The sequence below is a fragment of the Lactuca virosa genome, chromosome 8 (genome assembly GCF_052849685.1).
Source record: "Lactuca virosa cultivar CGN04683 chromosome 8, Lactuca_virosa_CGN04683_v6, whole genome shotgun sequence".
Taxonomy (NCBI): domain Eukaryota; kingdom Viridiplantae; phylum Streptophyta; class Magnoliopsida; order Asterales; family Asteraceae; genus Lactuca; species Lactuca virosa.
This window is the reverse complement of record NC_136433.1, coordinates 49,670,876-49,731,823: the sequence shown is the minus strand read 5'-3', so window position 1 is coordinate 49,731,823 and position 60,948 is coordinate 49,670,876. Positions and strand designations below refer to the sequence as shown.

General features: G+C 36.9%; 2 protein-coding genes across 4 annotated transcripts; one reads left to right on the top strand and one right to left on the bottom strand.

Annotated features, from left to right (window-relative positions):
• Positions 1 to 213: 213 nt before the first annotated feature.
• On the bottom strand, positions 214 to 3,186 carry LOC145132637 (Amidase family protein). Its single transcript, XM_079067502.1, has 10 exons — positions 2,595 to 3,186; positions 2,203 to 2,514; positions 1,948 to 2,127; positions 1,667 to 1,761; positions 1,434 to 1,509; positions 1,281 to 1,358; positions 1,045 to 1,138; positions 893 to 942; positions 661 to 765; positions 214 to 503 (listed from the first exon to the last, which is right to left on the bottom strand). The coding sequence occupies exons 1-10, from the start codon at positions 3,132 to 3,134 to the stop codon at positions 411 to 413; spliced, it is 1,623 nt and encodes a 540-aa protein (XP_078923628.1). The 5' UTR covers positions 3,135 to 3,186; the 3' UTR covers positions 214 to 410.
• A 2,433-nt stretch (positions 3,187 to 5,619) lies between these two features.
• On the top strand, positions 5,620 to 10,694 carry LOC145134615 (putative sugar phosphate/phosphate translocator At1g06470). Of its 3 annotated transcripts, XR_013719241.1 has the most exons (14): positions 5,620 to 5,754; positions 5,917 to 6,566; positions 6,653 to 6,822; positions 6,979 to 7,064; positions 7,147 to 7,196; positions 7,294 to 7,361; positions 7,449 to 7,549; positions 7,693 to 7,705; positions 8,153 to 8,337; positions 8,414 to 8,500; positions 9,338 to 9,432; positions 9,522 to 9,677; positions 9,766 to 9,821; positions 10,646 to 10,694. XR_013719241.1 is itself a non-coding variant. In XM_079069459.1 (13 exons), exons 2-12 carry the CDS (start codon positions 6,094 to 6,096, stop codon positions 9,637 to 9,639), a joined length of 1,446 nt encoding a protein of 481 aa, XP_078925585.1. In that variant the 5' UTR covers positions 5,620 to 5,754; positions 5,917 to 6,093; the 3' UTR covers positions 9,640 to 9,677; positions 9,766 to 9,988. The 3 variants fall into 3 exon arrangements, 2 of the variants coding, with proteins under 2 accessions (XP_078925585.1, XP_078925586.1); XM_079069459.1 differs by lacking the exon at positions 10,646 to 10,694 and having other exon boundaries at positions 9,766 to 9,988; XM_079069460.1 differs by lacking the exon at positions 10,646 to 10,694 and having other exon boundaries at positions 5,626 to 5,754; positions 5,922 to 6,566; positions 9,766 to 9,988.
• Positions 10,695 to 60,948: the final 50,254 nt, after the last annotated feature.

The following is a 60,948-nucleotide window of genomic DNA, read 5'->3' as shown; positions in this document are numbered from 1 at the left end:
AAAAGATGTATAAAAAAACACCTTCCACCCCGTGCAACGCATGGGAAAACCTTCTAGTTGTATATAAAAAGTCATATGAAAAAGAAACTACAAATGACAATAATAAATGAGTCTCGTGTTATATCTTACAGATGACATTCATTTATGTTTTGTTGTGTATGTTATTCTTACACTGACTTTTGTCCATTTCAAGTACACACTAAAAACATCACATCAAAAAACATATCTTCTAACTCCAACTTATGAATGAACACATAGTTTATTCAGCAAAAGAATCTGAGTTCAAAGCAAATTGACTACAAGAATATTACTACTACCTTTTGATACCCTTTTTCTGAGACTATCATTCTAACTCATAATTCACCAAAAAAAAATAAGACAATTCATGACTTATATTATGATCAATTTTTCTAGAATTTAAATTCATCTGCTATCAATGGTGGGATAAAGGAGCAACCTTGAAGCGTTTGTTCAAAGATATGGCCCACTCTCAGCAATTTTTCCTGCAAAAATCCAGTAATATAAACAGCATTTCTATTAAAAAAAAAGATTGATGAATATTATAAAATTTATTTTTCAGAATGTTAGGGTAAAATGGTCATTTAGTCTAAACCTGTCTAGAAAAGTAACAAACTTTATATATCAAGAAATTATTCCCACCTCATCAAAAGCAGCCCCTATCATTTGAACACCAACAGGAAGGCCATTTTGGACAAATCCACATGGCAAAACCAATGCAGGCAATCCAGCCAAGTTGACATTCACCTGCAATTTCACAAATGAAAACAAAAAAGTCAAAATAATATTCAGAAAAAAAAAAAAACAACTTATTGCATTAAGAATAACACAAAAGGAACAAAAGGTAGCATTTAAGAAACATAGAAAGACTTACAGTCATAATATCCCCTGCATACATTGCCAAAGGATCATTTTTCTTTTCACCTATAAATAATACAAATATAACAAATAAATTAACAAACACTGGTTATGATTTGAGATGATTGTTTTCACATCAAGACACAAAATGATGATGTGGAAAATTACCGATTTTATATGCTGCCGATGGAGCTGCAGGTGAAATTAGAATATCATGTTCATCTAATGCTGCCTTGAAGCTTTTCTGGACTACAGTTCTCACCTAAATCACCATAATTTACTGTTTACTGTTTACTCAATGATTTCTTGTATGTGAAAAAGACATAATTGCCCTTGTCGTTCTCATCATAAAAAAAATAACCCTAGAAAGCTTGTGTAACAAACACAACACCAAGTAAAGTTACCTGCTGAGCTCGCTTGTAATAGGCATCATAATAACCTGCTGAAAGGGCATACGTCCCCATCAAAATCCTCCTTTTTACCTGAAAAATATTAACTTTATTTAAATCCTAACATTTTACAAATTTGCCCTTTATCATCAAGTTTTCCTTTCATACCTCTGGACCTAAGCCATTAGCACGAGAACCTCCATAAAGGGAACTTAGCTCATCAGAAACAATTTGGTTGCCATACCTGGAAATTAAAAAAAAAAAAAAGGGTGTATCATGTTACCAATCTTTATATTTTTAATAGTCATATAAACTTGTTCATCTAGCATTATTGTAATGTTATTTCTTAAATAACAGGTTTCATATCTACATTTGAAGAAAAACAAGATTTTATATATTACCTAATACCATCATAACGAGACAAGTTTGAAGAAGATTCGGATGAAGCAAGAACATAGTATGCTGGTAATCCCAGAGAGAAAGAAGGTAATGACACCTGATATCCATTATCAAATAGAAAAAAAGGAAAGTTAAACCACTACATGTATTGATGATGAACATGAGAAGGGCATTTACGTCTTTTACATTGACAAAAAATTGCAACTTTTGTCCCATGGACATTAGTCTAAACACTGAATTGTCATGTCCAGTGACCTAAATGACTTTAAAATAAAATGGGAACCTCTGTCACTATACATCCCAATTCTTCCATATGAGAAATAGCACCACGAATAGATAAAACTACTTCTTGATCAACTCCATCACCAAGAGTTTCACGAATCACACCAACTCTTAGTCCTTTCAAGGGCTGTGATTCAAGATAATCTTTGGCAACAAACTGAGATGTGAAGTCAATAACCTCCTGAAGACATAGATTTTCACAAAGTTATGGCAATATTGTAATTTCAAGATAAAACCAAGGGCAAAAGAAACACACCCGTTTGCTACTAGTGGCATCGAGTTTATCATGGCCACAGACTGATTGAAGAAGGATGCCAGCATCAGCAACCGATGAGCCAAAGCATCCGATGACATCAAGCGATGATGCATATGCCACTAGTCCAAATCTTGAGACACGACCATATGTTGGTTTTAAGCCTACGACACCACAAAATGATGCAGGTTGTCTGACACTTCCACCTGTATCACTTCCTAACGATACTACACATTGTCTAGCGGAAACAGCTGCAGCTGAGCCTCCTGATGACCCCCCTGGTACACATTCAAGGTTCCAAGGATTTGCAGTGACCTAATTTGTATCAAAATGGATAAATTGATGGCAATTTGGTAGAAGAACTGGAGAAATTGGAAAGAAATTTGTAATCTAACCTGGTAAGCTGATCCTTCAGTAGTACTTCCCATTCCGAATTCATCCAAATTAGTTTTCCCAACGATAATGGCGCCACTCTCCTTCAACTTCCTAACAGCAGTCGCATCAAATGGCGGTCGATAATTTTCCAATATTTTAGATCCAGCAGTGGAAGGCATGTCGGCGGTACAAATGTTGTCTTTGACAGCAACCAATACTCCGGCGAGAGGTCCCACATCCTCGTTTCGATCAATTTTCCGGTCAATTTCATCTGCTTCGTTTAAAACGGTTTCTGAGACGTGAAGGAAGCTCTTGACATGGGGTTCGGTAAGGCGGAGACGGTTGATAAACTCTTCGGCAAATTGGCGGGCTGTTTTCTCCCGGGAATGGATGGATTTTTGGATAATTTGGATTTGAGAGGTGGGGGATGATGTAGAAATGGCCTGAGCTTGAGCGGCGGCGTGGATGGCTTTGGGATAATGGCGGTGGTGGTGGTGGAGAGGTTTAGACCACCGGCAGTGGAGGAGGAGGATGCGAGGGTTTTGTACTGAAGATAGCATTTTTCGTCTCGTGGAGGGAGCGTGTCCGAGGAAAAAGAACAACCATCGGAGGAGGGGTCCGATTTAAACACCGTGGCATTTTATTTTATTTTTTATATATATTTCTTTGTTTAATATTTCTATCTATATTATTTTTTTATTATTATTTTTTTATTTTTAGATGTATTTTTGTTATGTGTTTGAACATTTGGAAGAAATTACATAATAAAAGAATTTTTTTTAACAGCTGGTTAGTGATTAGATGTTAAATTAACCAAGTTAGTTAATTCGTTTATGTCCGGATTTAAACCCAATACATCCTGTCTAAAAAGTTTCCACCTCTACCAATGTATTATATAAAATTCTCAAAAAGCTATTATTTTATTATTTTGTTTATAAAAATCATATGACCTTGCCCAAAATAATACTTCATGACCATGTAAGTTTTTTTTTAATTTTTATTTTATTTTATTTTTTTTAAATATATTTTAAGAGCAACATGTATAAGGTCATTATATTTGTTTTAATAGACATTTTTTGAATGAAAATACATTGTTATATTATAATTTTAATAAAAATACATTATTATAAAATAGTCATAAACCATTAATTTACAATATCCTAAAATAAAGAGTGAATTACACGACTGGTCCCTATGGTTAAGGGTAATTTGCACGTTTGGTCCCTAACTTATTTTTTTAACTCGGAAGGTCCCTACTGTTTGTTTTTGTTACGCACTTGGTCCCTATCTAACCTAAAAAGACTATTTTACCATTGATTTTTTAATTTATTTAAAAAACACACCCCCAACCCCACCCTTTCACTTTATCTTACCTACCCATCATTTTCCCTATTTAAATAATAGTTTTTTTTACGTAAGACAGGGACCAAGCACGTAATAAAAACAAACAGTAGGGACCAAGCGCGTAACAAAAACAAACAGTAAGGACCTTCCAAGTTAAAAAATAAGGGACCAAGCACGCAAATTACCCCAAACCATAGAGACCATTCGTGTAATTTACTCTAAAATAAAAGGGTTTAATAACTAAAATGTAACACAATGAGTTTCAAGCATTAACTGATAGTATGTTAGTTTTTTTCCTTTTTTTTCAATAAAAAATTTCATATAATTTGATATAAAATATACAAGTATCATAAACAAGAAGTTTTATTAGATTTAATATACTATTTTTTTCAACATTAAAACCATTTTACTAAAACCATTTTACTGGTTTTATGATAACAGTTTTCTTAGAACATCTCAAAAATATTTTTCAAATATAATTGTATATAATCTTTAAGAGTATTATGAATAGTCATTATATATACTCCTTTTTCATAAAAAATGATTAATGTTGAAGTTAGGCACTAAAGTATTATATTTGTAATTTTTTATTCATTAAATTTTATATAATATTTACAACTACTCCTTTTTCATAAAAAATGATTAATGTTGAAGTTAGACACTAAAGTATTATATTTGTAATTTTTTATTCATTAAATTTTATATAATATTTACAACTAAATTTGTTTCTAGTCAATTTGGTTCTTATGATCCGGTGATAATGTGTTTTTTCTTTTGTATTTATATGTGTTTTCATAATCTTTTTACTTTATTTCTACATATTTTCTTAAAAAATATATTTACAATATCATTTCATGTAACTCGGTGGCTAAATTAAAGTAGGGGGTATGGCAACAAATAGTGATAAACATGTAAAAGGATATAAAGATGTAAAAATAATTGTGAAAAACATATAAGAATGAAATAAAAATGAAGTTACCAATGAGTCTTTGGCCTAAATGTATCAAGAATTGATAGATAGATGCTCTTCGGCCAAAGTTGTGTAGATTTTGAAGTAGAATAATAAGTGTGTTTGAAAGATGTTATATAAAAATAAAGTCGTAAAAACGAACTATGAAAAAAACATGTAAAAGATAAAAAATGAACTTTTAAAAATAATTTGTGAAAAACATGTAAAAACATAGTAAAAAAATAAAGTTTTATTACCATATTGTGAAAAACATGTAAAAATGAAATAAAATATGGGGGACGACAATGGTGCCAGTGGTGGTTAGGAGTGGGTGGTGTGGGGTAGGTGTTTTTATATTTTAAAATTTGTTTTGAATTAGAAAAATATGAAGAACAATAATTATTGGTTTTCTAAAATTTTCTAAGTTTTTAATTTTGGAAAAAAAAAATCATTTTCCGTAAAAAATTTAGAAAAATTGTTGAACCAAACGTGTTTTTAAAATTCTAATTTTTTCTTGATTTTTTTTCTAAAAAACAATCTATTTTTTATTTTTTCGATTTTTTATTTTTCCGTAACTAAACGCAGTGTTACTATTTAATTTCAAATATTGTTTAGTGTTTAGTTTAAAAAGGATAATAAAAAAAGTGTAATTTATTCCGATCTTAAAGCTAAGTGGACCGGAATGCATATGGTGCAATAGTTTAGGGACCATTTGTGTTGTTCACCGTATAATTTTTATATTACAGATCTCTGTGTCTATTTCGTCGTTTGAATCTTCATAAGATCTACGTTTCTGAAACGCAACGTCAGCGAATTGCATCGTGTTTGAATTCTTTTGAATCATCTATACCTTATTGCAATTAGATTCAATCAAGAAGCTTACCGAGGTACGTGTCTCAATGATTTTTTTGCCATATTTGCATCAACAATACTTTATAAAATTGGGTTTTCAATGCAATTAAAAGTAGGCAATATATCGTGAGCTTTAATGTTTGTTGCAAATTGGATTTTATGAGCTAGATTTTGAATGTCTTGTTAAATTTGATCAGAGCAGGTAATTTTCGGGAACTTTGATCAGTTGGACTTCAGAACTTTATGACTTAGGTCAAACTTGATACAATCAAATTGTAGTGGAGTTTTCTATTCATGTGCTAGTTCTGTTCGGTGATATTGGTTAACCATGGGGGTTGGAGTTTAGATGGCTTCGACCACAATTCAGGAACAAAATGGTAGAGAGTGATTTAAACACCCAGAAAATTGCTCATGAGGAAGGATTCGGATTCCATAGGGACCCTTCATTCTCTAATTGGGGCGACAAAGATGGGATATACAATCAGAATCGTGTACAAGAGGATGAGATTGTAAATACAAATGAAGTGGACGACAATTTTGAACTACCAGTGCTTCAAAAAGTTGATGAAGAACAGAGTAGTGAATTGAGGGGTGTAAAGATGAATAGAAGTGGCAGTATAGATATGTTTCCTGCTCCTAGTCCCAGAAGAGGAAACAAAAATCGGAACTATTCTTCTTTTGATATTGAAATTGCTGACAATAGAATGCTAGATCCTGAAGATACCGATTTTGTTGAAACATATATGGCTGTTTCATCAAGCTCCAGGAATCCCATTGCTGTTTCTGATATACTCAAGACATTGTTTTTCATACTCATGTGGTACATTTTCAGTACATTATTGACCCTGTAAGTCTTCTTTTCTTATTTGCAATATCTATTTCATGATTTCATCTTGATCTACAGTTTTAGATTGCGTTTCTCAATGTTAATAGGTATAATAAGACTCTACTTGGAGATGATATGGGAAGATTCCCTGCTCCTTTATTGATGAACACAGTTCATTTTGCAATGCAAGCTATTTTGTCAAAGGGTATCACATACTTTTGGTCTAAAAGATTTGAACCTTCTGTACCTATGTCACAGAAGGACTACTTTGTGAGAGGTAAACATTCATAAAAAAACAAATACATTATACATCCCATTGCTGTTGATATCATAGATGTATTTATAGCTCTAGTTCTTCATACATGTTGTTACTTTTTATTAACTTTTCTAATAAATAATAACTAATGCTACAGATGGACTTTGCCTTTCACAGTTGTACCCACATCTCTTGCAACTGCACTGGATATCAACTTGAGCAATGCATCCCTTGTTTTCATCTCTGTTACATTTGCCACCATGGTTGGTCAACTCTCTCCATTCATATTAGTCAACTCAACTTACCTTTTTTTATCAGTTTTAAATCTTTTTTCTTTGTTTGCAGTGCAAATCTGCATCTCCAATATTTCTTTTGATATTCGCCTTTGCATTCAGGTACTATTATTTACTTCAATTTGGGGTTGTCTTCTTTTTGAACAAGCTCTTATTTTAGGCATTATTTTAATAGTATCTGTTGGGATTTACTGTGTAGGTTGGAGACTCCAAGTGTCAAACTTCTAGGCATTATTTTAATAATATCTGTTGGGATTTTATTAACAGGTATAATAAATAATAATCCATTGCACAATTTCTTATTTAGTTTTGTAGATTGCTTATATGGATATTTTTTTTAATATACTTTTGCAGTTGCAAAAGAGACTGCATTTGAATTTTGGGGTTTTATATTTGTCATGCTTGCTGCTGTTATGTCTGGTTTTCGTTGGAGCATGACTCAGATCCTTCTTCAGGTATTTTAATTTACAAAAAAATAGTTTCTGAAATATTTATCTCCTACCTTTTTTTCTATAAATTTGTACTAATATTATATTTTATCTTTCTGGGCTGGAAAAAAAAACCAATTGGTTAACTCTGACACCTGTGGAACCTACAGAAAGAAGTCTATGGTAAGCAGTTGTCTACATAATTAACTTTAGAGTAAATTACATTTTTGGTCCCTGATTATAGTTTATTTTTGCGATTTTGGTCCCAAATAGTTCTCTTTCAATTTTGGTCCTTATTTAAGGTTATTGTAACGTTCTTAGTCCCTTTTCCATGGCTATATTCTTGGGACCAAAATTGCAAAAATCAGTTATACTCAGGGACCAAAGATGGTCATTTTACATGGAACATATTCTAAAAACGTTGCAAGAACCTTAAATAAGGACCAAAATTGCAAAAATATGTATATGCAGGGAGCAAAAATAGTCATTTTACTTAGAACACACACTAAAAACGTTACAAAAACCTCAAATAAGGACCAAAATTGCAAGAGAAAACCTACCGGGACCAAATTTGCAAAAATCAACTATACTCAGGGACCAAATTGGTAACATATTATCTATATCAAACAGGTTTGAAAAATCCACTGGTGCTGATGAGTGTTGTAACTCCAGTAATGGCTGTTGCAACTGCTTTGTTTTCTCTTATTTTGGATCCATGGGATGAATTCAGAAGGACAAGTTATTTTGATAGCCCATGGCATATCACCCGAAGTGGCCTCTTAATGCTTTTGGGGGGAACTCTCGCCTTTTTTATGGTAATTGTTTTTAATATAATATGACTAATTGTTTGTGATTATAATAATTAATCTTTGCATGGTTTTATATTTGCAGGTGTTAACAGAATACATTCTTGTTTCAATGACAAGTGCAGTGACAGTGACTATTGCTGGAGTTGTGAAGGAAGCTGTCACAATACTGGTATGACAGTTGACAGTTGACACCTTTTTAAGTAAAAAAAAATGACTTAATCACTGCAGAAAATAGTTTAGTGGCTAAATTGTAAAATGATAAAAGTATGTTGTGCTTTTCTGTATGATTCTCATCTACCAAAGCGTGTCTTTATAGATTTATTATCTTAACACAAAAGAGTCTGATTATAAACATCAAATACATATCAACATAATATAAGAATATCTGGATCAGTTTTGAATTTGAGTAAATTACAAAACTGGTCCTGGTGCTTTTTGATTTTTTTTACAGTATTTAATCAAAAACTGAAACATTTTTCAATTTTGGTCCTTATTTATATGTTTTATCGATTTTGATCCTTGGAACCTTGAAATAAGGACCAAAATCAGAAAGTCATAGGAACAAAAAATCTATGTTTTTATCGATTTTTGGACTAAACACGATAAAAATCTGAAAGCACAGGGAGCATTATTGTAATTTACTCTATAAGTTATAACCAGAAACTGTTTTTGCTTTCTGATTCTTACAGTGTTTAGTCCAAAATCAAAACATTTTTAATTTTGGTCCATGGAATCTTTGAAATAAGGACCAAAAACTAGAAAGTCCCAGGGACCAAAATCGATATGAAACCTTAATATAAGGACCAAGATTGAAAAAGGTTTCATTTTTGGACTAAATATGATAAATACTGAAAGTAAAGGACCATTTTTGTAAATTAATGTATGAATTATAACCAGAAACTGCTAATCAAACAACGGTTTCACCAACATTAGTTGTAATTACTAATTTGATATCTCAGTTTTATTTAATTACAAAGTATTTTAATGTTTTATAATTATTTTTCAGGTAGCTGTATTTTACTTTCATGATGAATTCACATGGTTAAAAGGAGCTGGTCTCATCATAATCATGTTTGGTGTGAGTTTATTCAACTGGTACAAGTAAGTCATAAAACCTCTCAAGTCATTTCAAATGTCCTTTTTGACCAAAAATAATTTAATTTATTTATTTTTTTTAAAAAAAATACTAGGTACCAAAAGTTCCAGAATAGAACAAGAAGCGGAGCTAAAATAGCAAAATCTGACGATACTACCCCTGCAAGATATGTTATTCTTGAGGATATGGAAGGCGAGGAAATTAGTCCTTAATTAATCCTTCATCATGTTTGTTACATTCTTCATTACAAGTAAGCTCTTTTTTCCTGGATATTAATATTATTAAATGAATTGTTTTTCATTTTTTTTTAATTGTTGTGTATTATGACAAATCTGCAGATGGAAATACATAAATTCGAGGTGTTATTTACCAAAAAATGTAACAGAAATGCTAAGTATGAACCCCTTATTTTATCATTATTTAGCCTTTTTTTTTGTAGATCATATACATGTTCTAGGGGTTCATTCGTAAATTGTCAAATGCAGTTTTGTTGTTGCTGCATAATTTCCAAAAATGTACTTACGTACAATCATATATATCATTTTGTTCTTTCTTGGTGTAGAGTCTCTTCTTACCATCATTTTGTATAATATTGTATATGTATGGTCTAATTGATATCTTAAAAACCCTTTTAGACTATGTTTCACATAACATTACTAAAAGTTACTAACCAATAAGCTAGCTCAGAAAAATGACTAAAAAAATGTTAAATGTTAAAAAAACAATAAAACAAAATATTCTGTTTTGTGACAAAATTATACTTTATCATCATATAAAACATAAATTTTTGTGTATGAAGAAAATATGTTGTGAATCACTTCCCTAAATTAAAACTATATAAAATGATGGAAATATAATCTTAACAACCCAAAATGTAGTCGTAAAATGAAAAGGAAGTGATAAAAATTAATATATTGTATAGTTGAGATTTTTTGTTTTAATTTTTTTTTTTCTGAAACGCTAGTATGTATTTTTTCTATCGGACAATATAAAAGATTGAAATAAACTAGTTAGTTAATATATGATAAAAAAATAGTCATGGATCAGAACAATGTTATTAATATTTAGTAATTTAACAATAATAAATACATAAAAATATATATAAATCAAAAGGTTTAAAGAAATGTTTGATAAAATCGTTTATTTTTTTTCTTGTGACGTGGGATTAAGGATTTGTTTTGGACTTTACTATAAAAAACCATTCGTTCGTGATTACAGGTTGCAAAATGTTATCCAAGAAACAATCGGTGGCCGAAATAGTTGAACGAGTTCAGGAATTATATAAACATTACAATTTAAAACTCAGTTGAATGTTGTAAATTTGATTTTAATTTTTTGAGGAACAATAGTCAGACTTAAATAAGTATGCTTCGAGCTGTAAAAAAAATGTTATTTTAAATTTAAATGTAACGTTATCTAATTTAATTAATCTAAACTATAATGAGTAGGTTATCATATTAGTTGCTTCTAAGACGACAGTTATTGGTGATCTTCACCAACAAAAAATCAAATACTCCCAATCAACCGGGAGGTTGGTTTATCTTAAGTTGATATAAGGTACCATTATTTGTTACAAACAATTTATTGAAAAATATTCAATATTTTTTTAAAACAACTAAATTATTTGCCAGGAACTAACATAAAATACATAAATAAATAGACTATTGCAAAATGTTAATGATAATATTTGTGTTATGAAGCCAAACAATCAAGTTAACTTTTAGTTTCAAGTTTATATGAATAATCCAAAAGTAAAAATGAGATGTTATTTTGTTAGAAACAGAATCTTCATGAAATTTTTGAGAACCGTAATTTCAAAGCATCCTGATATTGTCATATTTATACATATATTTAAGCATTATTTTAATATATTTGAGCTATATTTTGATAAAATGCAAAGATATTTAGTACTATAATGATTAAATTGTATGTTGCAGTCAAATAGGATATTCTCGAGGAAAATGAGTTGAAATTGAAGAAAGTTGGATACTTGGAGTACTGAAGCTGAAAATAGAGAAGAAGAAAGAAAAAGTCATGCCAATTGCATGTCATGATGTGGCCATCCTTCCTGTGTGTGTCATCGAGACTTGGGGCGTAGGCGTTTTAAATGAGGACCACAGCGTGGAGGTCTAATTCCCACGGCGTGGCAACCAATTTCAGGTCGAATTTCGGGAGTTACCTTGGGAATTAAGTTAAGAGTTGCGACTAAAACCCCCTGGAGAACTCTTGGAAGATCAGAATTTGTTTGATGTTCAAGCATCGAAGAGATTTAGAAGGAGAACAACATTTAATCATTCTGTTTGCTAGCTTTAACCATGTCTAGTCTAATTAGCTTTGATTTTATGTTTGTTTCTGTTTTAGTTGTGGGCTAATCACCATATACTTCTATTTGGTGAAGATGAACCCGTATCCTATGTGTTGATTTTGAATTTATAGATGTTTTATGTTGATTTTACTAGTGTTTGATAATCACAATCCTAGCATGTTGATGTTCTAGCTTATAATGCTTATTATACAAGTTTTGTGTAGTAGATGATCATTCAAAATGCATTAATTTGTTATCTAGTTGTTTATGACCATTAAATAATTAGATTTAGTGATTGAACAAATCCTAGAGTTAGGTAAATAAAAGTTAGCTACTTTGATTTTGTTAGAGAGCATAATTGATTCATAATTTTTGCTTGAGTTGCTTGTCTTGATCTAGGATATGTAATTCATAGATTTATCGTTCATAGTCCAATTCGTGCTTATATCAATTTTGTGTCTAACTTGTGCTTGATCATTGCATGGTAATTCATAAATTGGCAAATCTAGGTATCGGATCATGATAACTAGTAATCTAATGAATTGGTAATCAATATAGTTTATCCACTAGAAATCAACCATATGAGAAGGGGAATTCGAAACTAAACGGAAGTACTCTTTAAACTTGAATTAAAAATCTTTTTTTTGTTTGCTTAGTTTTCATATTTGTTTAATTGATAATTGTTTGAGTTAAGTTGTTGAACCTGCAAAATCAGTAAAAATCCCCCCATTTAAAGTTATTTCTTACTTTAATTATTAGTAGTTATTTTCTAAATTAAAATTTTGTTCCTGTGATCAACACCCGACTTACCTAAGCTATCCTATAATTTGACTAGGTACACTATCTAATTGCAATTAGTTAGTTAAGAAGGTTAGGTTTATAAATTTAAAACTGGTAGTATATAAATTGCACATCACATCCAAATGATCGTTAAAACGACAACCTCCAAACACGAACGTTGTGTTGCGGTCAACTACTTGACTGCACAAAATCCATCTAAGTTAACAATTCTAGAACCGAAATGACGACGAGAATCACCAAATCCCACCACCATCAAATGACATGTCTAATCGTTTTAGCCACCTCACATAAAAATGAACAAGTGATCAAAATTTTCGTCATGATTTTGACAATCCGGCCACAAGATAGAATCCAAATACACATCCATGTTGGCCAAGTTGTTTTTTGATGACATCTAATGTAACAAAAACTCTCCACATCAAGATTCTTGACTTATTTGAAGCAAATTTATTCCATCTCGTAGAACCACCTCCAACGTCAAGAGTAATATCCTCAATATGAGAACACATATAAATAACTTAGAACTCCTTCGAAGGATCTATATCTCCTCCACGGTTCGTTTGATATGTAGGAACAAACAGTAAACTAGACAAGATCATTAATTATTCAACCCCTAACTTCACTATGCCACTCCCAATACCAAATACCATTAATGAAACGACCACTTAAAAACAATTTATGTTAAGCTTCCAATAAGAAAAGTCGTTGAAAACGAAGCTTCAAAGGCTCCAAGTCAAACATCATCCCACAACCAAGTCAACAAACCATTACCAACATTTTTCTTTAATACATTATGTAACATAATACCTGTAATTGATTTATGGAGCCGGAAATTTTGGACCAAACCCCATGTGATTTTCTCATAACTCGGTCCAAACCCAACTGAAACGTCCCAAAAATACAACCCAAAAATTTCGTTTTTAAATCGTTATTAAAACCATAATATCATCGCCATAGTATAAAATCATAAACAATTTGTCTCAAAATATCATAATATTTGTCAACATATAAAAATCTCATATCAAATATCAGAGTAAATCTCTCAGGCTAAAGACTATGGTGTGTGTCATGCGATCATCCCGAGCCCTTCCCTTTGCTAGTGGAAGTACCTGAAACCAAAACTGAAAAACCGTAAGCACAAAGCTTAGTGAGCTCCCCCAAACTACCACATACCATACAAACAACATACAACTAGGAGATACGGGCCCCGCCCACACTCCGCTGTCTAGGAGATTCGGGCCCTGCCCACACTCTGCTGTCTAGGAGATTCGGGCCCCGCCCACACTCCGCTACTAACATGCATACAAGTATCTTATAGACAACAAGTATATCTATCAAGCAATCACATAACTATACTCAAATAATACTATGAGATTCGGGTCCCGCCCACACTTGACTGCTAGGAGATTCGGGCCTTGCCCACACTCAGCTACTAACATATCACATATACGGGTCGGCCTTTGTTCCTTTGACCCGTTCCTACTGAAAGGGAACTCACCTCGCAAGACTGACTGCTGAAAACTCGAGTGAGGAATCCCTGTCTGCTGCTCCGGCGACTCTCCAACTATTAATTCCATAACAACACTTAATCAAAACCTGATAATCCTTCTTAGGGTAAAATGACCATTTTACCCCTGGTCAAAGTCAACCTTCCAGGTTGACCTAACTCGCCGAGTCAGCCTATTGACTCGTCGAGTTCTAGAATTCAAAAACCCTAAAATCGCGACTCAGCTCGCTGAGTCACCCTATGACTCGTCGAGTTCCCAGGCTACCCATCATCGCGACTGGACGAACTAACTCGTCGAGTCGTCCTCAGACTCGCCGAGTCCTACTTAGTCAAAAAAGGGACAAGATGATCCAACTCGTCGAGTTCCTTGACAACTCGTCGAGTTTCTTGAACATCATCGAGGATCCTTGATCGGACTCGCCGAGTTCCCATATGAACTCGTCGAGTCCCTTGCAGATCTAACCTAAACAGCTGATTTCACACTTCTAAGGCTCCAAAATACAGATCCAGATCGTTTCCATGGTCCATTTCTATAAAGTTGGAGACTTGATGGCTTTGCACACCTCAAATGGACCCAAACTCAAGTTATAGCAACCTACTTCCATAAACATGACCATTGCTTGGACAAAAACGGGTTCAAGACCTCTTTTATGGTTCTAAAGGCTAAATATCACAGGAAAAATGGATTGCTTAGCATACAACCCATGAAGAGTAACTTATCCTTCTCAAAGGGATCAAAAAGACCCATAAATCAACACTAAAAGAGATCTAAGCTATGGGTTATCAAGCTAAGATCTTTTTACCTCAAAAGGTTGCCAATGATGGATGAAATCCTGGATCTTGATCTTCTCCACAAGCTTGATGGCTCCAAGCTCTTCCAACTCTCTTCTATATCACAAAAACACACTAAAAAACTCAATAATCTCTCAAGGATGAAGCTTACAACGAATTAGGGTTTTGGAGGACAAGGAGGCTGGTAATGGAGGCCCAAAAGGGATTAAGTGGCTTAAATAGGGTGCAAAACCCCGAAGATAGGGTTTCCTCCTGATAGACCTACTCGTCGAGTCAAGGCTTCAACTCGCCGAGTAGCCCATTTAAATCCCCGCGACCAATCTGGCATCTACTCGACGAGTTAGGGCTACCAACTCGTCGAGTAACTTTTACAAAAATTAATATTAAATGAACTGATGCATACCAGGAACGGGGCGTTACACCAACTCTAACACCATGAATGGACCGAAATACAACAACTCACAAAAGAAACAAGATAAATATAGCAAACTACCACCTCTATTTGAGCAACAACGCTTAATTAAAATTGTACAAACTCCATTTAATCCACAAAATTTTATATTGACCATCTTCGGCTCCCCAAAATAAAATAGACCGCAAACTTTCTAGTTGTACAATCACTTTCTTCAAAACTTTAAAGATTGACATATAAAATATGCCCAAGCTACCTACAATCGATTCAACAACATATTATTGTTAGTGTATCACACACCAGTGCGACATAATCCTATAAGTGTTTGTACATGTTGAGGTCTGCTCTTTCTCCATAAGGCCTCTTTTCGAAAGACAATCTTTGACTTCACATATATATTACATGGTATGAAAAACGACATTTAACACCCTCGTGGCTCAACATATCCCCATCTATCTTCATTGCGCCTCTGTCTCTTTGAGAGAGAGAGAATGTGTGTGTGTGTGTGTTAGGTGATGTTTGTTTTTTTGAAGCAAAAATCCATAATGTCTGCAGACCACCTCTGCAACCCTCTACAGTAGAAGAGGTGGACCAAACGGTTGCAGACTGTAATAAGAAGCGTGTTTGTTTTTTTTAACATCTGCATGCTGCTGCAGATATTAAAAAATTAAAACAAACTGATTTTATAATCCGAAAATAGTTTTTTAATACCGAAAATTTAATAATGTATGACATTTCGGTTACAAAATTAATTAAGTGTCTATATATATATATATATATACTAGTTTATAACCCATTGAAACCACGGTTACAAAATTAATTAAACTTTTATAGTAAAAACTCAAATTTATTAATTAATTATTTTAAATAAATTATTAATTAAGAGATTTTTTTAGTTATATAAATTTTAATCATTTATTTAAATAAATATGCGAAATTACATCACTTTATAATTTGTATTAATTTAATTTTAATTTTTATTCTAATGTTATTAATTTAATGTAATTAGAGTGAAAAATTAAAAATTTGAAATTTGAAATGGAGAATCAATAGGTTGACAAGTGGCATGCATTAATTAGGAGATATAATATGGTGACACATGACAAAAAGAAAATAAAATATGCATTAATTAGGAGGTCTAATATATGACACGTGTCAAAAGGAGAATAAATCTATTCTTATATATATATATATATATATATATATATATATATATATATATATATATATATATATATATATATATATATATATAGAGAGAGAGAGAGAGAGAGAGGTAGGTTCAAATGTTTTTAGCAACTATTGTGTTCCTAAATGCACCAATGAGAATTCAAGAAATAATAAACAATTAAATAAATCATTTAAGGGTATTCTGGACATTTTGTACTTTTTAATTAAGGAATCATTTAATTGAAATCCTGCAATTAAGGAAATAAAATCAATATTTTTGAACTAGTCTCTCTCGTGCATCGTGCCTTATATTCAAGGAATTACCAAGATGAATGACCGACACCCCACAACACAACCGATCAAGACCTCGATTTCTTCTTTCTTCTTCCAGTCGACGCACACCACAGATCTAAGGAGTCGATCGCTTCTTTTTTTTTCTGATGCGCACACACGAGATGGAGAAGAGAAACACACACATCCCTTTTCTTCCCTCCTGGCGATCGATACTTGATTTCGCATAATCCTAATCAATATTCTGCCAAAATTACCTGGATTTGCAAACGATGCCCAGCACCAGAGTCGCTGCTCTCCGACTCTCCTTGGATTTCACGGTTCCAACTCAATGCTCTTCTTGCAACTGCCAGATTCATCTCCAAATGCCCTAATTACGACGATTCAAGCCCTCGGAATACGGTTCTGGAGTTCATTCGCTCGATCCCATCGTCGTTTACCCAATCATTTTGGCGTAAGTCATTTCCAAACGCATCAATTGCTTCATTTTACAACGAATTCTTAGGGTACGTCGTTAAAGCAACTGAAGTGTATTTCATGGGAGGTATTGTCTTTTCTGCTCTCAATGACGATGACAGGAGTTCCGATTCAGTAATTTATAGGGCTTTCTTATTGATTCAGTAATGGAGATAGTAATGTAGTTTCATCTTTTAACAAAGAGTCTATGGAGCAATTAGAGAAACAAGATATTGCCTTCCAATTGATTGAGCGCATTCTTGATAAAGTTCAGATTGATACCCAGCTTTTAGAACGTGTACGCCTTATCTCAAAGGATCAACTCGGATTGATGACTGCTTTTCTAAAGGTAACAATCATCAAACATAATTTATTCGTATGAACAACTTTAGAAACAAATATGAAGTGTAGTTTTGTTGGCATATAAGGAAGCATGATTGGACAGAACAGGGTGCAACACCGAAAGCTAAGATTAATACAAAGCTTTCTCTTTGATGTTCATATGAAATTTATGTTTATGGTTCTGAATTGGAATTTTATTCATTCATGATTCATAGAAAATGTGGTGATTTAGGGAGCTCCCTAAAAGTGTTTGATGAAATGCCAAAGAATGGAATTTCGAATGGAATTTTGTCCGAATAGAATCTTGAATTCCTTGTCACCTTAAGCAGTGAATTACCGTAACCAATTCTGTCAGAATAAAATTGGTTTCTATTCTTGTTATTGGTCTTGATTCTTATAGAATGACATCCTAAATAATGAAACATTACATTCTTTCAGAATAATATACATTGCAAGTTTACGGATGATTATTAATGTTGGTTTGTAGAAATTATAGTTATATTCTATTTGAATGTATATCACATTCTATTATAATTTATTGTTTTATTCTATTTAATGCACTAAAAATTTTAATATTTTGAAAGTTGATTATGTTTTCCTTGTGAATTTAGGTTTTGAAGAGGTTGTCATTAATGTGGAAAATGAAGAAAACATGGAGAACGATATTTGTATTCTAACAGAATGTATTCTGTCAGAATTTATAAATTGTTTCTTAACAATAATATTCTTTTGGAATAGAGTAGTGTTTTTGTTAGATTTTGATGTTTTTTTTTCTTTCTTAGCCATTTTTAGTTTTAATATTTAAGAATAAATGTAATCGTTAAACCATTATTAGTCATAATTTTTTTAGAATGATTGTAATAATTGTTTCTAGTCTTTTTCTTTACTGATGAATGTAAATAATGATTCTTAAAGAATAAAATCCGTATTCTTTAGAAAATGTTATTCTTGATAATATGTTGTATAATTCTTTAAGCATGTTTAATATAAAACATATCTTGAATGAAATAATATTCTGCAAGAATAAAACCGCAAATATATTTACTAGTTAATTGTTGACTTTTTGTCATTCTGACAGAATAAAATCGGTTATTATTAAAAGTAATATTAAAATTTAATTAGAATTAATATAAACAATTCAGATTTTTTAAAATAAGGGAATTAATGATCCCTTAAAATCCGAAAATTTCCTTTTTTAAAATAGGTTAATTGACCAAAATACCCTTTTGCTGAAATTTATGTGATTATATGATAAATGCTACCCTATTGTAATATCATAGACCCTCAGATCATGACTGTTGATTCTATTATTACGATGATCCAGATCTGTGTATTCTGGCACACAATAGTTACTAGAAACAATATAACCTAACCCTATATATATATATATATATATATATATATATATATATATATATATATATATATATATAGAGAGAGAGAGAGAGAGAGAGAAGTAAGTTCAAATAAAAATAGTAAACACTGTGAGAACGTTAAAACACTATGTGTATGTTATTATTCTGTAATGAATGTTGTATATGTGTATTGTTGAAGTAATTCTAATATGAATATTAACGTTTGGTTATTCATATATTCATTAGAATGTTATTATTCTATTATAAATTTATGTATGTGCATTTTTGTAGTACATTCTAATTTTAGTTTTAACCTGTGGCTATTCATTTATTCATTGCTGAATAATGACATAAAGTTGTGGATATAAAATTCATTGCAGAATAATAACATAAAGATAATGTTTTTACGTTCTCACACTATTTACTGTTTTTATTTGAACTATCCCATATATATATATATATATATATATATATATATATATATATATATATATATATATATATATATATATGTTAGATGCATTTCATGCATTCATTTTGTAGTTTTAGTTCATAAAAGTGCATTGCATTTAGGTTTAAACTCATGCATTTTGCATATTTTTCGGGATTTTTCATGATGCAATTCCATTCACACACTTTTATGATATTTCAGGGACTTTTGAAGGTTGGATCTTGATGGAGGAAGTTAAAAAGAGTTGGAGATAAAGTTTCAGAAGTTTTGGAGCATTGAAGAGAGAGAGAATGAAGAAATGAAGATTTGAGCCTTTCAGACATTTACACGGCCGTGTAAATGATGGCTTATAGTTTACACGGGCCGTGTAAACGCATATGCAAGAGCATTCTACTTTTTTTGTTTACACGGTCGTGTAAATGGCACCCTTTAATTTACACGGGCCGTGTAAACGTCTCAACAGTTTTTAAAGTAGTTTTACTCTCATATAATTCAGACAATCAGTTTTGTTGGAGGTTAGGTCGGATTTTGGGCAGAGAGAAGGCAATTTTCAGAGCTTTTGGAAGTAGATTAACACTTGGAAACACTTTAATTTCCTTTTTTTAAGTCAATTTGAAGTTTAAACTTGTTTGATTTGTAGTTTAACCTAGACATGTGTGGTTGATTTCAAAATCATTTCCGAATCTGAGTTCTTAAGTATGTGTTGTTAGGTTGTAACTTGAACTTGATTTGTGTTTAACATCTAGTAATCTTTGATTTGATCTTAATCAAGTGTTTGGTTTATTCTCTTTTTCACTTGATCAATGAATTAGGGTTTTTATCAATCTAGTTAATCAAATTGTAAAATTCGTATATGTTTTGTGATTTGATGTTAGTAACATGCACTTAATTGATTGTAATTGAATCAAACTGAGTGTAATCAAAGATTAAATGTTCATAATCCCAAGCTTATGAGGAATATTGAATATTGTTGGTAATTGTTGCAAGAACTTAAAGTCATTTAATGATTTAAAGAAAGAGCTTATTTGAATTAAATCAATTAAATGAAGTTTTATTTGAAGAACATGTTTTGAATAAAACAATTTTTGTCAACTTAGATATTAGAGTTTATTAGTATCTAAATTACCAACCTAGATAGAACATAATCATATTCATTTTGCATCTTTCAACATAATACATGTATAAGAATCAGAATCGGAAATGTATTTCTTTTACTAAATTCTGTTAACAATCTTGTTTATTTATGAAGTTTAAATCTAGTTCTAACACAATCCCCCATTTTAATATTATTGGTATTATGTGTGAAAATATGGCAAGATAAGAAGTCCTGTATTCCTGTGGACCGACCCTGCTTACTCTATACTATATTTAGTATAAGAAATAGCAATGACTTGAGCTTTATTAATATTCTTTATCCCATTATTTGTTGGTTTGACAGCCAAACAAATTGGCGCTGTTGCCGGGGATACGGTAGTACTAATTGTTTATGCCAAGATCTTTTCGCACAGGTACACCTTTACCAGTTGATTTGGAGATAGAGAAATCTGCAAACAAAGAAGGAAGCAAGCTAAACTTTTAAAGAAACAACAATTCGGAGCTTCTTTATCAAATCCATCAACCACATCTTCACCAATATCCAAAAGTACCACCCCACCATCTTCACCTACTCCTACCATGGCAGACAACCATGGAGGAAACCCACCTCCAAACCCACCACCTGAACAAACCTTTAGACAGTGGGCCACTCAAGATGTCACCCAACAACCTTTGTGCATAAATTACCCTGCAACAATCAACTTTGAACTCAAGTCTGGACTCATCCATTTGTTACCCTCATTCCGTGGTCTTGAGAATGAAGACCCACATAAATTCCTTAAGGAATTTCATGTTGTTTGTGTGGGTATGAAGCCACATGAAGTCACAGAAGATCAAATCAAGTTAAGGGCATTCCCTTTTTCTTTACAAGATTCAGCTAAGGAGTGGTTGTATGACTTACCACCGGGGTCAGTCACAACATGGAATGAACTTGCAAGGATGTTTCTGGATAAATATTTTCTAGAAATGAGAGCTTCAGCTTTACGCAGAGAGATAATTGGTATCAAGCAACAAAAAAAGAAGCCTTGCATACTTATTGGGAACGGTTCAAGAAATTGTGCTCAAGATGTCCACAACATGGGATTACAGAATATCAGTTGTTGCAGTATTTTTGTGAAGGAATGTCATCTTGGGATAGGAGATTACTCAATGCATCAAGTGGTGGATCTATAGCTGATAAGACTCCAACAGAAATCAGAGTTCTTATCAAGAACTTGGCAGAAGAGTCCAAGCATACAACACAAGAAGAAGAATGGTACAGTGATGCACCAAGAGGAGTAAAAGAAATTTCTACCCCAAAAATTGAGAGTCAACTAAAGTAGTGATGATGCTTGCTAAGGATAAGGGTGTGCAACCACCAGTAGTTAGACCTTGTGGTATTTGTACACAAGTTGGACATCCCACTGATATGTGCCCAATGTTACAAGAAGATGTAGAGCCAGTTCAAGCTATGGGATTTTCAAGTCAACAACAAGGAAACTTCCAGCCAAGAAGCAATCCAAATTGGCATCAACCTAATGCCAATTTTCAGCCAAGACCACCACCTTATCAACCAAGACCCCCATTTCAAAATCAAATGCATCACCAACAAACTTATCAACCACATTTCCAGCCAACTCAACCTCCTCATCAATCTCAATTCCAACCTCAAAACATGCATCAAGGAAGTAGTTCAAGCGGATCGGGAATGTCTTTGGAAGACATTGTTAAGAGTTTAGCCACAAGTACTCAAACATTTCAAAATGAGACCAAGGCGAGCATCAAGACTTTAGAGCAACAAATGACTCAACTCGCCACTTCTGTGAGTAAATTGGAGTCACAAGGCAAACTACCCGCGCAAACCGAGAAGAATCCAAAACATAGTGCATGTGCCATCACTTTGAGAAATGGCAAAGAATATGAAGGTCCTAAGATGATTGAAGAAGAAGAAGAGATGGAGCTAGAGAAAGAAGAAGAAAAGTCAAAAACACCTTCAAAGCAAGTTCCTATTGAAGCAAAAGTCACTCCTCCTCCATTTCCCTCAAGATTAAGCAAGTCAAAGCGTGAAAGGGAAGACAATGAAATCATGGAGATGTTTAGAAAAGTTGAGGTAAATATTCCTCTTATTGATGCCATCAAACAAGTCCCTAGGTATGCTAAATTCCTTAAGGAATTATGTGTTGGATTAGTGTCTAAGTCCGTAACTATATTTGGTATGTACTTGACCCGAGTGTGCATGGTCCTTTTGGGTTGCCTTCACCAAAGCAACTTGACAAGGTAATTTGATATGAGAGAGAAGATATTATGGTTTATTAATATATTATAAGAATAATATATTAAAGGAGAAATCATATTTATTTAATTAGTATTAGTCATAAATTAATTAGGAATTAATTTGGTGACTAAAAGAGATTAATTAAATAAAGGGGTATAAACTGTCAAATGTGTGATAGTTGAGTTTTGGGCTGGGAAACCTAATGGACTAAGGGAGAACGAAATTATGATGAGGGATCATCATATTTTCGTCCAAGGGCCTCATTCCAGAAGGTTCCTTGGGCTGCTTGGTGGCTAAGCTATCCATTAGGGTTTAGACTGAAACCCTAGCACCCTACAGTATAAATAGATGCCCTATGCTTCAATTTTAGGCCACTTGATTCCAAGGGAAACCCTAGGGCCGAAATTAGCATCCTTCCCCTCTCTCTCTTAATTGCCTTCTTGCTTCAAGGTGTTTGTGAGCCATTAGAGGCACTACAATTGTGGTGCTTGCTTTCAAGAGTTCAAGAGATCAAGGAAACTAGTTGTTATTGCAATATAACAACAAAGGTATGTCTACTACACTTCTATATGATTTTCGAAAATAATAGAAGCATGCCAGGGTTTATTTTGTGTTCATATAGTTGTATGTCTTATAGTGAAAACATAGATCCAATTAGGGTTGCATGCACACATAGGATTGTTTGTATAAAACCTATCAGTGGTATCAGAGCCTTTGGTTTTTGTTTTCAATTGGATTTGATACATATTATGAATTTGACAAATTAGGGTTTATGGCAAGTAAACCCTAAGGCTTGATGATTTTCGCAAATTAGGGTTGCAAAACCCTAGTTGGCGATTTTGATAGGGTTCTTAAAACCCTTTTGCCTAGCCTCACATTTTCGAAATTAGGGTTATGAAACCCTAGGGATTTCGAAAATCCCTTGCCCCCCAAGACAAGATCCCAAAATTTTAGGGATTTGGATAATGCCATCTTTGTGATTATCAACTTAATTGTTTAAACTAGATAATTGAAGATCTTGAATTATCCTTTCCATAAATTTCGAAATCTAGGGGATAAAAAGGATTAGGATAAATTAATTGTTTAATTTTATGATAATCCTTCATGATTTAATAATTTAAATTAATTGTTTAATTTTGATAATTAATAAATCAAAGATTTTTGGTGTTTAAAATTTTAAATTAAATTGTCTAATTTTCGAAAATTTTAAATGCAACAAAGACACTAGTATTTTAAAATGTTTTAAAAATACACCCTTATACAATTATGATATTATAAGATTAATTATTATATATATGTATAAGAATAAGCTAGTCTTATCGCTAGTAGGCCTCATTCACGAAGCCAGTCTATAAGGTGGGTATAAGGTTGCTGCCTATAAAATGGCGCTTAATGGATGTACACTCACATCTACCGCTTGCTTGACTGGTGGAGGGTCGTTAGCCGAACGGATAGGATAGGGCACTTAATTCCTCATTATAAGTATAATGGAAATATTAAAGTAACTACATTGTTTTACAAATTCCCACTCTTAGTTACTTTAGGGTAAAATGTGAAAAATGATGCTATTCCATGGAATTACACTTTGTACCCCTGTCAAACGTTAGTGGAGCGTGCGTGGTTAACCAGCACACTAATTTGGGATTGACATTGGTGACAAAGGGTGGCTCGAAGTCTTATCATAGATCAATGGAGCGTGTGTGGCTAACCAGCACATTGATTAGGTGATGAAGACATTGAGTGCACCATGATGATTCGCATGGTTATTCACAAACTTGTTTGCGATCCTCGGCATCCCAGTCGCAAATTTGAAGTGCATATCGAGATTTAAACATGCCATTGAAATGTTCAATGAATCTCAAAAAGAAATCTAGGAATTTTCAAATACATTTAAAACTTAACCTCTTTCGTTTTTCATGGTGAAAATTAGTGAATCGTCATTCACTTACCTTCAAATTATTTACTTTTAGATTACGGCATCCCTTTTCTAAGTTGTAAATAATGTTGTTGGATCCTAGCCCTAATTTCTCATGTGGGTGTTTAATTAGGGATTCATTCTAATCAAACTTTGTTCCTTTCTATTTCAGATGTCAAACGCAAACGCAAACAACAACACTTCTGGGTCATTCTCGTTGATGAACCTGTGTCAAAAAGTGACATTTGATGGCTCGAACTTCAACGAGTGGATGAGATACATTTGCATGATAACTCGTTATGAGGACAAAGAATATGTCCTAGACGAGAAGCTTGAAAGGATCAACCCAGAAGAAGCTACTCCTGAAGAGATGGCCGCCTTTGAGTCCCACGAGCGTGATGCAACGAAAGTTCATTGCATCATGTTGGCCACCATGAACCTTGAACTCCAAAAGTCCTATGAGGACATGTATCCATATGAGATGCATCAAGATTTGCTGGACAGGTACCACCAGAGCGCGAGGCAAGAGCGCTATGAGATCATCACCAACATGATCACCGCTAAGATGGGGAGTGGAGAATCCCTAACTGCTCATTTGCAAAGAATGCAAAGATATGTTGATCGTCTTCTCAAACTTAATGTTAAGTTTGATGAGGATTTGGCTATCGACATCATCCTCCACTCCTTGCCTTCCTGCTACAGCCAGTTCAGAATGACCTACCACATGAATAAGGAAGAGGTCACCCTAAGTAAGCTTCAAGGGCTCCTGAGGACAGCTGAGAGCAACCTCAAGGACAAATCTGTTGCATCACCCTCTACTGTAGCTGCTCCTGTGTTGGCAATTGGCCAAGGAAAGGGAAAGAAGAGGAAGGCTCCTTACAAGAGCCACCATAAGGGTAAGACCCAAGATGGTTCTTCTTCTAGTGGGACCAAAGCGGGTTCTGTTAAGCCCTCTTCTGACCCCAAGGAAGCAGAGTGCTTCTATTGCCACCAGAAGGGCCACTGGAAACGAAGCTGCCCTAAATATCTACAAGATATTAAGGATGGGAAGATAAAGCCCACCTTTGCAGGTATGTATTTAATTGAATCTAATAACTCATCATTTGCTACTTCATGGGTTCTTGATACAGGGTGTGGTTACCACATTTGTTCTGATATGCAGGGCCTAAAAAGAAGTAGGGAAGTGGAGCATGGAAGGATAAGCTTGATCATGGGAAACAAGAAGTCTTCACCAGTAACCAAGATCGGAGTTTATTCCTTAGTGTTGAGTAATGGGTTAGGACTAGATTTAAATAATTGTTGCTATTCGCCAGATATGGCAAGGAACATCATTTCTTTTCATGGTTTGTTTAGACAAGGTTTCAGATATTCATTTGATAATAGTAATGGTTCTATTAATGCTTATTTGAATGGTGTCTTTTATTTCAATGCATTACCTTGTAATGGGATTTATGAATCTGTGTTAGTTATTGACAATTTAGGAAATGATGTTTTGAATATTGATTCGTCCACAAGTTTGGACAAAGCATGCTTGTGGCATTGTCGCCTTGGCCATGTGAACAAGAAACGCATAGCCCAACTCCAAAAGGATGGAGTCTTGGAGTCTTTCGACCTTAGGGACGATGACGTGTGTGAGTCTTGTTTACTTGGGAAGATGACCAAGTCACCCTTTACTGGCACATGTGAAAGGGGTGAGGGTGTATTGGATCTCATACACACAGATGTATGTGGACCCTTTAGATCCACCACAAGGGACGCTTGTCGCTTCTACGTGACTTTTACAGACGATTATAGCAGATATGGATATATCTACTTAATCAAGCAAAAGTCAGAAACTTTTGAAAAGTTCAAAGAGTTCAAGAATGAAGTGGAGAATCAGTTGGGCAGGAAAATCAAGATGCTTCGATCTGATCGAGGGGGAGAGTACCTAAGTCTTGAGTTTCACGACTATCTGAAAGAGTGTGGAATAGTTTCACAATTGACGCCTCCTAGAACGCCACAATTGAATGGTGTGGCTGAGAGACGTAATCGAACCTTGTTGGACATGGTTCGCTCTATGATGAGTCGTGCTTCGTTACCAATCTCATTCTGGAGGTATGCCTTGGAGACTGCCGCCCATATCCTTAACTTAGTTCCCACCAAGAAGGTTACCAAAACGCCTCACGAGATGTGGACAGGGAAAGCTCCCTCGTTAGCACATATCAAGGTTTGGGGTTGTGAAGCTTTCGTAAGACGAGAGACTCATGACAAGCTAGAACCTCGTAGTGAGAAGTGTTATTTCATCGGCTATCCACAGAAGTCTTTTGGTTATCTCTTCTATAGACCAAATGACAATGTTGTCTTTGTTGCTAGGAGAGGGGTTTTCAGAGAAAGAGAACTCATAAGCCAAGGAGACAGTGGGAGTCAGATTGACCTTGAAGAGCTTCAAGAGTCAAGAGAAGAAGGAACCTCTGACACTGGTATGCAACCTGAGGAGGAAACTCCTGTTGAACCTATTGACCAGTCCTTACCTCTTAGACGTTCAAGTAGAGTTGTTGTTCCACCCCAGTTTTATGGTTTCCATATTACTACTGACGGGGATACGTTTATTAGTGATAGTACACTAGTAAATCTGGACGAACCTAACAGCTACAAGGAAGCCATGGCAGGCCCAGAGTCTGTTAAATGGAAAGAGGCAATGGATAACGAGATTCAGTCCATGTATGACAACCAAGTTTGGAATTTGGTTGACAATGTGCCAGGTCGTAAGACGGTCGTGTGCAAGTGGATCTTCAAGAAGAAGACAGACATGGATGGGAAAGTGCACACTTATAAAGCGCGATTGGTCGCGAAGGGCTTTACTCAAACTCCTAGAGTTGACTATGATGAGACCTTCTCACCAGTTGCGAAAATAAAGTCTATTAGGGTAATGCTTGCGATAGCTGCGTTTCATGATTATGAAATTTGGCAGATGGACGTAAAAACCGCTTTCCTAAATGGGAAGTTGGCTGAGGATGTTTACATGAATCAGCCAGAGGGTTTTGTCGATGCAGAGCATCCAAATAGAGTGTGCAAGCTTGAGAAATCCATTTATGGATTAAAGCAAGCGTCTCGCAGATGGAATCTTTGTTTTGACGAGAAGGTCAAAGAGTTTGGCTTTCTGCGAAATGAAGATGAGTCATGTGTATATGTCAAGGCCAGTGGGAGTATAGTGAGCTTCCTCGTATTGTATGTCGATGACATACTACTCATAGGAAACGACATCCCAACATTGCAGGAAGTCAAGTCCTGGCTTGGGAAGTGTTTCGCTATGAAGGACCTCGGAGAGGCTGCATATATTCTGGGAATAAGGATAGTGAGAGACAGAAGTAAGAGACTGATAGGACTCAGTCAGGATACATACTTGGAAAGGGTACTAAAACGTTTTAGTATGGAAAATTCCAAGAAAGGGGAGTTACCAATCCAATGCAATACCAAACTGAGTAAGACTCAGAGCCCGAGTACAGAGGCAGAAATAGCTGATATGAGCCGAGTACCTTACGCTTCCGCAGTTGGCTCAATTATGTATGTTATGACCTGTACTCGCCCTGATGTGGCTTTCGCTTTGAGCATGGTCAGCAGATATCAAGGGAATCCTGGTAGGGCACATTGGATTGCTGTCAAGAATGTTCTTAAGTACCTACGAAGGACTAAGGAATGGTTTCTAGTCCTGGGTGGGAGTGATGACTTAAGGGTGCGAGGGTACAGTGACGCTAGTTTCCAGACAGATCGGGATAATTACCGATCGCAGTCGGGCTGGGTCTTTACCCTGAATGGAGGAGCAGTGACTTGGAAAAGTTCCAAGCAAGAAACCGTAGCTGATTCTGTGAGTAAATTGGAGTCACAAGGCAAACTACCCGCGCAAACCGAGAAGAATCCAAAACATAGTGCATGTGCCATCACTTTGAGAAATGGCAAAGAATATGAAGGTCCTAAGATGATTGAAGAAGAAGAAGAGATGGAGCTAGAGAAAGAAGAAGAAAAGTCAAAAACACCTTCAAAGCAAGTTCCTATTGAAGCAAAAGTCACTCCTCCTCCATTTCCCTCAAGATTAAGCAAGTCAAAGCGTGAAAGGGAAGACAATGAAATCATGGAGATGTTTAGAAAAGTTGAGGTAAATATTCCTCTTATTGATGCCATCAAACAAGTCCCTAGGTATGCTAAATTCCTTAAGGAATTATGTGTTGGATTAGTGTCTAAGTCCGTAACTATATTTGGTATGTACTTGACCCGAGTGTGCATGGTCCTTTTGGGTTGCCTTCACCAAAGCAACTTGACAAGGTAATTTGATATGAGAGAGAAGATATTATGGTTTATTAATATATTATAAGAATAATATATTAAAGGAGAAATCATATTTATTTAATTAGTATTAGTCATAAATTAATTAGGAATTAATTTGGTGACTAAAAGAGATTAATTAAATAAAGGGGTATAAACTGTCAAATGTGTGATAGTTGAGTTTTGGGCTGGGAAACCTAATGGACTAAGGGAGAACGAAATTATGATGAGGGATCATCATATTTTCGTCCAAGGGCCTCATTCCAGAAGGTTCCTTGGGCTGCTTGGTGGCTAAGCTATCCATTAGGGTTTAGACTGAAACCCTAGCACCCTACAGTATAAATAGATGCCCTATGCTTCAATTTTAGGCCACTTGATTCCAAGGGAAACCCTAGGGCCGAAATTAGCATCCTTCCCCTCTCTCTCTTAATTGCCTTCTTGCTTCAAGGTGTTTGTGAGCCATTAGAGGCACTACAATTGTGGTGCTTGCTTTCAAGAGTTCAAGAGATCAAGGAAACTAGTTGTTATTGCAATATAACAACAAAGGTATGTCTACTACACTTCTATATGATTTTCGAAAATAATAGAAGCATGCCAGGGTTTATTTTGTGTTCATATAGTTGTATGTCTTATAGTGAAAACATAGATCCAATTAGGGTTGCATGCACACATAGGATTGTTTGTATAAAACCTATCATTATGTACATCCAAGAAAAAGTTGAAAGGGAATGAAACTGTTAAAGTAGGAGAAAATGTGTCTGCAGTGTTACAGAAAAAACTACCTCAAAAATGTAAGGATCCGGGTGTTTTCACGGTTCCTTGCAAATTAGGTAATCTTCATGTTCCACGGGCTATGCTAGACCTTGGAGCTTCTATCAATGTTTTGCCATATTCCATTTTTAAAACTTTAAATATTGGCACATTGAAGAAGACCGGGGTAATCATTCAATTGGCTGATAGATCTTTAGTACATCCCAAAGGTGTGCTAGAAGATGTGTTAGTTCAAGTGAATGAATTAGTGTTTCCAGCAGATTTTTATGTCCTTGACATGGATGATGATGACTCACCAAATTTGAGATCAATTCTCCTAGGAAGACCCTTTTTGAAAACAGCCAGGACTAAAATTGATGTTTATGATGGTACATTATCCATGGAATTTGATGGGGAGGTGATAAATTTCAATATTTATGATGCTATGAGATATCCAAGTGATATTTTATCTTTGAATTTTGTGGATGTCATTGAACCATTGACAGAGGAGTGTTTTGATTTGTCTAATCTTGATGTGTTAGCTCTCATTTTAGACAGGAATCTTCAAAAGGAAAGAGTGAAAAAACTTGCCAATCAATTTACAATTGATAAAGAGATTATGGAGGTTGTGTCTTGCATGGATGAGAAGAAGAAAATGAGGTTTGATGTTCCAAAGTTGAAAATACCAATGTCTAATGAGAAACTTGTTCCTTCTATTGTGCAGGCACCGGAATTGGAGCTCAAAACTTTACCCGAGCATCTCAAGTACGCATATCTTGGAGACAAAGAAACTTTGCCAGTGATCATCTCCACCAAGTTGTCAACAAAAGAAGAGGAAGAGCTTGTCACCACTTTGAAAGAGTATAAGGAAGCCATTGGGTGGACTATAGCCGACATCAAAGGGCTAAGTCCTTTGCTTTGCATGCACAAAATCCTTATGGAAGAAGATTACAAGCCTTCCCGAGAAGCTCAAAGACGTTTGAATCCTCCAATGATGGAGGTTGTGAAAAATGAGATTTTGAAGTTGTTGAATGCAGGGATGATCTACCCTATATCAGATAGCAAGTGGGTAAGTCCGGTCCAAGTTGTGCCCAAGAAGACAGGTATTACCGTTACAAAGAATGACCAAGGTGAGTTAGTCCCCACCCGTGTGCAAAACGGGTGGAGAGTTTGCATTGATTATAGAAGACTCAATTCATCAACCCGGAAAGACCATTTCCCACTTCCCTTCATTGATCAAATGTTGGAAAGGTTAGCGGGAAAAACACATTATTGTTGCTTGGATGGGTATTCCGGTTTCCATCAAATACCCGTTACACCCGAGGACCAAGAAAAAACTACTTTCACATGTCCCTTTGGAACATTTGCATATAGGCGAATGCCTTTTGGACTTTGCAATGCTCCAGCCACTTTTCAAAGGTGCATGGTAAGTATTTTTTCGGAATTTGTTGAGGAAATCATTGAAGTTTTTATGGACGACTTCACAGTTTATGGTAATTCTTTTCATGAGTGTTTGGGTAATTTGAAAAAGATTTTGCAAAGATGTATTGAGACCAATCTTGTTTTGAATTATGAAAAGTGTCACTTTATGGTTGACAAAGGTCTCATACTAGGTCATATTGTGTCTTCTAAGGGTCTAGAAGTGGACAAAGCAAAAATAGATGTCATAAAATCTTTACCTTATCCCACTTGTGTTCGTGAGGTACGCTCATTTCTTGGTCATGCAGGATTTTATAGAAGGTTTATCAAAGATTTTTCCAAGATATCTCGTCCCATGTGTGAGCTCCTACAAAAAGATGCAGAATTCGAATTTTCCAAACAGTGCAAGCAAGCTTTTGATCAGTTGAAAGAGTTGTTGATAACAGCACCTATACTTCAATCACCGGATTGGAGTTTACCTTTTGAAATCATGTGTGATGCCAGCAATCATGCAGTTGGTGCAGTGTTAGGGCAAAGAAAAGATCGTGTTCCTAATGTCATTTACTATGCCTCAAAAACACTTGATAGTGCACAAGCCAACTACTCAACAACTGAAAAAGAATTGCTATTTATTGTCTTTGCTTTAGACAAATTTCGTCAATACCTGCTAGGTTCTAAAGTCATTGTTTATTCTGATCATGCAGCTATTAGGTATCTACTTGCAAAGAAGGATTCGAAGCCTAGACTCATTCGATGGGTATTACTCTTGCAAGAGTTTGACATCGAAATCAAAGACAAGAGCGGAAAGTCAAACCTTGTAGCTGATCATCTTAGCAGGATTGTTTCTCCCAATGACTCAACTCCCATTCATGATGCATTTCCCGATGTGAACCTATTTTCAGCAAAAGTTGCCCCGTGGTATGCCGATATTGTGAACTACATTGTTACAAATCAATTTCCACCAGATTTGACTCGATGGCAAAAAGACAAGATCAAGAAAGAAGCCAAGAGGTATGTTTGGGATGAGCCATATTTGTGGAAATATTGTGCTGACCAAATGATTAGACGATGTGTGGATCAATATGAGGTACCTTCTATCTTAACATTTTGTCACTCTTATGCTTGTGGAGGACATTTTGGTCCTCAAAGGACTGCAAGAAAAGTTTTAGAGAGTGGATTTTACTGGCCAAGTATTTTCCATGACTCTTATGTTTTTTGTTCAAGTTGTGATAAATGTCAAAAGATGGGCTCTTTAAGCTCAAAGAATCAAATGCCCCTAAATCCCATTTTAGTTTGTGAAATTTTCGATGTTTGGGGCATTGATTTTATGGGACCTTTTCCATCATCTTCGGGTTTTATTTATATTCTTTTGGCTGTGGACTATGTTTCCAAGTGGGTGGACGCAAAGGCTACCCGTACTAACGATTCAAAAGTTGTGATAGATTTCTTGAAGGCTAACATTTTTTCCAGATTTGGTGTTCCAAAGGCCTTAATCAGTGATCGTGGTACACATTTTTGCAATCGTATGCTCGGGAGTGTTTTGAAGAAATATGGTGTTACTCATAAAGTTTCCACATCATACCACCCACAAACAAATGGACAAGCCGAGGTGAGCAATCGACAAATCAAGGGCATTTTGGAGAAAACCGTGAATACAACAAGGAAAGATTGGAGTACACGCCTTGATGATGCTTTGTGGGCATACCGCACTGCATACAAAACTCCAATTGGAATGTTTCCATACCGTATTGTTTTTGGAAAGCCGTGTCGATTACCCGTTGAGTTGGAACATAGGGTCTATTGGGCGTCAAGCAGTTCAACATGGATTTAAGTGAATCGGGAAAGAAGAGGAAGCTGGACATACAAGAACTTGAGGAAATCCGCAATGAAGCATATGAGAATGGGGTTCTTTATAAGGAAAAGACCAAAGCATTCCATGACAAGATGATTACACGCAAGGTATTTCACAAAGGTCAAAAGGTACTACTTTACCACTCGCGTTTTAAATTGATTCCTGGTAAATTAAGGTCCCGTTGGGTGGGACCATTTGTTGTCACTAGTGTTTTTGAGCATGGTGCAATAGAAATCACAAGTGAGAAAACCGGGAAGATTTTTAAGGTAAATGGTCACCGTTTGAAGCCTTATTATGAAGGATTTCAAGTCAAGAATGAAGAGGTGGAGGAAGTAATGGATCCAAAGTATCAAGATTGACAAATAGTTGGGGTCCAAGTCGAGCCAACGACATTAAAAAGGGGCGGCTAACCGGGAGGCAACCCGGGGGTATTTTTGTCATTTCTTATATTTTCATTGTATTTTCTTTGTTTTCAAACTTCCAAGTTGTTTTTCATGCTAAAAGAGGGTTAAAAATCATTTTTCGGGCAGTAGAGGTTTAGCGGGTTGCAAATTCAAAAAGTGAAAAAATCAAAAAAATAAAAAAATAAAAAAAATTGGCCTTTACAGACATTTACACGGCCGTGTAAACTTATGCTTATGGTTTACACGGGCCGTGTAAACGACCAGCCACCGCATTCAAACTCTACATTTACACGGCCGTGTAAATTTTGCCTTTCTGTTTACACGGGCCGTGTAAACGTTAAAACAGGGCTGAACGAGTTAAAACCCAAAACTTGATTTTTTCACTCATTGTTCTCTCAATACCTGCGACTCCTTCTCTCCCTACTGCCCCCTTCGAAAAAACCATTCCAAATACTCAATCTTCATCAATTTTGCATCAAAAATCAAGCTCCAAGGTATGAAATTCTTCTCTTTTCTTCATCATCTTTATCTTCCACCTTTATTTCAACTTCTCATGGCCAATTTTGGGGGTTTTGAGCAAACCTTAGAATTTTTTAGTATTAAAATATCAACCTAATGCTTGAAATTTCTTGTAGGATAAGCTTGGGGAAGCATTGGACATCACCCTACCACCATTTTCAAGCACAAATTGGTATAATTGTTCCAACTCTTTACTTGTGCATATACTTAGATTTTGGGGTGATTTTGGTGATATTGCTGTTTTTTTTATGCATACTCTTGAGTTTAAATTGTCCTACATTGTGTGCAAAACTTTGTTGAATCCAATTTGACAATGGCCTCCCGTGGAAAAAGGGCTAGAATTGGGACCTCACATATGGGTGGTCAAGAGTCTAATGATGAACAAGACCAACATCCCATGGAAAACCCATATGAATTTGGTCTTATTTTTGAGACCAATCAACAAAACATTTTGTATGCAAGCCTTATTGGAAGAGTAATGGCGGCTCAAAAATTTGTGGACATCCAAGCCCTCAAAGACCTTCATATCTATAAAGGTGTCCATAAGCTCTTCAAGAACATTGGTTGGGAAGGGCTATTGAATCTACATGCAGTCAGTTATCAAACACCTATGTTGGAATTCTTGTCATCCATCACTTTCGATTACCAAACACACATCCTCACTTTCCGTTTGCTCAATCAATCACATAGAATTCATGCTGATACTCTTTGTGATATTATTGGTGCCCCAAAAGCGAAAAGAGATGTATATACAGCAAAAGGAAGAAGAAATGCTGTATTTGAGCGCGAGTGTGGAACGTTTTGGAGAACTATCTCTTGTGAAGATGAGTTTCACTCAGGCACAGCAAAAGCTTCTAGCATTATTCATCCGGTTCTGAAGGTCACCCACCGGATTATTGCTTCTCTCTTATTTCCTCAAGAAGAGATTAGCAAAGCAAACAAAAAAGAATTAGAAGTTTTGTGGTGCATGATTAACAAGCCCGAGGAAGTCCCTCATTTTGGGTGTTGGGTAGTTCAGAAAATGCTCAGAAATGCCCTGAGCAATGGTGGCCAGCTACATTGTGGAGGCATGGTATCTATTATAGCTGAACATCTTGGCCTCCATCTACCCAACAATCCAACCAATATAATTCCGGGTCGTACTCGTTTATCACTTGAGGTTTTGGAAATCATGCATCTCTTTCACCGCCATCCCAATGGGGATTTTCATTGGACAGTCGATGGTAAAGAATATTTACGCGTCGATAACCGAAATAAGAAGATATTAGTCTTGGCCAATGACATCCCTTCTACCAATTGGCACCTCCAATCCAACTTGGGTATTACTGCTGCCCGTAGACCTTCAACCACCACTTCTACTCCTCCTGCTCCTACTGCTGGTGCCTCTAGCTCATCTCGCCCCATTCCTTTTCCTGAACACAATCTTTACATGGGCGAGTTTGCACACTTGAACCACCGTTACACCAACATACAGCAGGAAGTCGGAGAAATTTATACGGGTGTCGCTGAAATCACTTTTGATTTTCAGGACTACCGTAACTTGCAAGAAGAGCGTTGGGCCCAACAAGAACTACGGTGGGCTGAGCAGGATCAGAGATGGGTCGCTCAAGAGCAGCATAACCGCAATGTTCATCATTTGATGAGCGATATCCATAGAGTACTTGTGCTTCCCACCCAGCAGCAGCAGCCTCCATCATCATCCCAACCCCAGTGGCCTCCATTTTATCCTTCTGATTATCCTTCACAGTTCCCACCATATCCTCCACCGCCCGGTCCTCAATAGGCCGGCTATGCCTCTCTCCAAGCATCGAGGACGATGCTATATTTTAAGCTTGGGGAGGGGCATTCATCCATGCATAAATCCCGTTGCATGTAGGTTGCATGTAGTTTTGTACATATTGCATTAATTTTCATTTCATTTTCTTTTTCATTTTCTTTCTGCATGGAAAATTTTTCAAAAACCAAAAAGATTTTCTTTCTATTCTAATTTTTATTATTTTCTTTGCATTTTGTTTGCATCTAAATTTTTGCATTGCATTCATTGCATAATTAAAAAAAAAAAAAAAAAAAACGATCCAATCCCAATCAACCGAATCTTTTCAAAACAGTTGAGCTGGTAAATGAGTTATGTGCCTTGAAATTGGCTTGCTCTTTTTATTGAAAAATCTAAAAGCAAGTTAATCACATACGAGCACACCTCCCGAAGCTACTTGTGCAAAACAGAAAGTGAGAAGATTGTCAACATTGGAGCATAACAGCAGGTATGAGTTAATTCTTTGGGACATATGACCGGTCTTATGAGTAGTAATGCTCAATTGAACTTAAAATTCCAAATTCAAAAGTTCATAAAAAGAATGCAAAATCTCAATGTCCCGAGCCTTCCAGCGCTCTTAAAAGTCCTTTCTATTCATTCCCTTTTATATACCCTGCTTGGGGACATAGCTTTCAACTATACTTACGGGTCTTTGCATGTTAACCTTTAGTCCCCTGAAAAATGTCTTAGAAGTCCTCACGGTAATAAACCGTGAGATGTCCCACAATAGAAAAGTCAAGGACGAAAATATAAAGAAATTGGCCAAATAAATAAATAAATAAATTAATTAATTAATAAGAGTGTTATGTGTAAACTTAGATATTTGTATATGTGTTACTTAAAAAAAAAAAAATCTATTATTAAGTTAATCTGTGACCTTTGGGATTCGAACAAGTAAACTCTGAGGGGTGTTTTACACCTAATCGCCTAAAGCTAAATTGTTTGGGACTGATTGAGTTGAAAATTCGTTACATGGGTTCCATAGAAAGTCATGAACTTAATAATAGCAAATAAAGCTAATCTGTGGCCTTTGAGGTTCGGGCAAGTAAACCCGAGGGATCTCTTTAAATCTAGCACACTAAGGTCATTTGATTTGGATGTGTTGGTTGGAAGCCCGTTACACGGATTTCAAAGAAAGCCATGAGCTTTATTTGTAAAAAAAAATTTAATTAAGAAGTTTGTATATAATTGTGTTTATAGTTTAATTGAATATTGTGTTTAGGAAAAATACTTGGCTGTCAAAAGATTCCCTTGGACTTGGATTTGAACTTATGACATTGGACTGAATGTTAATTACTTTGGCTGGTGTAAGTGGTTTGAAGTTTGTAACCAATCTGGATAAATATTAGGGAATTTTTTAGAAAAGATTTTTCAGAAAAAGATTGTTGTTGACCAACAAATAGCTGGAATCGGACATTGTTATATTTTATGAAACAAAGATGGTTGAGCATGTTTTGTCACATATAATTTCACGAGAGTAAGACCATATAATTTGTTCCAAGAATTGACTTGATGATATTGAAAAGAAAAAAAAGTGTTGTGATTTTTGATTCTGTTGAGTTGTATTAGGGAGTGGCCAAAGTCTTGTTTCTATTATCATATAATATTTTGAGACTAAAGCCAAGTTGACTCAAGGCATGACAGGTACATTCTCAACTATGGTACAAAACAAGGTAATTGGGTTGAATCTTTTCATGTTTGTTTTGATTTCATGCATTAAGTTTCAAATAGTTTTAACTTTAATTTTCTTTTCTTCTATTCTATTTTATTTTCTCTAGTTTAAATCTTCTTGTTCTTTCTTGAGGACAAGAAAAGTTCAAGCTTGGGAGATTTGTTAGATGCATTTCATGCATTCATTTTGTAGTTTTAGTTCATAAAAGTGCATTGCATTTAGGTTTAAACTCATGCATTTTGCATATTTTTCGGGATTTTTCATGATGCAATTCCATTCACACACTTTTATGATATTTCAGGGACTTTTGAAGGTTGGATCTTGATGGAGGAAGTTAAAAAGAGTTGGAGATAAAGTTTCAGAAGTTTTGGAGCATTGAAGAGAGAGAGAATGAAGAAATGAAGATTTGAGCCTTTCAGACATTTACACGGCCGTGTAAATGATGGCTTATAGTTTACACGGGCCGTGTAAACGCATATGCAAGAGCATTCTACTTTTTTTGTTTACACGGTCGTGTAAATGGCACCCTTTAATTTACACGGGCCGTGTAAACGTCTCGACAGTTTTTAAAGTAGTTTTACTCTCATATAATTCAGACAATCAGTTTTGTTGGAGGTTAGGTCGGATTTTGGGCAGAGAGAAGGTGATTTTCAGAGCTTTTGGAAGTAGATTAACACTTGGAAACACTTTAATTTCCTTTTTGTAAGTCAATTTGAAGTTTAAACTTGTTTGATTTGTAGTTTAACCTAGACATGTGTGGTTGATTTCAAAATCATTTCCGAATCTGAATTCTTAAGTATGTGTTGTTAGGTTGTAACTTGAACTTGATTTGTGTTTAACATCTAGTAACCTTTGATTTGATCTTAATCAAGTGTTTGGTTTATTCTCTTTTTCACTTGATCAATGAATTAGGGTTTTTATCAATCTAGTTAATCAAATTGTAAAATTCGTATATGTTTTATGATTTGATGTTAGTAACATGCACTTAATTGATTGTAATTGAATCAAACTGAGTGTAATCAAAGATTAAATGTTCATAATCCCAAGCTTATGAGGAATATTGAATATTGTTGGTAATTGTTGCAAGAACTTAAAGTCATTTAATGATTTAAAGAAAGAGCTTATTTGAATTAAATCAATTAAATGAAGTTTTATTTGAAGAACATGTTTTGAATAAAACAATTTTTGTCAACTTAGATATTAGAGTTTATTAGTATCTAAATTACCAACCTAGATAGAACATAATCATATTCATTTTGCATCTTTCAACATAATACATGTATAAGAATCAGAATCGGAAATGTATTTCTTTTACTAAATTCTGTTAACAATCTTGTTTATTTATGAAGTTTAAATCTAGTTCTAACACAATCCCCCATTTTAATATTATTTGTATTATGTGTGAAAATATGGCAAGATAAGAAGTCCTGTATTCCTGTGGACCGACCCTGCTTACTCTATACTATATTTAGTATAAGAAATAGCAGTGACTTGAGCTTTATTAATATTCTTTATCCCATTATTTGTTGGTTTGACAGCCAAACAATATATATATATATATATATATATATATATATATATATATATATATATATGTTTCATCCATCAACAAAAAAGCATTTTTATTTTCCAATAGAAAGCTTGTTCTTGAATATCTTAATCAACATATCCCAACCAATCACTCAAGACATATTAGAACTCACCCTAAGATCCAGTTAAGTAAAAGGTAACCTAGTCGGCCAACATCATATTATTATAAACTAAACAATGTGGAAGAAACACAATCGAACAATCAAACGAGAACACAATCATATATAGTAGAAACCCAAAAGGAAAAAATTACTATGAACGACCACTACTTATTAAAATGTTACATTGTTGATAAAACTCCAAGGTGATAGGAGATAAAATAATATGTATGAATGAATGATAATAGATAAAAGATCTAAAAGGCTTTAGATAATAGTCTCACACGAATCCTAATCATACTAAGAAAACCCTTATACTTAGGAAACATTCGTAAATAAATATGAGGTGTTTTAATAAAATGATAACTTCTTAATATGAATAGGTGGTGTTTTCATAACCTACATATATCAAAAGAAATAAAAGGGAGACGGGCAAAATGGTGATATATTAAATCTCCCAAAACCCACTGGATACAAATCTTTTAAACTCGATGCATGTTGAAACGTCCCAAAAATTTCGTTTTAAATCGTTATCAAAAACCATAAATCATCCATCATCATAAAGAAAATCAAGAACCATGTGTCTCAAAACATCATGTCAAGTACTATATCGAAATCATATGAGAAAAGATTGGAGTCTAAAACAATCCCAGGCTGAAACTGTGGTGTGTGCCATGCGATCATCCCGAGCCCTTCCCTTTGCTAGTGGAAGTATCTGAAACCAAAATTGTAAACTGTAAGCACGAAGCTTAGTGAGTCTCCCCAAACTACCACATACCATACACATATAACATGCAAATAGGAGATACAGTCCCTGCCCACACTCATGGAGATACAGGCCCCGCCCACACACCGCTAACTGGGAGATACAGGCCCTGCCCACACTCTGCTGACTCTGAGATACGGGCCCCACCCACACTCAGCTACTTCGAGATACGGACCCCACCCACACTCGGCTACTATGAGATACGGGCGCTGCCCATACTCAGCTGCTATGAGATACGGGCCCCACCCACACTCAGCTGCTATAAGATACGGGCCCCGCCCACACTCAACTGCTATGAGATACGGGCCTCGCCCACACTCAACTACTTAAACAAACATACAAGTATCACACAGACAACAAGTATAACTAAATATATCCAACAAGCATATATCCATAATCAAGCTATGCTATGAGATACGGGCCCCGCCCACACTCGGCTACTATGAGATACGGGCCTCGCCCACACTCAGCTGCTAACATATCATACTACGGGCCGACCTTGGTACCTTAGACCCGTTCCTACTGAAGGAAACTCACCTCACAAGACTGACTGCTGAAAACTCGAGTGAGGAATCCATGTATGTTGCTCCGGTGAATCTCCGGCTATCAACTCCATAACAACACTTAATCAAAATCTGATAATCCTTCTTAGGGTAAAATGACCATTTTACCCCTGGTCAAAGTCAACATCCTGGTCAAATTCAAAGTCAAGGTCAACTCCCAGTCAACCCTAACTCGTCGAGTCATCTCCCAACTCGGTGAGTTCATGAACAACTCAGACACATGATCAACTAAGTCAAATCGTCGAGTCCCTTAACAGACTTGTCGAGTTCTTCCTGTCATAAAGACCGGGACATCCCACTTCAACTCGTTGAGTCCTTTCCTGGACTCGCCGAGTTCTCCTGTCTGATTGAGCCATCTTAATAGATTAAGCCCCTATCTTCTGGATCTAAGGTCCTTAGTTCGTTTGCTCACTGGAATGGCCTTTCTAAGGGTAAAGTTTCCAACTTTACTCGTTCATAACTCTTCTTAAAGGGTTTAGACAAAACCCTAATTCCGTTCAGACATGGATCTTGTCCAAAAATCCTAAGAATCTCAAATCCACGCATGCAAACCTAGATCTAGGGTCTAGCTATCAGATGATCACTAAAAGCCTCAAGCTTGCTTCCATGCATGGCCTTTTTGGGCTCAAAAGCCCATAAATACAGCACTGGCATGATGAATCTAAGGGCATAAAGTTTTCACCTTTATGTCCTCATAGCCTCTCAAGGCACTAGATCTGGAAGAGCAGCTCATGGGTCAATCCTTACCCACAAGTTAGCAAATCTTGGACCAAAAACCCTCAAAAGAGGTCATAAATAGATCTAAGAAGAGGATGATCAAGTTTGAGGCTTTATTACTAGAAAATGCAGCTAAAGGAATGAAACTTCTGGATCTATAATATTTCTCTTGAGTCCTCCAACTTCTTCTTCTTCCACAAGCTTCAAAAGGCACAAATAACACTCAAAAGTGGCTCACACACTCAAAAAGCATTCTAGGGTTTTGTAGTTGAGGGTTTGGGACAAGGAGGCTGCAAATGAGACTAAGGGGTGGGGATTAAGGTGTTTAAATAGGGTGCAAAACCTTGAAATTAGGGCTTCACCCTGACTGAGCTACTCGTCGAGTCAAGGACTTGACTCGCCAAGTAGACAACTTAAACTCCACGCATAGACTGCCTTCTACTCGACGAGTTAGGGCTACCAACTCGTCGAGTACTTCTCTCAAAATAAATAAATAAGTTAATTAAATTCGTACCAGGGAACTCGGCGTTACACAAGTACCTTAGAAAATACATTTACAATATTATAAACACATAAAAATATTGTAATGATGCCAAACCACCGGTGTCAAAATGGATTTCATACCATATCATGTATAACATGCTCCCGAATGTGCTAAAAAAATAAAACCGATACCTTGCTCAAATAAAGCTTTATCCAAATTAGAGATGAAATATTGAAGAAGTAAAAACTTCAAACCGAATGTCATACGACATAAATGTCTTTAACAAAATACATCTTCATATCATAGTGCTTGAAAATACCTTACACCATTAAATTCTTGAAAATACCTTATAATAGCATAATGATTGAACAAGCCAAACAATCTTTAAAAGTTATTTTTGTCCACGAATAAGTGATAGGATCGCATGATCTAAACAGTTCCAAAGCCGAAAGCCCTCTGAAACTTGGCACTAGAAAGGGCAATAACCCGAATTTCCAAAAGAGTTCAATCCATAATGAAGTCTTGTTGATTGTGGATGATTCCAAACATCTATCTCCTCCTAAATAAATCAACACATCATCATAATCAACTTGAGCTAAAATAATTTTCATCCTCACTTGTAAAGGGAAAACCTTATGCCACGATCCAAAAGTGGAAATTTATAAATGATCGTAGTCATAAAAAAAGATATTAAATGGCCTCTAAAAAGGCTAAAGAAAAAAAAAACAATTTAAAAGATGTAAAACCTGATTTTTCAACCTATAACTCTAGACCGTACTCAGCCGCAGACACCCGACCCTAAAAAAAATTAGATTTTTGCAAGATTATTTTTAGACCTAAACCCAAATAAAAACACCATAACAAGAAAGTTTCCTTCTTTTTCTTATACCAATCGACAATCTTGTTTACCATTAAATGAAAACCATTTGCTCGAGGCAAACCACAATTCCAACCACTTTCACCAACAATTCAACCAATAACTTAGCTATAATCTTATAATGCACCCTAATACGACTAATATGTCTATAATCTTTTACGAATATATGATTGGTCGTCTTGGGAATAAGTGTTATAAACGATGAATTACAATCATTTGGAATGAATATTGAGTCGTAAAATTACATAACAAAATCAACAATACATTTTTTCTAAACATGTATAAGCTTTTTCATAAATGAAAAGGAAAATCCAACCGAACTTGTCGCTTTATCACCCCTGCAAGACCAAAGTGCATTTTTAATCTCTTCGGCTGTGAAATGGTTTGTTTAACTTGAATTGAGTTTATAATCTAAACTCTAAAGAAAAAAAAATTAAAAGATGTAAAACCTGATTTTTCAACCTATAACTCTAGACCGTACTCAGCCGCAGACACCCGACCCTAAAAAAATTAGATTTTTGCAAGATTATTTTTAGACCTAAACCTAAATAAAAACACCATAACAAGAAAGTTTCCTTCTTTTTCTTATACCAATCGACAATCTTGTTTACCATTAAATGAAAACCATTTGCTCGAGGCAAACCACAATTCCAACCACTTTCACCAACAATTCAACCAATAACTTAGCTATAATCTTATAATGCACCCTAATACGACTAATATGTCTATAATCTTTTACGAATATATGATTGGTCGTCTTGGGAATAAGTGTTATAAACGATGAATTACAATCATTTGGAATGAATATTGAGTCGTAAAATTACATAACAAAATCAACAATACCTTTTTTCTAAACATTTATAAGCTTTTTCATAAATGAAAAGGAAAATCCAACCGAACTTGTCGCTTTATCACCCCTGCAAGACCAAAGTGCATTTTTAATCTCTTCGGCTGTGAAATGGTTTGTTTAACTTGAATTGAGTTTATAATCTAAACTCAATCCTCCATGACACCCCGGATAACCATTTAACACCGCTTTCTATTGAGAGCATATCATATCATGAAAAAACTTAGAATTCTCATCCCTATCTACTCTCCATTTAATCTTAGTCTTTTACACCAAATCAAGGCCTTCAATTGCTCCATCTCGCCTCACAGTTTAAGAAAGTGAAGGCCTTTAACCTATACATCCGTACTAACTCTACCATCCATTATACTATCAACATCGTTTATGTTTTTTAACTCAACTTTTAGCACGCCATTTTGACTTCTTTCTTCTGTCATAAAATTTAATTTTCGAAATTCAATAGCTCAAACTTTATTCTTTAAAATAATTATCCTTTTTCTTGTTATATTCACAAGTTTTGCTTTTGATTAAGAATATTGAAAAATTGTCATATAATTCTACCATTCATATTTTTATATCTTTTAGTTTGTTTTATATTTTCATCTAACAAGTTTTGCTTTTGATTAACAATATTGACAAATTGTCATATATACTTCTACTATTCATATTTTTATATCTTTTAGTTTGTTTTTTTTATATATTTTAAAATTAAAGGTTTAGTTTGTTATAATTTATTTTTTCTAATTTTCTTAAAATCTTAATAATAATAAAAGTTAATCATAAATTATAAGCATCTTAAGAAAAACCCTACGGCGGTGCCCTTGTACCGGCGTTGACTTTTGATTTTCCGGCAACTTTTCCTGTCGATTCCATTCTGGTTCGACGAGGGGAGTCTGTTGGGGTGGGGGGTTGGGGGTTTTGTAGGGTACTTGAGTAACTGTGAAGGAAGTGTTGTTAGTATGTCCAAGCAACGTGAGGAACAATGGCGCCACGTAGGAGAAAGGAATGATCGAAGAGCAGGCTCATATTCAAATAGTAACAGAGATCGGACGAACAATAGAGGCGGAGGCTACTTATTAAATGCAGATACAGTAAGTAAAATTGCAATTTCATTCTATGTTACTAATCTTCCTCCTGACCTGCAACCAAGAGAATTATGGCATGCATGTGAGAAACTTGGGAATATCGTGGATGTGTATATTGCCCAGAAGCGATCTAGCATGGGTAGACGGTTTGGTTTTGTACGTTTTATTAAGGTAAAAAATAATCAGGAATTGGAAAGGAGACTGTGTGAGTTATGGTTTGGCAATTATCATGTTTTTGCATCGATATCTAAGTTTAATAGGCAGAGCCAAAGCAAGTCCAACACAGGGTATGGGCAAATTGACGCGAAACAGAAACATAAAACGAGTGAATGGAAAGATGGAGATGGGCAGATAAAGAAATCTTATGCCAAGGCTATTGTGGGGGACGGGAACAACGAACCTAAGGACACCAGTATGATACGAAAGGTAAAGATAGGGGGCAGAGAACTGATTGGTATGACTGATGTCCAGTCGACAGTGCTTGCGGAAGTAAAGGAAGCTACTTCAATATCGAATTTAATAAACTTATGCTCTGAGGAAGGATTTTCTACTGTCAAGAGTCGTTATGTCGGTGGGATGTGGGTATTGGTGTCATCGATTCTACTAAAGCCTGTAACAACTTTTCTTCTAATGCTGGTATCCATAATATCTTTTGTAAGTTTCGTGGTATAACTAAAGATTTTGTTATCTCACAAAGAGCTGTTTGGTTGGAAATCCTTGGGTTACCTATGTGTGCGTGGAACCCATGTGTTTTTAAGAGGATTGCTTCGGGATGGGGATCCGTATTGTTCTCAGATGATGATGAAAGTAACTGCATGTCAGCTGGAAAAGTGTGTGTGTTGACTAGGATTATGGCGAGTATTCAAGAATCAGTATGAATGAATATTGAAGGCAAATATTACCAAGTTTATGTGAAAGAAGTGGCACTATGGGAACCTGATGTGGCAGAAGATGGTAGTTTTGTAGAGGAAAACAACAATTCCATTGGATCGTTTGATGAAGGAGAAGATGAGTCTTTTGGTTTAAATTCAGATAAAGAGAATGAGGAGTATGATCAAAACCGTGAGGATGATAATGTTAATGAAGTGAATAATGAAACTGAACCTGTACAGGGGGTGGGAAAAAGTGATGAGGCTAGTAATGATGAAATGGGGAATAATATTAGACCTCCAAATGCTTCTGTACCATTGGTGGGTATTGGTTCCGGTTCAGCTAAGAGAATTGACCTTGGTAACATGGAAAACGTGCAATCAGAGGATCAAAGGAGTAGTGATAGTATCTCGAAGCCACCTGGTTTCGGGGGTAAAGTGTTCAAAGAATCTTGCGGTTCTTTTCATTATTCAGATGATAATCCTAGGAAGTCGTGGAGTACGGGGTCAGTAAAGATTTTGAAGAAAGCTACTCCATCTGTGGGGGTTAATTCTTGTGAAGAGGTGAGTAGGTTCATTGAGTTAGGAAAAATCTTAGGATATGATGTGGAGAATGCTAAGGAGGACTTGAAAAACCGTCTAGTTGGTATAGGAGTGCTTCAGTCTTTATGAATTGTTTTTCACTTAATGTTTGTGGCCTGAATACGGCAAAAAAGCGTAGATGGGTTAAGGAGATTTGTAATAGTCATTTGGTGGATTTTATTGGTCTACAAGAAACCAGATTGACTTGGGTTGACCTTGTCAAAATAAGGGCTCTTTGGGGTAATTCGACTTTTGATTTTGCTTGCAGTACGGCTAGGGGATCGGGTGGTATTTTATCGGTGTGGGATACTTCAGTGTGTAACATCCATAAATTTTACGCTAAATTTAAACTTTTCCAATCACAAATAAAACCAAATAGTACTTGTTTACAAAATGTTTTCAATCATTATTCATCAGAGTGTCCCAATAACCAGATCATAAGGATGAGGAGCGGTACGATCACGCCTTCGCCTTGCCATGATCTCCGGAAGTACCTGAAACATTAAACTGAAAACTGTAAGCCCAAGGGCTTAGTGAGCTACCCCCAAAATACCAATACCACACCAATAATACCATATCAACAACAGACAAACAACATGCATACTAGGCCATCGGCCTGACTGGACCGCCCTGCAGGGCCTACAGTCTATTTGAATCTGTCCCGAGCCTTCGGCATAACTGGACCGCCACGTGGGCCTACAGTCTCCCCGGACCGCTCATAGGGTGTGTTGGCCTTCAGCACAAAGCAGGACTGCCTCAACCCAAACAACAAGCAAATAACCATGTGCGCATAACTAGCATATACTGTCATATACAAACATCAACATATCTATCTCACTGATCATCAATCATAACAATCTCTCATAACTAGAGCATCGACCTAGCAGGTCACTATCATACCAATCCCTACGGATCATAAGAGCATAACATACTGTCTATCCTGATTCCGATATAACAGATCATAACCATAGGTAGCATACCATAACAATAACAACTAAAGGGCCGGCCTTGGTGCCTTAGACCCTATTGATATAGTGAGGATAACTCACCTTGCAGATGTCGACTCGGTAGATAAACTTCAACCCTCGGATCACCGCCACAAACTCCACCACCTATTACCATAGCATAATCATACCCATAAGTTCCCAACCTTTCAAGGTATCCCATAAGCCAACTAATTAAACCCTGATCAAAGTCAAAGTCATTAGTCAAGGTCAACAGTCCATGTTGACCCTAACTCGCCGAGTACCCTCGGCTACCCGCCGAGTTCCTTGAAGTACTTGCCCACTCGCCGAGTCACCGAAGTGACTCGTCGAGTTCCTTCGGTTTATGATCGAAACCCTAAGGCCACTCGTCGAGTTTCCTTCTTGCAACTCGAAGGTTACACACGCATACCTAAATTGGGGAAACCTCAACCGACTCGCCGAGTTGTTCATCCAACTCGTCGAGTCTACAGCAATATTCATCGGACTCGCCGAGTTGTTCATCCAACTCATCGGGTCCAGGCTCATCTTCATGAGACTCGCCGAGTCAACCTTGCGACTCGCCGAGTTCCTTCAGTCCTTAAGTCATACAAACTCTTTTAAGCCATGCAGTGGCTCCAAATTACAGATCCAAGCTTCTAAGGCATGCTTTTCATGTAAAGTTGCAAACTTTACGTGCATGTATAGCTACAAAGGCTCTAAATGTCAAATCCAAGCTCACAATGGGGTTTCATACTCAAAAAGGCTTCATACATGGCCAAATTCGGAGCTTTATGACTCTAGAACCCAAGAAGGGTCCAGATCTGAAGTTACAACTTCAGATCTAGCTCATATCCCACATTATCATCTCAACCAAACCATAAAAACCCTAAATCTCAACCAAAAGAGGTCTAGAAGGAAAATGAAGTAAAGGTGACGACTTGATACCTCCAAATGATGCTATCTGAGGTAGATTTCTGATTTCTCACACTTCCTTGCCCCTAGCCTTTTGTCCTCCAAGCTCTTCTTCTCAAAAGATCTCTTCTCCAAAGCTTTAGACACACAAGAATGAAACACCACACGAATTAGGGTTTTCTGAGCTCTCAATGGACTACAAAGAGGCCAAAGGAGGCTTATGCTTCCTTAAATAGGGTGCAAAACCCCGGGATTTAGGGTTTCATCTGCCAGCTCCTACTCGTCGAGTCCCTTCGTGGACTCGGCGAGTAGGCCACTGAATACGTGTCCCCAACCCGCTGCTACTCGGCGAGTAGGACAACCAACTCGTCGAGTAGACCTCAAAATCAAAGAAATTCATATTTAAACAATACCTGAGAATTGGGGCATTACAATTCTCCCCCACTTGAACTAGACTTCGCCCTCGAAGTCTGCTGGAATAAACAACGCCGGGTAATGCTTTCGCATTTCCGCCTCCGGCTCTAATGTCCACTCGGATCCCCTCCGATGTTCCCACTGCACTTTCACCAAAGGTATTTCTTTGTTCCGCAAGATCTTCTTCTTCCTTTCCAAGATGGTTACAGGCCTCTTCACGTAATTCAGGTGGTCATCGACCTGAATATCATCCAACGATACTACTGCCTCCCGATCCATAATACACTTTCGCAATTGCGAAACATGGAACGTGCTATGAATTCGGCTGAGCTCCTCTGATAGCTCAAGCCTATAAACCACTTTGCCAACCCTGGCAATGATCCTGAATGACCTAATATAACGGGGATCCAAATTTCCCCTCTTCCTGAAGCGGATCACACCCTTCCAGGGAGAGACCTTTAGAAGTACCATGTCACTAACCTGAAACTCTAAATCCGATCGACGTCTATCAGCGTAACTCTTTTGCCGACTCTGAGCGGTGTGCAGCCGCTGTCTGATCTGCTGGATCTTGTTGGTAGTCTGCAAGACTACCTCCGTCCGACCCATCACTCTGTGTCCAACCTCACCCCAACAGACCGGGGTTCTACATCTCCGACCATACAACAGCTCAAAAGGTGGGGCGCCAATACTGGAATGATAGTTGTTGTTGTAGACGAACTCTGCAAGCGGTAGGTGGGAATCCCAACTCCCACCGAAGTCAATGATTCATGCCCTCAACATATCTTCGAGGTTCTGAATGGTTCGCTCACTCTGTCCATCGGTCTGCAGATGGAACGTTGTACTAAAGTGCAGCCGCGTACCCAGTTCCTCATGGAACTTCTGCCAAAAACGGGAAGTAAACCTGACATCCCGATCGGAAACGATGGAGACTGGAACCCCATGGCGAGAGACAATTTCGCTGACGTACATGTCGGCCAATTTCTCGGCCGACGAACTCTCCCGTATGGCCAAGAAATGGGCACTCTTGGTCAACCGATCCACTATGACCCATATAGCATCGAACCCCCTTGCCGTCCTTGGCAACTTCGTAATGAAGTCCATCGTGATTTGTTCCCATTTCCACATGGGAATCTCCAGAGGCTGCAGCTTACCATGCGGCCTCTGATGCTCGGCCTTGACCATCATACAGGTCAGACACCTCTCAACATACCAAGCGATTTCTCGCTTCATACCGGGCCACCAGTAACTCAAGCTTAGATCGCGGTACATCTTGGTGGACCCCGAGTGTATAGAAAAGTGAGACTTATGAGCCTCCTCCATCACTGTCTGCCGGACCCCTCCGGACATCGGAACCCAAACCCGACCGTGTCGGGTCAATAATCTGCGGCTATCCTGAACAAACCGGGCGCTCTCGCCCTTAATCCGCTCCAACTTCTAGTTCTCTGGTCTCATTCCCTCAACCTGAGCATACATAATCAAGCTCACAAGCGGGGAATCCACCGCTATCCTCATACACCTTGCTGGGGTAGAAGACCCAGCTGACTTGCGGCTCAAAGCGTCCGCAACCACATTCGCTTTACCAGGATGGTAAAGGATCTCACAATCATAGTCCTTGACTACATCCAGCCACCTGCGCTGCCTCATATTCAGGTTCGGCTGATCCATGATGTGCCTCAAACTCTTGTGATCCGTGTATATAGTACATCAGACCCCATACATATAATGCCTCCAAATCTTGAGAGCGAATACCACCGCTCCCAACTCAAGATCGTGCGTAGGGTATCTCGTCTCATGCGGCTTCAGCTGCCGCGATGCATAGGCTATCACTCGTCCCCTCTGCATGAGGACAGCCCCCAGGCCTGTGATGGATGCGTCCCAATATACTACAAAATCCTCGACTCCCTCGGGGAGCGTCAACACAGGCGCCTCACATAAATACCGCCGAAGGGTCTCAAACGCCCTCTGTTGCAATGGATCCCACCAGAAATCCACCCCCTTCCTCGTTAGACGAGTGAGGGGTACTGCAATCTTGGAGAAATCCCGAATGAATCTCCAATAGTACCCTGCTAACCCCAAGAAACTCCTGATATCTGAGGGAGATTTCGGGATCTCCCACTGCATGACCGCCTCGACTTTGGCCGGGTCGACCAAAATCCCCTCCTGATTAACGAGATGTCCAAGGAACTGGACCTCTCGTAACCAAAACTCACACTTCGAGAACTTGGCATACAGCCGTTCTCGCCGCAGAACCTCCAGCAGCTCCCTGAGGTGCTCCTCGTCTGCTCTCGGGTCTTTGAATACACCAAGATATCATCTATGAACACAATGACCGAGCGATCGAGCATCGGTCTGCAGATCCGATTCATCAAATCCATAAACACTGACGGCGCGTTGGTGAGCCCAAACGGCATCACCACGAACTCGTAATGACCATAACGAGTCCGAAACGCGGTCTTCTCCACGTCTTCCTCCCTCACCCTGACCTGGTGATATCCGAATCTCAAATCGATCTTGGAAAACCAAGATGCACCCTGCAGCTGATCGAAAAGATCATCTATCCTTGGGAGAAGATAACGGTTCTTCACCGTTAACTTGTTCAACTCCCTATAGTCAATGCACATCCTGTGCGAACCATCCTTTTTCCTGACGAAGAGGATCGGTGCTCCCCAGGGTGAACTACTCGGGCGAAAAAACTGCTTACCCAGCAGCTCCTGCAGCGGAGATGCCAACTCCTGCATCTCTGGCGGTGCCGGACGGTACGGCGCCTTGGCGATAGGGGCCGCACCCGGCACTAGATCAATCCTGAACTCTACCTGCCTCTCCGGAGGCACTCCAGGTAACTCCTCTGGAAACACATCAGCAAACTCCCTAACCACTGGAACCTCTGAAACTGAAGTATAATCCTCAATCCGCGTATCTATCACATACGCTAGAAAACCGGCACACCCGTGCTGAATGAACTGCCGAGTCCTGGTGGCTGAACAAAACCCTGCTCCCACTCTGGTGCCCTCACCATACACTACCAGTTCTCCCCCACTTGGGGTTCGAACTACCACTCGCTGACCCTCACAGTCGATCATGGCGCCAAACCGGCTGAGCCAATCCATCCCTACGATCACACATACTTCCCCCATGGGAATAGGAATCAAATCTATTAGGAATGAAACCCCGAACATCTCCAGCTCGCATCCCCGGTAAACCGAAGAAGTAGAAATCCCGTGCTCGTTGGCGATCGAAACTCGCAACGGACACTCAAGCTCATCTACCGACATACTAAACTCTCTACTGAAAGTCTAAGATACAAACGACCGACTCGCCCCCGAGTCGAATAAAACCAAAGCAGGCAAAGAGTTTACTAAAAATGTACCTAAACATAGGTACCACCGATAAGCATAACACAGATACAATAACTGAAACAGAAAATAGAAACATACCAGCAACCACATCCGGTGCTGCCTTGGCCTCCTTGGGCGTGAGCTGGAAGGCGCGCCCCTGAGCCTTTGGAGGCTCCACCTTGACCGGCCTCCCATCCCCAATCCTCAAAGTAGTCGGTGTGGATCCCTGCGCCGGCTTGGCGGCGAGCTGCGGGCAGTTGGTCATTACGTGACTAACCTGATGACACTGGTAACAAATCCTCATATCTGCTGGAGGGACGGACTGGCGACAGTCCCTGGTATAGTGCCTCTCCTTGCCACATTTGTGGCAACCACCTCCTGCTCGACAAACCCCAGAATGACCCCTGCCACACTTTCCACAAGTGCGGCTCTGCTGACCCCCGGTCCGAGTATCAGCGATCTTGGACCGCTTAGGTGCCGGCTGAGACTGTGCCGGAACCTGACGCTGCTCCTTCAACTTCAGCTCTAACTCCAACTCACACCGCCTCGCGGCTTCCTGAAGATCCAAGAGAGTCTCACAACGTTGCGTAGCAACAAACTGTCGAATATCAATCTTGAGCATACTTAGATAACGAGTCATCTGAGACTGCTCTGAAGCAAACTCCGGGCAAAACATATCCCTCTTCGTGAACATACGAGTGATCTCCATCACTGACTCCCCATCCTGCCTCAATGTCAAAAACTCCTGAGCAAGCCGCTCCTGCTCAACGCGTGGAACGTAGCGGGTGCGGAACATATCCCGGAACTGCTCGCAAGTAACAGCGGCTCGCTGATCATCAGTGTACGACCATGTCGTCAATCTCCACCAGTCCTTTGCCCCAAGTCTCAGCAGGTTCAGGGCACACCTGACCTTCTGGTCAGCAGGACATGAACACGTGAAGAAACAACCCTCTACATCAGATAACCACCTCATAGCCCTGATCGCATCCTGTGTACCATCAAATGTCGGGGGCTTCGTATTATCGAAGTCCCGATACTGGAAAGCCCTGCCGGCTCCTCCTCCAACCCCTTCCGCGGTTACAGTCGAAGTAGCTGCAGCGGCAGCTGTCTCTGCTAGAGCTGCATATCGCTCATCAAAGTACTCAACCATCGCGGTCTTAATCGACCCAAACATCTCTGGCAAATGCGCTCGGAACGCTGTAGCAATCTCATCGTGCAGAATCTCCAGGATCCTGGCATCCAACTCCTCTGTCCCTATCTGTACCACAGGCGCAGGTGCTACCGGCACCTCCGACCCTCTGTCTCCCGATCCTGATCCTGATCCTGATCCGGATCCAGTAGTAAAACGTCTCGTCACCACCATACTGAAAATATAACCAAGACGTCAGATAAACAACATATATCGGGAGGCCAATTCCCATAACCCTAGGGGTTGTGACTTCCTTGCTACGCGTATGGGTCCTGTGCTTCCAGTAGTACGGGCCCATACTACCTTCCGCACCTACCCATATTTGTCTCAAGTATCGCCACAACGCCCTAATACTATCACCTACATAATATTCACTCAACCCTCACTCCTAGGGGAATATCGACTATCTCGCCACTGGTCTCACAGCTTTCCACAACTCACACATTCATGAAACTTTCACCAACCCTGCAGCACTAGTGTATGCTAGCCACACATAACGCTGGACCCGATAGACTTTCGAATATCCAATCCTACACTAAGGTCGAATCAGACATTCTCAGGCTATAAGATCTTGATTATGCACAATCATGATGTATACACTAAACACCTACAGTTATGATGTCAATTCCATATACAAGAAACCCTAGGCTAGTAGGTATCCTATAATCAGGCAAGTCTATCATGCGATTCCTGAAGATTCCTAGCCTAGCACTAGCATGTTGTTCTATCATATCATGATATCAAATAACTGTATGGTATTTTGGGGTTTACTTACAGGCTCCGGCTGATCGTACCCTCTGCATCCTCCATCCTTTACTTTGAAAACCATTTTAGAATTTATTCCGAAAATTTCCCTTGATTTGAGACTGGGTTCACACGTGTGTTTCCCCCAATTCACTCAAACCAAGGCTCTGATACCAACTTGTAACATCCATCTATTTTACGCCAAATTTAAACTTTTCCAATCACAAATAAAACCAAATAGTATTTGTTTACAAAATGTTTTCAATCATTATTCATCAGAGTGTCCCAATAACCAGATCTCCGGAAGTACCTGAAACATTAAAATGAAAACTGTAAGCCCAAGGGCTTAGTGAGCTACCCCCAAAATACCAATACCACACCGATAATACCATATCAACAACAGACAAACAACATGCATACTGGGCCATCGGCCTAACTGGACCGCCCTGCAGGGCCTACAGTCTATCTGAATCTGTCCCGAGCCTTCAGCATAACTGGACCGCCACGTGGGCCTACAGTCTCCCCGGACCGCTCATAGGGTGTGTTGGCCTTTAGCACAAAGCAGGACCGCCTCAACCCAAACAACAAGCAAATAAGCATGTGCGCATAACTAGCATATATTGTCATATACAAACATCAACATATCTATCTCATTGATCATCAATCATAGCAATCTCTCATAACTAGAGCATCGACCTAGCATGTCACTATCATACCAATCCCTATGGATCATAAGAGCATAACATACTGTCCATCCTGATTCCAATCTAACAGATCATAACCATAGGTAGCATACCATAACAATAACAACTAAAGGGCCGGCCTTGGTGCCTTGTGTTGGATTAATGTCTAAGTCCATAACTATAATTGGTAAGACTTGACCCGACCCGGCATGGTCCATTTGGGTTGCATGGCATCATGCATTTGGATAGACTATAATGAGAGAAATAACACTTAAGGTTGGTTAATATATTATAAGTTCTAATATATATTAATAAGGTTATTTAATTAGTATTGATCAAGAATTAATTTGGAATTAATTAAGTGATCAAAAGGAGACTAATTAAATATATGGGTTGATTGTGTAAATCATTCATTCTTATATATGTGGGCTTGTGATCCAAGATTCCTTATGTTAGACTAAGTCCATGGGGTGACCCATGGATACTCCATGGAGGTTAAAGTCCACGGAGCATAAGGGATGGGTAAAGTTATGAGTTACATGGTGTAACCCTAATAGCCACCATATAAAAGAATCCCATGGCTAAAGAAATCGGGCACTAATGTGTGAGTGTGAGGGCTAGACGATTTCAAGGAGTGTTCAAGTTTCTCTCAAGTTATTCCAAGTGTATTTGGTGTTGTGTGAACCATTTGAGGTGTCACACTTGGGGCACTAGGCACTCAAGCTTCATGAAGACATTCTACATCAAAGAGGTATGTATTCTATCTTGTTATATTTATTATTTTGTATGCTAGATTAGGATAATACCTTGGATGTTCATAATTGTATGTATAATAGAGAAAACATAGATCCAAGGTATTTAGGGTTGCATGTACACTTAGGAGTGTTAGAATGCTCATAACCCAACAGTGGTATCAGAGCCTACGCTTGTTTTCTTGTTATAATTGCAAAAGTAGCTGAAAAATCGAGTTGGATGCATATATTCGATTGTTTTGGCTGGAATTGGACTAGGAACATTACCCTAAGATGTTTTTGGACTTATAAACTTGTTTTTGATGTGGTAATGTTCATGATAATCCAATTTCTAAGATAATTGTCATAATTTCATGATTTGTATTAGTTTGTATGTTCATGCTAATTTCTTGAAGATTGATGATTTGAATTATCTAGTTCTTATGAAGTTCTTAGATTAATAGAAAAGTTGTGTGAAATAGTTGTTTTCAATCCATTTTAATCTAAGAGTTGATTCCAAAGTGTGTTTTTGTAACTTGTCCTCAAGTTATATGAAAAGTCACATTTAAGAATCATAAAACTTATAAAAGTTGGCAAAGGTTACAAAATGAAGAGTCTAGTTCTAATTAAATGGTTTTATGACTCCATAACTTGTCCTCAAGTTATGGAGGTTCAAGAGCCTCTTCATTAAATTAAAAAAAAAAAAGTGTAACCTTAATTAGTTCCATAAGTTACAATAAAAAAAAGTTTTTTTTTATTAATTAGTTTAAAGTCCTCCATAACTTGTCCTCAAGTTATGGAACTTGAAGAGTTTTTTTTTAAAACTACTTTAAACTCATAAGTTATGGAATTAATTAGTTTTGAATAGTTTTAAAACTTGCCCTCAAGTTTTGGAATTTGAAAAGTTTTCACTTATGAATACTTTAATTCCAAGTTAGCCCTTAGAATTTTAAAAGTTAAAATTCAACCCTTATACTTTATAATATTATAAGTTAATAATATTTATATATATGTATAAGAGTAAAGTCAGTCTTACCGTTAGTAGGCCTCATTCACGAAGCCGGTCTATAAGGGGGGTATAAGGTTACTGCTTATAAAATGGCAGTTTAATGGGTGTCCACTCTCACCCACCGCTTCCTTGACTGGTGGAGGGTCGTTAGCCGAACGGGTAGGACAACGACTATAATTCTCCTTTCATTAAAAGTATTAATGATAAATACTAAGTAACTAAACTCTTATTAATACCCAATCTTAGTTACTTAGGAAAATGTGAATTTGGTGCTAACCCATGAAATTACACTTTGCACTTTGCTTAAGTCGTTAGTGGAGCGTGTGTGGTTAACCGGCACACTAACCTGGACTTAACAAGGTAGGCAAAGGGTAACTTAATATTTATCATAGTATCGGTGGAGTGTGTGTGGTTAACCGGCACACTGGTTAAGGGGTAAATATTAAGGGTACCAAGTATATTTGCATGGTTATTCACACCTTGTTTTGTGATCCTCGGCATCCCAGTCACAAAACCTGAAGGGCACACTCGAGATTGAAACATGCCTTTGAACAGTTCAATGAATCTCAAAGATCTAGGACTTTCAAATCCAATTAAAACCTAATAAATTATTTCGTTTTTCATGGTGGAAATTGGTGAATCGTCATTCACCTACCTTCAAATATTTTATAGCTTGGATTACGGCATCCCTCTTCTAAGTTATAAAATAGTTTGTTGGGTCCTAGCCTTAATATTTCATATTGGGTGTCATATTAAGGACTTTAAATCAACTATCTTGAATATCTCCCAAAAAGATGTCTGGTCTAGACATTTATGATCTTCCCAAATCTCTTGAAACAAGCTTTCCTAAATGAAGATGATGTCCCATGGATATCATACTTCTTTCACCTCCTCCAATTATTCTCCCTAACCCACAAGTTCCTAAAAAGTTTAAGGTCACTCAAGCCCTATTGGCAAGGCAAGGTCTAGGTGTGATCACATCTTGGAGATGTAGTCACATATTGACAAGCCGGGAGAGTTGGGTGTCAAAGTCTTGAGAAAGTTGGTGGCTCAACTACTTTCTAAGTCACATAGTGAGTTCTTTTGGGAATCCTATGAAACAGACTAAGACAAGACCCTTAATGATCTTATCTATTTCCTAAGATCAGCTTCCTAAAACGCTATGGACATTGACAATGATGACATTGGATATCCAGTAAAGCTCTCTCTTCCCAATGGAAAGGGATTGGCCATAGTCAACTCGGTTGACCCAATGGTAAAGAGAGAGGCGAAGTCTGAGATAGTCCCATTATCAAGGGTCCATAGGTAACTATTGCCAAAGGAAGGGGCATTGGTTACGAAGCTGCCAAATTTACCTAAGGATGTTAAAGTCAATAAGTTTGGCTCTACTTCAGGTAAAGTCCATTGTCTAACTCTATTAAGTACATGCTGATTCTGATCGCGAAGATGGATTTCAATCGCATGGTTCGGTGATCAGAATTTTGGGCTATTACTTAAGAGTTATGATATTTATATTGCTTAGGAATAGACAACAACAAGGTTTTCATATGGATTGTAAGGATAAGTTTTTCCGCAAAGTTTTAAAATAAAAGAAAAAGGTTTTGATTTTATTTATTTTAAGTATCCTTACAATGGCATTTGTGAAAAGTTGTTGCTTATAAGATTCCATTGATAGCAATATTGGAAAAATGGATTTGATTCTTTCGGTTGTGGTAGTGTCTAATATTACCAAATAAGGAAAGATTCTCATCACCCAAGGTTCAATTGGACCGAAACTTGGAATCATGCAAGTTGTATAGTATGATGAATGAGAACTTTCAGCTTGTAAAATTAAGACTAATTCCTTATATGAATAAGGAAAGGACTAAGGGATCGAGTACACATTCTTGTGCACTGGTCAAGTCCACCACAAAAGATCAAGAAGACTATTCGTCATGATTTACTTAAGTTCAATAAATATGGTTATACTTATAAGTTTAAGTATAAGTCTGTAGCATTGGAGAAGTTTCAATGTGAGACAGAACGAATAAGAAGAATCAAAGTATGGCAGAAAGATAAAAGTTTCTCAAATCTGAAAAGATGGGAGAGTACTTTAGTATCATGTTTATGATCATCTTAATGATTAAGATACCATATCACAATTGGTCCTCTAAAGTCATCTTAGTGCATTCTTATGACTAAGAAGAGGAGTCATGAATTGTTGAAATGGTTAAATCAAAAAGATGAGTCATACTTCGTTCCAAAACAATTCTTAGAGTCATACTCCAAGATTGTAACTTGAGTGACATATCTTAAAGAGGGTTTGTTAACACTAGTCAAATGTAAGAGTAAAAGGTTATCTACTCTTGTACATTTGAAATTGGTAAGTTGTGATGTTTTGGATAAAACAGAGACCAACTTAGGCCAATTGTGTAAAGTGTTAGTCTTGATAAAGAATCCGCACTATCTCTTGAATATTTGACAAGGGAGTCTTATATGTCAAGAGGACAGTGGAAGTCTTAAAGCTCTTGAAAGTTTCAAGACTTAATCAAGAATAAAACCTAAAGTCCTTCACTAGCACACGACTTGAGGTTTATAACCTATCGTGTTGAAACTTTTGTGCCTATTCAAGTTGGCTTTGCATAGGAGTTCTGAGAGTTCTCAATTGGTTGCACAACTACTTGGAAGCAATGGCAGGCACCTGATCTGCCAAATGGCAAGAATTTAAGATTGCACAAGTTTAATCAATATGAGTTTGGATTTGTCACTAACCTTGTCTTGTGATTATGGTTTTGACAAATTCACATGGATAAGAACACATACACTATTAAATCTAAGTGTCATAAGGTTTCTCTCCGATTCATGAAAATGATGGTGAGGAAACACTTTCACTAAGTAGATTTTAGCTAGATAGCAATTGTGATATTTGCATTCTCAAAGTCGTTAGTGGAGCGTGTGTGGTTTACCGGCACACTAACATGGACTTGTGAGAAGTGGCAAAGGTCTAAACAATTGAGACTATGATTACGGCATCCCTTTTCATAGTTCAAAAATTGTTTAGACACACATGTGAGCTATCTAAGAGAGGTGTATGATTTTGATAAAGTTTTATCAAAGCATCTCGTATCAGAAATCTGAACTTTGGTAAGGAAGTCAATAAAGTATTGATTTCTAGAAGTCCAGCTGATTTCTGAGTACATGTCAAAGCTAGTGTTATGCTAATAATCATCATGTTAGTGGGAGCATGATAATTATGACAAAGGTTGCAAGTTAGCAATGTTAATTATAGAAAACAAAAGTTTCAATTCGTGAGGTTGCAGGGGTTGAAAAAGTTGTTTTGCTATAACTAAGGGAGAGGAAATTATACTTCATTTCAATTCTAAAAGCTTAGATTGAGATTTTAATCGTATTTAATCAAGGATATATATATGAATTTCATGTTGGAATGGCTCAACATAAGGAAATTCTATATATGGGTCCATTATTTGCGTTCTAAAATTCGATTATGATTACGGCATCCCTTTTCATAATCTGAATTTTGAGAACTTGGCAAATTGAAATGGAAATATTATAGCAAAAGACTGGTTTAGTCTTTATGTGAGACATCATGAATCGTGTCCCATATGCTTCGGATATAGGATCGATTACATGTGCTATATTCATCCTTTCTAAAATTTTCCAAATGCCTGGGGCATTATGAAGGGAAAAGGTCTAGAATTGGATATGACTAAAATGATTAAGCAATTGTCGAGGACAATCTAAGGTTTACCAAAGATTGGTTGCTCAAGGACAGTTGGAAGTATAATGTTAATTCTAGAAGGACCATATTGACATAATCTGTAAGGAGGCAACTCTTGTTCAGAAGTGATAGTCAAAATGGAATATGGAAATGTTTCAAAGTTAGAAATTATTCAATCTGTGTAAGATTAGGAAACTTAATGAAAGAAGGATGTTTCGAAGGAGCTGATCTCCTTTGGAATGCTCTGTAATGATTGTTGTCACGTCTTTCTGACTTTGTGCATAATCATTAAGAGGATCAATGCATATAAGTTTAGAATCTAACAGATTTCAGTAAATGGCATGAATTTGGAATTCTTGCATTTGCAGTAAGGATTTGGGACTGTGAAAAGAGGATCATTGGAGTGATGTTCAATTGATCTATTTTACAAAGTAAAGATCATAGACAAACATAGTATGCATACTTGGTGTATGGCATGACTAGTGTTTAGAAAACATAGTGTACATGCTTGGAGCATGGGACAACTATTGTTTTAAATTCAAGTATAAAGTTGATAAAACCGAAACAATGAATAATGAGTAATCAGTATGGTGATAAATAAAAGTGTTTATTTATATTCATAGGGTTTGATACCATATTTGATTCATTTATTCTTGTGTTTCACTTTGCATGTTTTGACTTCCAGAATAACTAAGTCGCTCTTCCTGAATGATTAAGTTATTCAAACCATCCACAGTCGGTCATATGTTGGAAGTAGATATGAATCAAGACTGTCATGGGTTGGTTTGTAGAGGTCCAAGTTGGTGGACAAAAGTGGTGCTACAACACTCATGAGTGCTCATAAGTTCTGAGTATTGGATTCAACCCGCGCTCATTTGAATCACTTCATGGATTTTATCACGAGTGATCATGAGACGATAATATCTTATATTCTTCAAACCTAGAGATATGAGTTGTTACTATGAGTTGGTTATACATTGATTGCACGAAAACGCATTGGTAACTCGATGTTATAAAACGTGCCTTTGTGTATGATTCAACAAGTAGTAGAACAAGCCATATGAGTCGAAGTTTATCCATTCCTTTTACCTTCGGGATAAAAGCGATATCTGTGGGCCCCTCGATGATTTAAAGATGATACATGTGAGTGCTTGGCCAAGCCAGGACTGATTTGATTTGTTCAATCAGTCAGTCATCATGAATCGGAAATCGGGAAACAACAAATGGACAGAGAGAATGATTGATAATCCATGTCTCAGTCCATATGATATGTAGAATAGAGGAATATATTGTTGGATTAATGTCTAAGTCCATAACTATAATTGGTAAGACTTGACCCGACCCGACATGGTCCATTTGGGTTGCATGGCATCATGCATTTGGATAGACTATAATGAGAGAAATAACACTTAAGGTTGGTTAATATATTATAAGTTCTAATATATTAATAAGGTTATTTAATTAGTATT

Excerpts from the sequence above, each read along its gene's own strand:
- LOC145132637 (XM_079067502.1), bottom strand. The coding sequence starts at position 3,134 with ATGCTATCTTCAGTACAAAACCCTCGCATCCTCCTCCTCCACTGCCGG. Across the intron at positions 2,128-2,202 it reads ATGCCACTAGTAGCAAACGG|GAGGTTATTGACTTCACATC; the intron begins GTGTGTTTCTTT and ends CTATGTCTTCAG. Across the intron at positions 766-892 it reads ATGCAGGGGATATTATGACT|GTGAATGTCAACTTGGCTGG; the intron begins GTAAGTCTTTCT and ends GTGAAATTGCAG.
- LOC145134615 (XM_079069459.1), top strand. The coding sequence starts at position 6,094 with ATGGTAGAGAGTGATTTAAACACCCAGAAAATTGCTCATGAGGAAGGA. Across the intron at positions 7,065-7,146 it reads CTGTTACATTTGCCACCATG|TGCAAATCTGCATCTCCAAT; the intron begins GTTGGTCAACTC and ends CTTTGTTTGCAG. Across the intron at positions 7,197-7,293 it reads ATATTCGCCTTTGCATTCAG|GTTGGAGACTCCAAGTGTCA; the intron begins GTACTATTATTT and ends TTTACTGTGTAG.